Below are 61,036 nucleotides of genomic sequence, written 5' to 3'. Positions count from 1 at the left end.
AAACTCTTGGTTATGTCTAATGCTGCAGGCAACATCCTCAGAAAACGGGAAACTTCCATTTACCACATACGCTTTGGCTCAGAAAAATTCTAGGAGATAACACTGATATCCAAATTTCTGATGAGAATACTGAGACCAAGTGAGAAAGTAGTTTTCAAATTCACACACCACTAGCCCAGGATAAAGGCCCCTAGCAATGCCAGCAATAGTCCTTAGTTCTGCATCTGTAAAATAGGGTTCCAGAGCAGGAAAGTTCCTATTTCAGAGGGTGCAGAGAATGAAGGACTGCACATATGTGTGAAGCACTAAGCCTGGCACAAGGTGGGCATTAAATACGTATTTCTGAATATTAATAACCATTTTATGCTTCAACCTCCAAAAGATCCAGGAAGTCAATATAGAGAATTAGAGTCCTTTATTGGGGGATGTCAGCAAAGAACACAGGAAATGGGAACAAGTCTTGGGGTTTGAGAGTGAGCTTAGAGTAGAGCAGCCCATCCTGGGCGAATGAGCAGGTCCCAGTCCTGTGCAGAGGAAGGATCAGGGGGTACCCAGGGGTATGGTGAAGGAGAGGTAGTCACCAAGGGCGCCCCAACGGGGCCGGTAGATCTGGAAGATGGTGATCCAGGTGGTGAGCACAATCACCCAGAAGAGGAAGCCCACAGCTGAGCGCCAGACATCTGCAAAAGGAACAAGAATGGATAAGGTTGGCCTCCACCTGATCTCTAGTCTCCGGCCCCGCCCCCGCCCCCGCCGCGCTGGCCCTCTCTTCTCTTCAGAAGCCCCGAATCCTGAAACCTCCATCATTCCCTCCCAACATCTGATGGCCTCCCTTCATCTGTACCCTGGACTCACAGCCTTTGATTTGGCTCTGCTCCGTGTATGCTGGGACAAGGAATGCCTCTCGGAAGAACCAGAAGATGTTGACCAACCAGAGAAAAGGCAGGAAAGCAAACCCACCTAAGAGGAAAAAAACAAAAACAAAAACAAAAACAAAAAACTGGAACGTTAGGCAGTGAGGATCCTCCTCCCGCTACTCTCTCCACGCCCCAACTCCCACCTAGAGGACGGAAGGCCGTCTCCCATACCCAAGTTCAAGTGGCGATCTCTGCTATCAGAGACTTAGAAATCCTGGCTCCCTCTCTAGGGCCCCCAAATCCGACTCCTCATTCATCTCTTTCTCGTGACCCAGAGTCCGGCCCAACGTCCCCCGTCTCTTGGGACCCAGAAGCTGAGGTCCCAGCTTCCTCTTTCCTTAGGTCCCAGGCCCTTCCCTTCCCTGGAGTCCGCAACCTCAGTCGCTTTATCCCTTAGACTCAAGAATCCAGGCCCCAGGGTCTCTTCCCTCTGGCGCTCTAGTCCGGTCCCCTCTCTTCTCCTGGGATCCTAGGAACCGGCCCTTACCCAGGTAGTACTTCCGGCACAGATTCAATTTTTCCTCGTTAGACACCCGCTCCAAGTTCATAGTGGCGCTGAGGCCGAGTCTTCCCGCGGGTCTGTAGGGCAGGAGCCAAGCCTCGACCCCAAGTGACAGATGCAGGGATCGCGAACAACCACGCCCCTATTACGACAAAACGGAGAAAAACTGAAGGGTGGGTTTGCTGAAAGAAGGGTACCCCGGCCCCCACCAGCAAGCTGGCTGGGTTGAACGTTCGTGTTTATTCGGGTGCGCGAACGGTTCCCAACTCACCGGTGCAGTCTATTTCCTTGCTTGGAAGCCCTTGCCACTTTCAACTCCGGAAGTTGGCGCTAGATACCGCAAGTGTCTCTGGAGTTTGTAGTCTTTTTAGATGCCACAACGCTGCCCGCATGCGCCTTCGGGAACTCCAGTGGTGATTTTGCCGGGAGGGCGCAGGCCTCGAACCCGCAAGCGCAGTAGGCAGTTTCTGAGCGCGTGCTGTGTCGGGAGGCAGCGACGAACTACACTTCCCAATGCTCTTAAGCAACGGAAATGACGTGAAGAGCAGACAGAGTTGGAGGGTTCGGGTAAAAATGGCTGAATATTTAGCTTCGATATTCGGGACTGAGAAGGACAAGTGAGAACGGGTGCAGGGAGTGGCTTCTTGCGGGGGACAGGACCGGGACATTTGGTTCCCTGGTGGCTGGGGGGCGTTGGGCGGTGTTTCTGGGGTGTCCGGCCTCCCCGGCCCTCGGTTCACCTCTGTCTTTGCACCTCTTCCAGGGTTAACTGCTCTTTTTACTTTAAGATCGGGGCCTGTCGGCACGGGGACCGGTGCTCCCGGCTTCACAACAAACCGACTTTCAGTCAGGTGAGACCCAGCACGGAGCTTTGAGGGTTAACGTCTCCCGGCCAGTCCCCTTCTGTTGTCCGTCACCACGAGGTCCCGCCTTTTCCGGCTTCCTAAGCCCCACCCCACCACCGGCTTTTTTCTAGTCGGGCCTCTGCAGGTTCCTCCCTCTCCTACAGGCCCCTCTCCCAGAATCTTGGCCACGCCCCCGTACGTACAAGTTACACGCTGGGCTGTCCCTGACTGCTAGGTGTCTCTTCTGGTTTCCTTAGGGGCAAGCATCGCTGATGCACTCAAGATGCTTAGGTTTCTTCCCTGTTGCCAAGTGTCACCCCTCAACCGTCATACCTCACTTCACCCCTTTGCATGAGCTCAGGCCCCGCCCCCTTTAAATTCTGTTCAGACCATAGTGCTACTCAACCTGTACCAGAATCCACAGAACACCGCCCAAACCGCAGACGGATCGCACTGTGAGTGAGGGACCGGTCTTGGGGGCAGGGCGGACAGGCCCCAGCAGGCCAGCCCCTGATTTCAGCCTGCTCCTCCCGCCCAGGTCACGTGAGCGACGTTGAGGTGCAAGAACACTATGATAACTTCTTCGAGGTGAGGGTTGGCAAGGGATGGGTAGAGTTTCCTGGAGATCAGTAGCTCAGCTGGGTTTCTCCTGGTTTTCCGCAGGAGGTGTTCACGGAGCTGCAGGAGAAGTACGGGGAGATTGAAGAGATGAATGTGTGCGACAACCTGGGGGACCACCTCGTGGGCAATGTCTATGTCAAGGTGCCTGCTGTCCCCACATGAGAGCCTAGAGGTGGAGGCTTTCAGTGCCTGATGGCACCTTTGAAGCCTCATAGCTTGAGGTCCATCACTAAATCCAGCCCGGCCCCAGAGCTGCTGACGAATCCACTAAAGACTTCTGAGTTTGATTACTGACCCTGATCGACTTTCCCCTCAGTTTCGGCGTGAGGAGGATGCAGAGCGTGCAGTGGCTGAGCTCAATAACCGCTGGTTCAACGGGCAGGCTGTGCATGCTGAGCTGTCTCCTGTCACCGACTTTCGGGAGTCATGCTGCCGGCAGTATGAGATGGGGTATGGTAGCCGGGGGCTGGGATGGGCATCTGGAGTTCCCACACTCCTGTGTGTTGGGATGTTGTCATTGACAATGGCTTCGTCCATCCGTCCGTCCATCCTCTACCCAGGGAATGTACCCGAGGTGGCTTCTGCAACTTCATGCACCTGCGGCCCATCTCCCGTAACCTCCGACGTCAGCTGTATGGGCTGGGACCCAGGCGCAGGTACCTCAGGACCAGCCTGTCCAGACAGCTCATACCCTAAGGCCCTTAGACCCTGACATGGACCTCATCCTGTGCCAGTAACAGCGTCTCTTTTTTGTATCCTAAGACTAGCTCTGAGCACCATCCAAAGACCAGTGCCTGACTCTCAACCCCTAAACCAGCTGGAACTCCAAAGCCCCAAACCCAAGACCAGTCTGGATCTCCGGTCCTGAGTTCGGTCCCTGAGAACCCGTCCCGATACCACTCAGGAACTCTGGTTACCTGCCCCATCCCAGAGCAGAGAGGCAGAGCTGGGGAACAGTGCCTCACTCCTTCCAGCTCTAACCCTCATCTCTCCACTCCTGTCCCCAGGTCACCCCCGAGGTCCCACACCAGCCACCATCCCCGAGAAAGAAACCGACGACGTTCCCCAGACCACCGGCATGGCCGCTTCTGAGACCCTGGCTCCCTTGACCTCTACCCCTGACAGGCTTAAATGTTCCCAGCTAGGACCCCCTCCTTAAAGCTCCCTTAACTCCCCAGCTCCATCTTCCCCAGGCTCCTGGGCTCCATGATGTATCTGTTCAACACAGGGATCTTCTCTTACCACCCCTCCCCTAATAAAGCTCTGTATTGAGGGTTTAGAACCTATTAGCTTGAGCCTAGCTGTGGGCTGGAGTTTCCTTCCACCCCCACATCTCCTCACAAAAGGGGAAGCGGGCTGGTCTCCGGCCACAACTTCTGCTGAAGAACTTCCAACAACAGGTGGGAGAGCAGTAGGCTCAGGCCCAGGGCTCTAGAAACCCCTCAGTGGGATGGGTTGTGGTGGGCACGCCTCTGAGCTGGGAGCCTCAGCAGGCTCTCAGGCTTCTCTAGGGGGAGGTGCCTGGTTGTGACAGGTTGGAGGATTCCCAGGCTCTCAGGCTTCTCTAGGGGGAGGTGCCTGGTTGTGACAGGTTGGAGGATTCCCAGCCCAGAGGGAGATTGGGGTTAGACAGCTAAAGTAAGGTTCCTGGGAGTTGAGTGGGAATCTCCAGAGGGTGCAGGCTGGGTCCTCCATGCCAGCTGCCCTGACATGGAGTTGGAAATGCCTACTTAAGCTTACCATATGCCAGGTTCTGTTCTAAGTACTTCAAGTAACGATTTTAATTCTTCACAATAAACCTTTGAGACAGGTACTGTCATCCCGTTCTAGGGATGAGAAAAGAGGTAAGAAAGATGACAGAGGTGGGATATGAATCTACTCATTGTGGTCCCAGACTCCTCATTCTAGCCATCTTGAGGCCTTTGTGGCCCTTCCGATAATGGACCAGGAGCTGGACTAGGGGCTGGGGGTAGATTCCTGTCTTCCAAAGGGGTCTGGGGATTCCATGCCCCCACATCACTGCTTCCTTCTTCTGCCTGGGTTTCCTGGAAAGTGTGACAGAGTTGCTGTGGTCGGAAGTCCTGCGGTCATGGCTCCCCAGGCTGCAGACCCTGCCCGGATGGGGCCCCTAGGCCTCCTCCTGACTGCTGCGCTGCTCCTGGCCCAGGTGGTGCCTCGGGAGGCCTCCCAGCACTGCGGGCGCCTGGAGTACTGGAACCCTGATAACCGGTGCTGCGGCAGCTGCCTGCAGCTCTTTGGGCCGCCCCCCTGTCCCGGTGAGGAGCAGAGACGGGGGCATGCAAATGTTCAGGCCGAGCCAGTGGGTGATAAGGAGCTGGGGAAGGGACAAAGTTTGTGGGTTACTGCCCGTGGGGCTTGCTTCGGGGTGGGGGCAGCAGGCCTTACACAAGTAACACGATGTGGGGCTCCGCTTGTGATGGAAGGGATGGTACGGGGATTGCCTGTTAGGCCGGATCGCAGCAGTGTTCAAAGGCTGGGCTGAGCAGACAAATCAGGAGTAGGCGGGGCTTGGTGCCGGAGCGGGGTGGGGGTAACGGGGGGCGGGGCCTGTGGAGACAGGGTCTGGAGACTGGCCGGGCTAGTGCGGGGAGGAAGGGTGGGCGCTTCGGTGATAGGTTGGGTTAGTAGAGTATAAGGGCTGGGGCCTGCTGGGATGGGACAAAGGGGAAAGGGTGTCGCTAGTGCAGGAGAGGAGTGCCTGGGCAGCTGTAAGCTTTAAGATCCTGTTTCCCACCAGACTACGAGTTTTCGGAAAACTGCGGGCTCGATGATTCTGGCGATCACATGTCACGTCCCTTCAAAGAATGTCCTTTTGGGCAGTGCAACCCCGACAGTGCGGAGCTATGTAGCCCCTGTGGCGGCGGAGCCACGGCCCCTGCTCCCGCGGGGAGCCGGAGCAGAACACAGCAGCGCTGCCCACAGGTCCTGGTCGGGCTCCGGAGGGCCTGGGCTAGCTAGGGTGCAGCTTGCTGGAGGCGGGTTGGGGGCTGGGGGCGTGGTCTGGGGTTAGATGGGCGGGGTCTGGATCAAGGGAGGGGGTGTAGCCCCACTGAAGAGAATAGGGTGGGGGCATAATAGATCAGGAGACCTACCTGGGTTCAAGTGTGGGGGGGGGCGGGGGGTAGCTGGATCGGGTGGGGATTTGGTCCCACTGAGGGTTGGAAGGATGGAAGGTTCAGGCTGAGGGGGCAGGAGTGGGGCATGCCTCCCACTTTACTCCAACCTATTTGCAGAGGTCGATCCCTCCCAAGGAGCCCTGCCCCCTGAAGTCTGGGAAACCAGATGTCCTTAGCTCCCAGGACCCCAGCCCATCACCGATTTCCAGTCTGTCGTGGACATCTGAGCGCAGCGTCACTCAGATCTTGCCAAATTTTGCCCTGCCGGTCGTGCTGGTTTTCGTGGTGCTGGTTCTGCTGATCACCTCAGGAGTGGTCCTCCTGGTGGCCCAGCGGTGTCACCACCAGGCAAAAGTTGTCCTCCATCCCTATCCTGGCTTGGTTTGCGAGGACACCAACATCCATACCCTCCTCTTCTCCCCGCACTCGTCCTCTCCAGGCTCCCTGGAGGCATCAGAGACAGGGGACTCACGGAAGGAGGTCGCTCTGGTTCCACTCCTGGGCAGAGGTTAGTTGGGGACATGCCAGGGAGGGAGGTGGATGGGAAGATTGCCCTTCCTCTCCCTCACCCCAAAATTTGTCTCCCAGAACTGCCTAATTTGGCCTCACAGCCCCTGTCTCGCCTCCTGGATGAGCTGGAGGTGCTGGAGGAGCTGATTGTACTGCTGGATCCCGAGCCGGGGCCGGGTGGGGGGATGGCCTGTGGCACCACCAGACACCTGGCGGCAAGATACGGAGTGCCTGCTGCCTGGTCCACCTTCGCCTACTCGCTGCGGCCCAGTCGCTCACCACTGCGGGCCTTGATTGAGATGGTGGTGGCAAGGGAGCCGTCTGCTTCTCTGGGCCAGCTTGGCACACACCTGGCCCAGCTAGGGCGGGCAGATGCGCTGCAGGTGCTGTCCAAGCTTGGCTGAGCTGGGACTTGCCCAGCCTAGTCCTTAATAAAGTTTCCCGTGAAATAAGTGTCCGCCGTCTCTGAGCCTCCTTAAGGCGAGCTTTTGAAACAGTCTGAATTAGGCTGAGACCCAACAGGAACGCTCTTACTCCACCACACACACAGACCAGAATAAAGCCTGAGGGGCCACCTAGAGCCGGCCTCTGGTGCCTCTGGGCAGCCCAGGTCCTCCCCGAGAAACAGCCCTGCTACCCTTGGAGCAGGTCATCCGCGGGGAGCCCGACTTGGTTCTCACTGGGAACCGGCAGAGCATGTGCGGCTCTGAAGCTGGAACGGACCCCTCCCCCCAGTTTCCATGTCCTTCCCAAGGGTGGCCTCTCACCCCCTGCTGTGGCTGACAGGCTTCCCTGGCTCAGGAGTGGTGTGGACAACCAGGAGCTCCCACCTGCCGCAGCACCACACAGACGGGAAGACCACCTCTCCAAACATTGACAGACTTTATTATGGGGGGTTCCCACCTGGGAACCCGCCCTCTTAAATAAAAAAGTGCATAGAAAAGAAGGGATTTAGAAACCTTTGTACAGTATCTACATCCTGGGCCCCCAAGGCAGGGAGGGGGCGATTGCTGGGTGGGCCGGAGGGGTGGAGGCGGGGCCTCTGCCACCTGCGAGCCCACGTCCACCCTGGACAGGAGGGTGGGGGTGAGAGGCTCCCGGGGCTGCGGGGGGCTCAGGAGCACCCCCTCCCCAGCTCAGGGCCAGACGGCAGCAGGGGCTGTGGGGCGGTGGCGGCGGCGGCAGCGGCGGCCTCAGTTCAGGAAGCGACGGCAGCGCTTGGCGCCGCAGTTGCAGGGCAGCTTGTTGCTGGCGTCCTCGATGGGGAACTTGTAGTCATAGGTGAGCTCCTCCCCGCGCAGGATGCGGCGCAAGGCGAAGATGACGATGTGCTTCTGGCCCTCCACGTGGATGACCCGGGAGAAGCAGTTGGGCTCGCACGAGTGGTTGATGAAGCGCGCAGCATTGCCGTGCATCGTGGCGTCCACCACATCGAAGTCGTCCATCCGGAACATGTAGCACCCGATCCCCTAGAGTGGCGGGGAGGCGCGGTCAGGGGCTCTCAGTGCCCACGGCCCAGCCCCGCTGTGCCCACCTCGCTCCCACAGCCCCACGGAGCCCACCTTCCCATCGTAGAACTTCTCCCGCTTGTCAGTCAGCACGGAGCGAATGACAATTCCAGAATACTCGATGACCATCTCGCCGGCATCAATGTTCCGCTTACAGAACAGGCCCCGCCCGTGGATGGCAGATCTGCAGGGTAGGACGGGCCAGAGGGAGCTCAGGGGGGAGGGGGACAGAACCAAGGTGGCCCTGTACCAGGGCACCTGTCCATCCACCCAAGGGGCATCCTCCCCCCAACCCCACTAACCTGTAGACACCCACAGCCTCTTTGGATGTCTTCTTGAGGTGGCGAAAGCGCATGGCCATGGGCAGCTCCAGGCTGGTGGCACGTCTGGTGGGGTCAGCAGTGTCACAGGCTGGTACCCAGGAATGACCTCTCTTGCCCCTGGTCACCCTCTTTAGGACCCTTCCAGAACACCCCCAGCACCCTGGCCTGCCCTCCGTACCTGGTTGACCTGAGCTGCACCTCATCCTCTTCCTCGTCACAGGCGGCTCCCTCAGGGAGCACCCGGTGCTGGGAGGCCAGGAAGTTGAACATGTCAAAGGTGCATTTCCTGCAGCAAGGGGGGAGAAGAGAGGGTGGGTAACAGCCATTCCTTCAAAGAGATGTCACCCACCTAACCTCTGATTGGGGCTTGCTGCTAGCAAGGAGAAATACTGCTACCCCCAAGACACAGCAGGAGGGGGACAGAGGGGGGGGGTTCACTCTTCTGCTGTGAACTCTAGGAGTAATTCCTGGAGGGGCCAAGCACCTTCTCCCAGGCCTCAGTTTCCAATCTCGAGACCTAACTCCCGCGCTTGAAAACACCCACAGGGCCGCCCCGACATCTCACCGGAGATAGACCTCAGCCCGGGCTGCTCCATGGGGGTTCAGGGGGGGTTCTTCCTGGCCCTCTCCCTGCTGGTGGTAGCGGAACTTGTAGTGCTGGCAGCGCTGAGCCCCGGGCAGCTGCTCTGCCAGGAAGATGACGGCGTCGTGGTGGATGCCCAGGAGCCTTGCCCCGCTCATCCCTGGGGACAGTCAAAGGTGAGGACACACATGTCATGTCAGAGGCCCATCCTGTCCTCTGGGAATGTGCTCAGTGCTCAGCATCCCAGCAGCCCCTGGGCTTACCACTGAAGGAGAGATGCCGGAGCCGGGCGTGCCCTCGGGCCTCTTGCACCTTCTCAATCAGAGTTCTCCATGCCCCTGAGGGGAGTGCAGGGCCAGAACGCTCAGGATGGGGCTTGACGGGAGGACCACACACCTTCCCTCCGTCACCACCACTCCCGACTCACCCTCCAAGCTCTCTGCCTCCACACTGAACCCATCCTCACTGCTGATCTCGAAGCGCAGATGTGGGCCAGCCCGTTTGGGGGCCTGGTTCTCTTTGTCCTCTGGGGATGGAGGCTCTTCGTCAGAGCTTGACGCCTCACCTGGTCCCAAGCAGCAGGTCAGAGTAGGTGAGGATCACCCCTCGTGGACTCCGGGGCCCCGGGTTCCCCAACCCCCTCCCTTCCTCTCCATGCACAAGCACAGACACTTGGGCTGAGGGCTCTCTTCCTGCTCTAACTGCCCCATGAGCCCTGCAGGATGGACATTATTTTTTTCTGACGAGCCCACAGTCCCTTTTCTGTTAGAGTTCTCGGAGAGATGAGCATTTCCACGGCAGCAGCCTGGGGTGCCCTGGCTCAGCAGGACACACTTCTGGCTCACTTAAACCCAGTTCACCAACAATGCCCATCTGCCCCTCGTTCTTCTCTCACAGAAAATTAAAAATACCAGAGGAGGATATCTTGCACGTGTATTTTTTTATACGCAGCACAGCTCTGTAAATATTACAAATTTATTATATAGGCCCCTACCCACAGCAAGTACATGTACATTATGAGCTACTTAAGGGATTTCTCAGGGGCTAAAGGTTTTGCAGCTCAAACAGACAGGACTTGCTGCTGTAGGAGATGGGGATGTGAGAGCCAGTGGAGGGTCAAGGACAACTCTGAGGTTTGGGGCCTAAACAACTGGAATGGAGATGGTGAGGAGAGGTTGGAACAAGGTAGAGAGCTGAGTTTGGGACATGCTGAGTCTGAAATTCCTCTCAGAAAACCTGCCCTTGCAACCTGCTGGAGACAGGGAGCAGGCAGTGGGATCTAGGAGCCTGGCTACCAATCTGCAGGCTGTCAGAGTACGAGATGGGATCCAGAGCCAGGAAGAGATGAGAACACCTGAGAGTAAGTGCAGACAGAGAAGTCATGGCCGAGGTACTGGGACACTGGGACATGCCAAAGTGACAGGCTGGGGCAAGGAGGAAGCAAGAGCAGAGAGATGAAGAGAGGGGTGGGGTTTGGGAAGCCAGCGAAGGAAGTGCTACAAGGGGCGCGGGGCGGGGTGTGTGTGTGTGTGTGTGTGTGTGTGTGTGTGTGTAGATCAGCCCAGATGCAGCGGCTCGCTCAAGCATGGCGCGGTCTGAGGACTGACCGTCCAGAGCGGGGAGGGTGAGAAGAACCTAAGTTTGAGTGGAGGGTGCTGTAGGAGAGGCAGGACCCACGTGGCCACGCTTGCTCCCCACACCACTCCTCTGGGACAACCTGACCACATGCCCTCCCAGCCCGAGGCAAGACTCCAAACCTGGTTTGCTGTGTGACCCCATCATCTCCAGGCCTCAGTGCCCCTGGGTTCACCTCTGACAACTTCTTCCACCTCCTCTTTGCCCTTACCCCATCCTCACCTCCATTCTGTTCCCTGAACCCGACAGGCTGACTACAGGGGCCTCACCCGGGCGCTCTCATTGCCTTCTTTCTCACGGCGCTCGTTCTCAGCTGCAGTACACTTGCTAACGTACGTGTCTGCTTCCTCTACCAAAATGTGGCGTGGTCCCTAAGGGTGGGGACCTGTCCGTCATGGTCACTGCCATATCCTCACGCCACCTCTGACCCCCATACGCAGTCTTTCAGTTAAGCGGTCTCTCGTGTACCTCGCTCGGCTTCCACACTCAGTAACAGCGCTACGTAATGAGACAATCCAAGTATCCGGACAGGGCTGGGGCCAGGAGAAATTCCGAACCTCAGGCTGCTCTGTTACCAGCTCACTTGGCTGTAGCCTACCCCCTCTCCCACGGCCCTCTATAACCAACAGAGCACTCACTGCCCTCCCAGCTTCACCGAGGCTGTTAGCCCAATCCACTCCGCGCGCACCCATCCTGCGTCCTGACAGCTTTGCAACTGCACTGATGGCCCCTCCCCCGGCCCCCGCCCCGAGGCTCCCCCTCAGTGGTCTCTTCAGATCCAATGGCCACGCCTTCTCCCACCTCTGCTTCCCTCCGCAAGCCCCCTTCACCCTCCTCCGTGGCTTTGCTGTCTCAGCCCTCATACAAACCCCACTGGGCTGCTGCCCACCCTCTCCTCTCAGACCCTTAGCCAAGCTTGCTGGCAAGACGCCTGGGTCTTGTTTTGGCCCGCTCATCAACCACGGTCTTCAATTCTGGACCCTGATGCAACATCCTTCCCAGGGCAGTACCCCAAGAGTCCACATGCCTGGTGTCCTCTGCGGCACTGCTTTTTATATCCTTCCTAGTCCTCCTGCCCCTCTGGATCCTAGATGAGCTCCTTGCTGGCTGAGTGCTCTTGTCTAGCTGTATGGCTCCAAATCCCATCTCTAACTCTGACAGCCCCCACACTGCTCAGCCCTGCTAGGGACCTAACCCTCTGACCCCGGCAGATCAGGCTCTGAAGCCGACCCCTGGGCTCTTGGGCACTTTCGCAGGGCCTTTCACGTGGAGCTGAAACTTCATCCCTCTTTTTCTGCCATGGGCCACAAGCTCCGAGGACATCTCTCTAACTCTGAATACCTAGTCTCGGGCTCAGAGCCAGGTTGGTGCCCAAGATCTATCTTTTGAAGCGGACCGATTCTGCATCTGACCACCATCACCCAACTGAGGTAAGCACAAGGAAGGGGTAGGGAGAACGAAAGGCTGGTCCCTACCTGAGTAGTGGTGCCACTGGGACTCAAGCAGCAGGTCAGGGGGACCATCGGGGGCCCGGGGAGGCCCACCTTCTGGGAGTGGCAGCAAAGGGGACCGGTCCTGGAGGGGCCTGTGAGGAGAGACCTGTCAGAAAGAGGAAGAGATGGATGTCCCAGAGCCTCCAGGGGAAGGGCACTGGCTACTCACCTTGGACTTTCCTCCCCAGTGGGCTCCCCAGGCTCATCCAAGTCGAGAACTCCACGCACTGTGGGCGTTTTCATCCTCACTCGGCTAAACCTGGGGGAGGAACCCCAAGAAGGCTGAGCTGCCTTCTCCTGCCCACCTCTCTTGCCCTCCTCCACAGACTCAGCACATTCACTCACCCGCTGCCACTAAGCCCTGGACCCTGGGGAGCATCCTCCAATGACTCTCCATCTTCCTCCAGCCGGGGGGTCTTGTTTGGGGGAGGCGCTGGTGGGGAACGGCCAGAGAAGGTGGACACCCTCTTGACGCGGATGGCCTGATGGGGTGGGCTGGGGGGCCCACTGCTCAACACCAGTGTCAGTGGAGGAGGGGGTGGTGGTGGGGCGGGGCGGACCACCCCTACCACTGGCAACACACCCAGCAGCGGTCCCGGGGGCAGAGTCCAGGAAGCAGGGGCTGTGGGGGGGATGGGAGGGGGCAGAGGTGGCTGCTTCACAGGGGGTGAGACGGGTTCACCCTCCCCAGCCATCTTCACGAACACTTGCCCGAGCTTGTTGACAAGGATGATTTTGGATGTGGCGGGTTTGGGGGGCTCAGGGGTAGGGCCCAGGCTCAATACCCGGACCCCTGGGGCCCCAGGGAGCCAGGCAAACGTCCGAGTGGGGTCAGCTGGGTTGGAGGGTAGGCCCTGGAGAGGCTGGCTGCCATTGGCCAGTGGAGGCGCTGGGGGGAGCGGCTCCTCTCTGGGCCCAGCACCTCCCTCCCCGGGACCCCCTAGGTTCTTCAACACAAAATCCACAATTTCTGACGGCAAGTCCTCAGGAGGTCGGGTTCTGTCCCCTGCAGCCCCGATGACCCCAGCCCGGCCCACTCCTGGCCCTGAAGGAGGAGTCCCCTGGCCCCGAGGCTGCTGGATGGCCTCTGCCTCGCTGTCCGTGCCGTCATCCACTCCATCCAGCTGTTCGATGCGGGGGGTTCCAGGAAGGGCACCAGGGGCCAGGGCAGGGCCAGACACCACAGTCACAGGGAAGTGGACATAACGGGGGGTAGGGCTGGCCTCTTCCTCTGAACTGTCCCCTGGGCCCCCGTGGCCACTCCCCACTACTCCCGCAGCCACAATCTCTTCCTGGAAGGGCTCAGTCCCCAGCAGGCTGGCTGCAAAGTCCAGGTCAGCAGCACTCAGTCCTGATACCACCTCCATGTCCTCAAAGTCTGGGCCCAGGTCTTCAGGGGGTGGTGGAGGAGATGGGGCTGGGCCAGGGGGAGCCAGCTCCCCTGAGGTAGGTGTGAGGGCTCTAACGACTGAGGTAGGAGGGGGCACCCTGAGCTGTGGGGAGGTTCTGAGAGGGGGAGAGGCCCGCCGTGATGCCGGCAGCCTTGGGGCCAGGGGGCTGGGACGACGGGAACGTCTCGGGGGAGCTGGGAAGTCCAGGTCTCCCACCGTGGGGATGTGGTGGGTCAGAGAAGATGGACTTCCTGTGGGGGGGAAGGGTCAGTGTCAGCCATGAGCTCCTGCCTCACCCACCCACCCCTCTCCCCAACACTCCCAGGTACTCACCAGGGGAGGGCAGGGGTCCAAAGGAGACACCCCCCAAGGGCCTCCGGGATGGTGAGTAGTTGGGCACTTTAATTCGAGCCCCCGAGAAGGAGCGGGGGGCTGGAGGAGGGGCACTGCTTGGATCTGGCCGAAGTGGGGGGTCCAGGTTCTGAACAGGTGAGTGGTGCTCAGGAGCTCCGGGAATGAGGGCATCTATATCTGGAGGGGGGTCCACATGATCTGGGGGCTCTGAGGAGGCAGGAGAATGTCATCAGGAATGGCAGGGGCTCTCTGTTAAAGCCTCTCCTGACACACCCTCCCTCCTTTTGAGCCAACTGAGCCTTCCCCACCCCTGCCCAATGGTCTGGTCACAATGTGCACTGGTTCCCAATCATCACCCAGGTCTCACACTCCCCTGAGGCTTTTTCAAAACCTCCACACATGCATGGATCAGGGGCCCTCTGAAACCCTTCCTCAACCGTCTCGGCCACCTCCCCCATTCCCAGCCGCCTCCTGTTCTGACTCAGGCCCCGTATGCCGCGAGGGGCACTGCCCTCTCTCCAGCAGGGCCAGTCCCACCACTTTCTCACCCGTGCCTCGCATCCCTGCCACATCAAACGTATCTGCACCAACCTGGCGCTTGGGGCTCCCCATTACCTGGCTCCACCCAATCCATGAGAACCAACCTCTGCCACCTCCTCCCAAAACTACCCTGCTACCAGCCAGGATGGCTACACCCTCCTCCCCGCTCTACTTTATGTCATGCTCCAACCTGGCACAAACCCCTTCTCTGCAAACACACTCCGATAATCTTCCTCCTCTTGTTCAGCCCACAAGCTCTCCTTTACCAGTCTCCAAGCCCAATCCTTGCTGTGTGCCATCCAGCTCTCAGCGACATCCCTCAGCCCTGGCAGGGCTACGAGGGGACCGATGTGGCTCACGTCCCGATGCCAGCACGGTGTTACTGTGCGGAGCGATGGCCCTTTCTGCGCTGCAGCAGAGCAGAGCCAGCACCTTCCACAGAGGGCTGCGGAGAGCATTCTGGGCACACACGCCCCAAGCCAGGGGGCTGTAACACTGTTTGTCTAGAAGCTGCCACCCCCCACAAGCAGGTAGCTATCCTTTCACTTCCTGTGAAGTGCTGAGTGTAGTCAGTCCCTGGCACGTAATGCACAGCTGTTAAGTGATCATTTATTGGCATTAGGACAAAAGGCAGAATGGCAAATATCCAGGGGTTTCTTTAGGGAAGAGGGAAATGGGGTTGGTGAGTAACCATTTGGGGAGGGCAGCATTCAGGGAAGGAAATGAGGGAGTTCCAAGGTCCTTACCTGAGGAAGGGGCAGGACTGTGCACAATGGTCTGATTCTCCTCTGCTGCCTCCAGGTGAACTGGCTCTTCCCTCGGACCCCATGGCCGATACTCCAGAATACGACACCGATACCAGCAGCGCCGTCGAGCATCCACTGTGCTCCAGTACAGACGGGAGCACCTGTCAGGTGGGCGTGTAGGTAAGAGGGTCAGGACAACTTGGGAAATGGGGTCCTGTCCTGGAGTACTTACACCCCACCCAGGCCCCCTGGGCTGCTCACTGGTAGCCAATGGGGAAGAGCCGTCCCTCGCAGTCCGAGAGATCAGACAAGGTACCCAAGGAGTCAATTCGAATGGAGCCTATGGTGCAGAGAAGAGATCAGGAAGGTGGGCCAGGCAGGATCAGGAAGACCAGGGTAGAGAGCAAGAGGCTTACCAATGAGCACATTGATGGCATCAGGTTCCAGCCCCGTCAAGAACTTTCGCTTAAAGTTGATGCCCTCAAAGTCCACATAGACTCGGCGGAGAACATCAAACCCATCAGGGGTCACAATCTCCTGGAAGAGGGGTGGCAAATGGGGTTGCTGGGTTGGTGAGAAGCAAGGGGGATGTGAGGGATGGCTTGGAGGCAGGGACTGGACAGCTGGGGCTAGGGCTGAGGGGCTGCAGGGGTCTAGGAGTGGAAAGGGAAGAGAGAGCAGTGGGAAGCGGTCTTCCCCATGGTTCTGGCTCACCTTGCCATCCAGCAGGTCTGTGTGTTTCTGGCAGAAAACTTTCTTGTCGTCCTGGAAGATGCAATAGCTGGCCCGGGCACACATGAAATGGAAGTTGCTGAGGCAGGAGGAAAGGCAGCAGCCCACTGTGGCTCCAGGCTTCAGGCAGAGTTCACAGCGCTGCGGGTGGAAGGGGCTGCTGAGGGGAGAAGCCAGTGACCGAGACCGGGCTCTGATGCTCAGCATCACCATCCTTGAGACTCTGCCTGGGCCCGTCTAGCCCAGCACCTCGCAAAGCAAAGGTGCTCATCAAACATACCCTCTTCCCTAGCTGCATCCAGGGCCAGGTGCACATCAAAACTACTGCAGATTTTCTGAAGCAGGGTGTTGCAACAGAGACAAAAATAACAACATCTAACACCTACCAACCAATATTTACCATATTTCTCATACCATTAAAAAGAAAAAATTTACTTAAGTAATCACTACATTCTACACATGGGGCTTGAACTTATGACCCCAAATCAAGAGGTGCATGCTCTTCCTCTCATGCTATTTTAATGTAAAACTTTTATCATTTTATTTAATCTTCACATTTGCACCCCCCCAATACGTATCACCCCATCTCTCACTTCCTGAGCCTGAGACATTCTATAGCACCAGGTCCCACACTGGTGAGGAGAGGTTTTAACCCAGGCAATACCTCACCTCACGGGGACACAGTAGGAGCTACATGTCACACTGTACAGAAAGCATCCAGCACAGGTTCAATCAACAGATCTTCTAACTTAATCTGCCAAGCTTCAGACCCAAATATGGGATCTGATAGGGCAGGGAGCCACTATCAGTGAAGCAACAGAGTCCTGGGGCAACAAAAAATGGTACCCAGGACCAGCAGTGAGAGGATATGGTGGGGTAGAAATTGTGAAACAAGAGCAGTTTCTCCTATGGGAGGGGAGATGGGGGGAGGGGGCCTACCCGAGACCCTGGGGCTGCCCACCTCTCTAGGCCCGGGCTCTCACCATCTGCCTCCCTCGAGCCACAGCAGCATGCACATTCTTGAGGGAGCCATCATTTTCCTCAAACACTTCAGCTGACCAAATGGCACAGTTGACGTGTGTCCACTCATTCTGCCCAATGTATAGGAGTCGTCCTGCCTCCTGGGGGCAGAGGAGAAATGGTGTGAGGGAAGGCCCCAGGGACCAGGCCCTACCATTTGGGGCTTCACATGGTAGCCCTCACCTTAGAATCCGCATCCCCGTATTTGAGGCAGAGCGCACACTGACGAGGGTCCTCCAGGTGTGAGAAAGCAGCTGGATCCTTGCCCTGAAAAGCTAGAAGAGATGTGGGAAGGCAAGTCCCAGAATCAGGACGGAGAGCATGTCCCACCAACTCAGGGGCCCTGGCTTCCAGGCCCCACTTCCCAGTACCTGCTGAGGGGTCCCCCGGAGGCTGCCCTGATTCTGGGGTCTCAGGTTCCTGCTGCCTCCACTGAGCGTAGACATGGTCCAAGGATGGGGGCAACACGGCATTGGGAAGAACTCCGCTGTGGACAAGCAGGGTCAGCATCTGATACGTCTAACAGGGGTGGCCACCCACTATCTTAGCCTAAACATGCCATGACACACTTGATCCTCTCTCCACGTGGCATTTCTTCCAGTCTCCCAAATAAGCCAGGGCCCTTACCCACCTATGACGCGTGAAATGCTATTCCTCGTGCCTGGAATACTCTTTTTCCACATCTCGGCTTGGATGTCATCTCTTCTGAGAAGCATTAGCTCTAAACACCTTCTCTGGGCTCCCAAAGCACCCTGGACTTCCCATCACCACTCTGACAGTCTGGATCATCACGCACTAATGTGTCTGCTCAACCCCCCAGACATGGCTTACTCACTGCTATTCCCCAACATTACCCTTCCCAAAGTAGAAACAAAGTGAGCAAACCACACAGAGTCTTTGCTGGCCTACAACCACCGAGGACGCTCACCCTGGTTCCACCACGCTCCAGACCCTAACTATGTTCCTCATCTGTTCTTGGCCCAGGATCCAGACCCTGGACTCCCAGGTGCCCTTGCTTTTGCCCTTGTTCCCTGGTTCCCCTCCTGTTACCCAGCCTTGCTCACTTCGGCAGCCGGGTACTCCGTCGCCAGTACTTGGGGTCGTGGGCGTCGAACCAGCCGAACGCAGACTCTAGCAGCTGGGGAGTGGGTTAACAGGATGAGAAGAACTGGCTTCCCCAGGAAAGCTGGTAGGGATAGGGTCTGCAGGACCCCCACTCTCCTCCCCACTACTACTCAAGCCACTCTAAAGATATTCCCCTAAAGTTCTCACCTTCAGTAGGAGCCCCTTCATCTGGCCTCCAGCCCGGCGCTCTGGCTGAGTGCCTTCTCCTTCTTCTGAGTGCCTCATCAGGATGCCCACCATGTCCTCCATAAAGCTGTGCTGTAAGGGGGCTTGTCAGGATCAGAGCCCCCACCCCACACACCACTCCCTCTTCCTAGCGCCCACCTATTCCCCTCAGTGTCCCACTCACCACAGACTTGTAATGGCCTTCCTCAAAGCGCCGACTCACAGCTTGCAGATCGCAGGGGCCTGGGTGCAGCTGCTTTCCAGCCTGCCCACACTGTAGAGACAGAAAGTCAGCAGGGCTGCTGCTGGGCCTGGCCCCACCCCAACCTACCTCCTGAGCCCCCCAGACCTGAGTGCACAGCAGCAGTGGGCCCGCCACCTTGGAGCTCAGCAGGCCCTGGAGCACCTGGCGCAGGCCCCCCTGCAGGGCCCCACTCAGGGCCTCTCGCCAACGGGGGTGCGTGGCCCCTGCACACGGTCCGCAGGTGTACAGCACGGAGTCTGGCAGCCCAGAAAGGATCTCATAGTCTTCATCTAAAATAGCCAGGGTGGGAAAGGAGAGAATGATCTGGGAGAATGCGAGGGCTCTCAGAAGCCCAGAGGAGTTGCCGAGGACATACATTCGTGACACCTGTCCCGTGAGGCCCTGTGCCGAGGGTATACAGGGGACACCTCTGCCCCCTTCCCCCCTGGGGCAGAGGCGGCAGCCCAGGCACTCTGCCTGCTCACCCGAGAGCCCCTCGCACTTGGCATGCACCCAGTGGTCACACTGCGCGCACTGCATCATCTTGCTCTCGTAGTCATTGTCTTCGTAGCAGCGTGTACAGATTGGGCAAAAGTTTCCTGCAGAAGACGGAGGCAAAGGGCAAGTCAGAGGAGCCAGAACCACCACCCCTTGTTTGGCTGTTGTGACAGCTGCCTCTGCCATGCCCCAACTCGGGTCCTACAATTCTCTAAACACTGGCTGAGGATACGGCCTCTTGCAGCCCTACAGCCCCAATGCCTCACTTGCTAACATGCTGCCTGAATGAACACAGGGGGAAAGCCCAGGTTTTCAAAGTGATCAGTGGATACTCGAGGTTCTAAGAAGCAGGTCAGGGACCACTACAACGGTGGGGACCAGGCCAACTCCTGCTGCCCTGAGAAGAACTGTGTCTCTCTACTTGAGGTACTGGATAGGCTTCTGTGGGAGACTACCATGAACAGAAAGAAAAGTTCTGTGGCTAAAAGAGAATACAAAGCCACTAAAAAACTGCATCTGTCCTGCCTGTCTAGGAGCCTGGCCCACTGCCCGGTGTCCCCCAGGGCCCAGGTCCCCTGACAGGTCCCCACCTTTCTCAAAGAGCTGGGTGCACCTGGGGCAGAGGCTGTAATCTCCAGACCACTCGACGTCCCAGTTCTTGCCTGGAGTTGCCCCACAGCTCTTACAGCGCACGCAGGCCGAGCAGATCTGGGGGGCAGGGGGGTGCAGGGTGACATTAGGGGGAGCAGATTGGAGCACTGTGGGGGTTTACGATGGGAGGAGATGGGCAAAGAGGAGTGGATGGTAAGCAGGAGATAAATGAGGAAGGACAGGTAAGAGGAGAAAAAGTGTACAAGAGAAGTGAAGAGGGAGGGAGAAACAGGAATGAGGTAGGGGAGACTGACCCATGGAGACAAGGAGGAACAGAGATCAGGCAGGGGCAGGTGATTCTGAGCCCAGGACCATGAAATGCATGAATGCTTTTGCATTCTTCAATCATTCGGTACAAATTCTGCACATAAGTCTCGTCTACGTGAAATTTTGGAAGAAAAATGCTATTTATCAGATAAACTCTCACAAGGACCTCCAACCTTCCAGTCTGGGGGTGGTAGCAGCCTTAATTAGAACTCCAATGCAAGGGGTGTGGGCCTCATCTCTCACCCAGTGGCGCCGTTTGCGTGTGGCCCGAGTTGGGTAGCTGGGCCCCAGGCAGGCTGGGTGATAAGCATGGCGGCAGCGCTCACACTCCAGGAGGTGCTGTTGGAAGTTGGGAGAAAAACAGCAATGGCAGAACCTATGGGCACAAGTACTCCCCCCTCCTCCATGCCTCTACCCTCACGGCTCCTGTGCCCAAACCTTGGATCCCCGGCCTTTGCGCCCACAGACGTGGCAAAACTTGCAGCGGCGGCAGCACCAGGTGTCATGATGTTGAGGCAGGGGCCGCTCGGCCTCCTCCAGACAGAATGGATGGAAAGGGTCACAGCAGACTTGGCAGAACACCAGCTAGGGATGGGGAGAGTGAACAATGGGCACAGTGTGAAGCCAAGAGGCCAAGGGATGAGACCCTGTTGAGGGCCCAAGCAATCAGGCAGTAAGGGCCAATGGAGACCTGGGGGGTTGTGGAAAAAGGCGGGGATCCAACCTCATGCAGGCCTTTGCTGGCACACAGCAAGCACACCATAGGCGGTCCCCCTGGCACAGAGGTGAGCACGCTCAGGCCGCCCATCAGCCACACGTTCTCCAGGTCACAATCCTCCTGAGGGAAGAAAGGACATGAGATCAGAGAACAGCCAGGAACATAAGCCAAAGCCATTCTTTAAGACCCTGGTTTCTCAGCTACAACCCTTAGGTTTCTTTCCAACACAGTCCTTGAGACCCTCTCCCTCAATGCCATACCTTAAAATCCACACGGACCCGGTGCACTCCGTCAGGGGACTTCTGTTTTCCAGTCCAGCCATTGGGAAAAGAGGCAAAGGGGCCAGGAGCCAAGGCATCCTAGGGAGGGTGGTGGTGGTCAGAAAGCTGCCAGCCTCACCGTCTGCAGACTTCTCTCCTCTCCCCCAGCCTGCCCAACCCTGTCTTTTGCCCAGATCCTACTTTGCTTTCCAGAAGGACCTGCCTTACCCCTCAGGGCCTGTCCTCTGGTGTGGACACAACACAGCACTCAGGTGAGCCCGTTACCCTGACTTGCTAGGAAGCTCCTGAAGGGCGGGAGCCACGCCTTCCACAGGGCTCAGGGTTCTTGGTGTGGGGCCGTGCTGACCTTGTCCAGGCGCCTTCGGGCCTTGAGCTGCAACACAGGCTGCAGGGTGGGCTTGCGGGGCCGGCTCTGCTCCTCGGGTTCTGGCACTGGCAGCTCTAGGCAGCACATGTAAGTGGTGAGGGGCCTCCTCTTCCCTGCCCCATTCCCTTTCCTCCATAACCCCTAATGTTCCCTGGATCCCCAGGACTGCCTTTAACTAACCAACAGGAGGACTCTTAGACCCAGCTCGTAAGCTCTGAAAACTTTACACACCCATTTTCCCTGTCCACCACAGATTACCTCCGTCTCTGCACTCTCTATCACACAGATATAGCCCCTGGTCTGAAAACCCATCTACATAAGACACAGGACTGACTGGAAGGGGAAACAACAAGCAATTCGCACCATTCTCTCGGGGGGTCCGACGCCGGGGAGCAGGGGGACCCCCAGGCTCTGAGTCATCCGAGTCCTCGAAGATATCATAGGAGGGTCGCTGTTTGACGCAGCGCCGGGCTGACTTGCGCTGCAGTAGGAGGGAGTCCTGCTCCTCGGGCCCTGGGGGGGCCACCACCTCCTCCCGGGGCCCCCCAGCTCCCGCCCCCCGGCGTGGGCCTGGAGGACCAGGGGAGGCCTCAGGAGATTCATCGGAATCCCAGGGCAACAGCGTCTTCACTATCGTCCGGCCTGTGGGAACAGGGGACTTAGTAGGATCTGAGCTCAGTCAGGGACATGGGACACTGGGATGCAGAAAAGCCAAAAAGAACTGGGGCAGAAGAGAACGAGTACAGGAGAGATATGAAAGCACACGACGGAAAGATGACAAAGGTAACAGACTGCAAAGATAAAGGGAGGAGAGCAAAGAAAACGCGGTTCTTCCACACCATGGATCTAAATAAGGTTGTGTAAAGCATCAAGCCTCGTTACCTTTTTTAGCCAGCCGTTCCATCTTCCGAGCCTCTATCTTGTCACACTTCCGGTATCTGGGGAGGGGAGCAGCACGTCACCAGGGTAGGGGACTGGTGGTCTGGGGGAAGAGAGGAAGCTCTCCACAAGGATGCCAATCCCACTGCTCTGGCGGGGCAGGAGGCCTGGGTGACTGACAACCACGGGTGGGAACAGAGGCTGCGCCCTGGCTACTCACACACAGCACTGCTTCTTGGTGTTGGGGCCCCCAAATTTGGGCTTGTCCAGGCAGTTGACACAGGACCCACAGTCCTGCACACGCAGGCAGCCCCGACAGTGTCCACACCGTGCCATCCTCATCTTCTTGCCATGATGGGAGGGCAGTGAGCGCCGGGGTGTATGGGCCAGGGTCCCTCCAGACCCTGCAGGCTCTGAGTCTCCCCCAGGCCCCGCGGACTCCACCTTTCCCCGCCGAGACCGTGACGGGACACTCTCAGTCTCAGATGCTGATGATGTATCTAGTGCAATGGAGAGGAAAGGATGGGGCCACAAGGCCACTAGGCCTTTTACCTCAGTTCCCTGTTCTCCCCCAGATCTGATTCAACTGGCCCTCTGGTCCCAACTTTCCCACAGTGCTCAGGTCCCAGGTGCCCTCAAATCTGCTCTAAGACCTAGCACTCCAACCCACTTGCCACCTGCCCCAAGCATCCAACTCAGCTCCCGCTCTCCTAGGCTCTTGGTGCATGTGCTCGCCCCCAAATGTGACACAGCTGTCAAATCTTCCCACAACACACCCGCCCCTACCCTCCGTGACGAGGTCCTGCCGATCCCGGAGAGGGAGAGCACTGAGGCGGGGGACGTCTTCGGGCACCATGGCCCGGGCCTGACCTAGGGCCACAGCAGCATGACGACAGACATGTTTGATACGGGGGCCTTGCACAGGGGACTCGGGGCCCTAGGGGAGGAGAAACCAGGAATACATGTGGGAAGTTGCCCCTTGTGCTCCTGCAACCAGCCTTCTTCAGAGGGCTCTGCTCCCACTCCATACCGACGGTCTCTCTCTCTTAGTTTCCATCGATTCATCTTCAGACTTGACAGAACCTCTATCTGAGATCTGCTTGACAGTCCCCACGACTTCCTCCATCGGCCCTCCAGGGCTCGGCTAGTGGGGAAATAAACAGGGTCAGAGGCTGGAAAGTGAGGAAAAATAGGGCCAGGGGATGAGCATCGGGGCAGGCCAGGGAAGGAACACCGGCAGCTGAGAAGCAGGGAAGGACTGGCTCTGAGGGTCCCCTGAAATACTGGAGGGGGTCTGAGGAGGCAGGAGGTGACCGAAAACTGAGAGAATGGAGAGAACGGAGGCCAGACGACTGAGTGCAGAAACCTGGCCAAAGTGCCATGCTCACCGGCATCAAAGACGCCACCTTTTGCTGCTGCTGCTGCTGATCGATCTTGAACAGCTGCACCTTGGCTCTCTTGAGGAGGCTGAACATTTTCTCCTCCACACCAGACAGTGGTAAGGAACCCAAGCCCGCAGTACGGGCCTTTTCCAGTGGTGACAGCTGCTGTGGCGGTGGCTGCGGCTGCAGCTGTAAGTGCACCTGTAGTTGGGGCTGCTGTGGTGGTAGTGCCTGGGGCAGCAGCTGGCTTGGCAAGGCCTGGAGAGGCTGCTGTGGCTGAGCCTGAGACTGCTGCCCATTGCTCAGAGATGGAGCCCCAGGAAGGGGCGCCTCGGCCTTAACAGGAGTGGCGACCACGGGGGCAAATCGAGGCAGGCTGAGGTGGTTGGTGCGGCCCACTGCCCGTGGCTCAGGCTCAGCTGGAGAGTCGTCGGCAGGAGGAGGCTCTGGCTCAGGGGCTTCCGAGGCCCCAAGAGGAGTAGTAAGCACCGATTCGTAGATCTTCAAGTGGGCTTCACTCGGGGTAAACTGAGGTGCCCGAAGGAGCAGGGGCCTCCGTGATGGAGTGACAGGGGCAGGAGGTGGGGGTGGGGCCGGTGGGGGGGCAGGAGGAGGAGGGGGCAGTTCCCGGGTCAGCGAGGTCCAGCGAAATGTGGGTTCCCTTAGAATGGACCGTCTCTTCTCAGGGAGTGGAACTGGGGTAGATGGGGGGGTTGGGGCACGTGGTGGAGAGGGAGCTGGTGCTGGTTCTGGGGGGGCAAGTGGGGAGGTGGCAACAGGAGGCCGCAGAACAGGTGAGACTTCTACCTTTAGGGGTTTGGGGGGGTCTTCGTCCATAAATCGCCGGGGTGTCTTGATGACTCGGGAGGAGCGGGCACTCACCACAGGCATAATAAACTGCCGGATATTCTTCAGGAAGGTGGTACTTTTGGGGGCCACAGTGGGGCTGTCTTCCAGAGGCCCCCCCGTGGTGGTGCTGGGGGTTGGAGTGGGAGGAGAGGTAGCCTCCGGCACTGCCCGAGCAGCTTCTCGCTCTGCCCGCTGGCTGGGGGTCAGGGGAGGCCGGCCCCTCTTCCTGGAGCATGTAGCTGGTACCACTGGAGGAGGGGATTCTTCCTGCTCCTCTGGGGCAGGAGGCGGTGGAGGCGATGGTGGGGGCAGAGGGGACATTGGAGGTGGTGGAGGGCAAACTGGGGATGAAGGAGAAGTGGAGGGGGGTGGGAGGGGTGGAGGTGGAGGTGGAGGAGATGGAGCAGGTGGAGGGGCTGGAGGGGCTGGAGGAGTCGAGGGTGGAGATGGCAGCTTTGCCTCTTCCTTTTCCTCTGCTAGCATCATCTCTTCTTCAGGTCCAGCTCTCTCTACCTTCTCCTCTCTCTCTTCCTTGTCTTTCTCTTCTCCTGTCTCCTCCTCTCCCTCTTCCTCCAGCTTTTGCTCTTTTCTCCAGCAAGGGCCCTCTCCCTGTCCAGATCCAACTTTTGCTTGGGGGGCATCCTGCCAGCTTTCTTCATGTTGATCTTGACCCTGACCTGATTCAAGTCCCAAGGACAACTGTCCCATCTTCACTTTTTTGGCCTTTGAAACAAACTTGATTACCAGAGGGAGCCCGCCTCGGCCTCGGCCTCTACCTCCACGGCCTCCTCGCCCAGACTGTCCTCCACGCTTGGGGGTCCCAGGTCCTGGGCCAGGCCCCTCCTTGCACTTCCAGCTGCCAGTTCGGTGTTTTACAGGAACCACAGGAGGTGGGGGCTCAGGTTTGGGGATTGTCACAGCTGCTTCTGCCACCACTACTGCTTGTTGCTTCTTCCTGCAGGGGCCTGCTGGCCGTCCTGGGGGCCGTCCCCGAGACCGACGTGGAGTAGAGGGCTCACATGCCCGGCTCCGCGGGGCTGGGGGTGCCTGGGCCCGCCGGAGAAGTTCAGTCAGTGCCTGCACCATCCGTTCTGTGCCCTCCTCACCCCGTTTCCGAGCAGGAGTCTTTGGGGGGGTAGGAGCGACATCTGCTAGGCGAGGAGGCGGAATGGGGGTCGTCTTATGCTTGCGGCCCCGACCTCGGGGGGCTCGACCTAAAAGGAGAATAGGTGTGGGGAGATGGGTCAAGCTAGCCCTGCAGACTGAAGAAGGCACTCTAGGAGGGCAAGGACTAAGTCTTCCTTGTCTCTTTCCCCCACAACCCAGCCTAGCTTGGGCTTTGAACACAGAACACGCTATGTAGCTGATGGAGACTCTAGTTAAACAGGGAAGAGCTAACATGAAGAGCAAGAATAACATTCCTGTAAAGCTACAGAGGTAGAGTTTCCCCATCACTCACCTCGCTGGGATCGGAGCGCAGAGCGCAGGGAACTGGGGGCCACATCTTCATCTGAATGAAAACCCTGAAACTCCTGATTTAGGGGACCAGGGGTGGAGGGGAGAAACAGCAGTCAGTGCCAAAGCCCTCGTTCCACCGGAGATTCAGGTATGGAGGTATAGCCCCAGTTTCCCCCTTAACATACCCCTATCTATTTAGAGAAAAACTTAAGACTGGAAGATAAAAAGACTAGAAAAGAGTCTCTCCCTAGGGTTGGAGGCACAGGGTATTTTGAACCCCCATCCCGTATACCGGACTACACCAGCACAGCTGTCAGTGGTTCGCTGGCCCGGAAGGGAACAGAACTGGGTCTTCTCAGGCCAGGCAGTAGACACTACGCTCAGACTCCCTCATCCTCCAACTCAAAAAGGTGGGACTACTGTTTACACACTCTCAGGTTGCAGTTTCCTCCTGAATGAAGATGGGAATAGGGGCACTCAAATCGAGTGTGTATGTGTCTGTGTGTGTGTTTCAAATGGTTTACCATAATAAGCTCTCTCCCTTTATCTTTGCAGCTCTACCCTGGACCCTGAGGTGACTACAAGCTGTCTTAAATAATACAATCCACACCCTCCTGACTTCTCTGAGGCTTGAGGATAAATCCTGAGCTGAACTCGAACCTGCCAGAGTTCCCAGTCTCATTTTTCTTCAACCTGTGCCCCCAAGAGGAAGCCCTCCAACATGCTACTGTCTCTCCACTTTAAGAGGAATCCGGGAACTGGTGAATCTGGGATGTGTCAGAGATTATGAGGCCAGGTGAAGCAGCCTACAGGTAAGAGCCCAGAGAGCCCCAGCCTGGGTCCACTAAAGCCACGCTGCTGCTGTCAACCACCAGTGGCTGGGCATGCAGTATCCATAGCCTTTTCGCTCAAAGCTCTACTGCAATAGCTTTGCCAACTACCAAGATCATCAGCCCAGGACACTTCTGCAGGACGTGCCTCAGGCCCAAGTACCCAGCTGCAGCCCGGGCTTCCCTATATACTTTCATAGGCCTTTTTCACCGACAGCTCCGTGCAGCCTATCTACTCCCAGGCCTGTTTCCAGGGCCCCTTCCCTCCGCAGGGGCCCTGAGAACCTCGCTTCCCCACTCCACCCCTCGGGGCCACCCAGACCCTTGGAAGCCCCCGGCCTCCGCCCTGCCCGGCGTTGGGGACGCCTCCGACTGCCTCACCTCATCGTCGGATTCCTCGTCACTGCTCTCCTCCTCCGGCATGCAGCCACGGCTTGGGCCCCAGCCCCGGCCCCGGCCCCGGCCCCGGCCCCGCTGAATGCGCGGGCCGGCCCACAGGCGGCGGAGCCGGCGCAGGCCCCGGCGGAGCCCCAGCAAACGGAGCAGGGCCGTGTCCTCCCCGGGCTCGGCTCCGCCCGGCCCCCCCGCGCCGCCGCCGCGCCGCAGAGCTACCCGCACTCCTCTCGGCTCCGCTGCCCCGTCCGCCCCGGCCCCCGCCCCCCGCCGGAGCCCCGCGGCCGGCCCGGGAAGCGGCCCCGCGCGGAGCCAGGCCCGGGGCAACTGCCGCCGCCCGCCGCCGCCGCCATCTTGGCACCGTGAGAGGGGCCGGGGAGGCGGGGGGGAGGGGCGGCCCGTGCGCAGGGCCGGGGGGGGGGGGGGGGGGGGGGAGAGGTGGGGCGGGGCGGCTGCGGCTCACGACAGCAACCAGCGCCGCCGCGGGGCCAGCGGGAGCCGGGGGCTGGGCCGGCCACGCGCGGGGCACCACGGGAGCGGGAGTCCGAGGCCAGTCGGCAGTCACCCTTAGACCGCGCCTGAAGAGCACAGACCCTGTGTGGCGGCCGGAGGGGGATGAGGCGCAGGGGACTCCGGGAAATGTAGTCCAGGCGCCTCGCTTCTTCCGCCGGGAGCTAGGGCCGCGAGAGCTGGGACTAGATCCTAATCGAACCCAGAAAACCATCTCCCGGGCTGCCGGGAGGTGTGGTTCTCGCCCCCAAACTCTTCCCATTGTTCCTCTCGAGACCAGGGTATGCATGAACTACCACTCCCAGGGTGCTCTGGGCTTCGGATCCTGGGAATCCCAGAGACACTGGGAAATGAAGTTCGCGACTGCAGGAGGCGTCGGGTGGGAAAGGGCCGCCGCAGAGGATTAGTCTCAGTTGGAGGCGCCACCCGGCTGCTGTTCTGCACAGCATGGAGGGAATGCTCGAGAGGCCGCAGCTTTGCGGTCCTTGTGCTCAAGGAGAGGAGGAGGGTGGCAGAAAGCTCAAGGAAAGGAGGAGGGTGGAGCACGCGTTCCTGGAGCCCCGGGCTGGGGGTCCCAGACTCATATTCTGCGCACCGTTGTTTGCTGTGAAAGGGGCTAATAACTTGGTTTCTCACAGCCTCCGCCAACAGGGCTCTCTGCTAAGTCAGCCTGGACTTGTGGCCCTCGCGGGCCGTACCTCTGGGGGAGAACAGGGACAACCGGAGATGAAGGTGGCCCCCCGCGCTGAACAGTGGAAGCACCGCCAGCAGGGGCCGCCACAGACAAGGGGCAAGGTTGCCCTTCCTTCCCTCTCCCCAGCTCACAGACTAAAGTGGACTCCGCTTCTGGTCCTGAGAGGAGGGCACAGGAAATTCTTTATTTTGATGATGGAATCGCTAGTCCCCGCACAATTTTCACTCGTGCAAACTTCACTGCCCGCACCCCACACGGGCTCGCTGGCCCAGGCTTCTGGGCCCGTGGTCATCTGGAAGAAGGCTTGGCAGCGCCTTTTCTGCGGCGCTTGCTCGGAGCGGGATTTTCCAGGCTGCCAATAGCTGTGGTGCTGGGTCGGAAACCTAGCCAGCCCGTCGGCCCGTCTTTCATTCTTTAATTGTATTGTCAGCTGAAGCCAAAGAAGCTACCAACACCATCAGGTGGTTGAGGAAGGGGACCTACAGGGAGAGGTCGAGGCCCGGGAGGGCCTCGAAGAGAGGAGTAGAGGAAGTGGAGCGAATGGTCCACTCCAGGTGGGAGCTGGCTGGGCGAGTGGCCGCGCATGTGCGCCTGCAATGGAGGCCAGGCTGGGGCAGCCGGCCTGGCACAGAGGCAGCGGTATGTGCAGCCCCATTGTGTCCGCAGGTGCTTGGTCATGGCGAGAAGTCCCGGGAGCGCTGGGGCAGAGGCTACAGGAGAAGGGCTTCTCTCCTAGGGCAGGTGGAGGGGGAGGCCGGTAAAGGAAAGAAGTGGGTGAAGGCTGGTGTAGGGGTTGATCTGGGCGACTGAGCAAAGGAACTGTGTTGGAGTCAAGCACACAGAGGACTCAGGAGCAGACAGACCAGAGTTTGGAAGGGAGCAGATAATTGCATCCGGTGGGGAGCCCATACCTGTGTGGACTCGGTAGTGCGTCTCCATCTGATGCTTGAGTGAGAACCTTTTTCCACAGACAGAACAAGAATAGGGCCGAGACCGAGCAGGTGGGGGTTGGGGAGGTTGTTGGCGAGATGGGCCTGCTCTACTCACATGACCCACACAGGTTGCAAGTGCACCTGTTGGGGTTAGAGAAGGCAAAGAAAGCAGGGCTGGGAATCCCAGAGCTGGACCACTGGTACTCCCAGACAAGACTTTGGGAGCTACAGTGGGGCTGAGGCAAAATCGCCCTCACCCTACTCACCTGTGTGCCTCTGATCAGACTCTTTCATCTCCCCAGGGCTGAGCTTTGTGGGGCCCTGGGGGAGGAAACCTGGAGGGAGCAGAGTGAAGGAGGTGCTCTCCTCAGGCTGGACTCCTGGAGTCCCAGCCTAAGGAGAGACAGACCATGTTACAGCATTTGTACAGGGTACTTCGGGGCTTACCTGCAGCAGGACTGGAGTTGGCCAACTGGTTCTGGTTCCAGAGACCTTTCTCAGGGTTCAGGGACAATGGGATCCTGGGGAGGGGGTGGGGAAGAGTTAGCCTTGGCAAAACCTGGGATCCTGGCCAGGCCCTTCCTGGAGAGGGAGATGTCATGAGTCCTCCTCAGGGGCTGGGCTTTGAATTCCCCTGTGGTGGAAGATTCTTGTCCTATCACCAGCTCAGGAAATGTACAGTAGAGATAAGAGATGTGGTGCCTTTCTACCCATCACTGCTGCCTATCCTGAGCCACTCCCTCCCAGCCAGGGAGGTCTTCCATTAGGCTCTTCACTCACCTCTGGTCCCGAGGCCAGACCTCCTGCCAGGCTCCAGTGATGGGGGTGCTATGAGAGAAGGGAGTGCCATATCTGGGTGGCAACAGCAGGATGCTCCACAGGGCGGGCTGGCCCTCCCCCAACCAAGGGGCCTCAGCCCACCAGGGCCTAGGAATGACGCTTGTTTGGAGGGAACCTGGTGGGGGAAGGGGGCCAGAGAACTCCCGCAGACCTTCCTCAGAGCCCCCTGGACTCTCTGTCACCCACATAATCCCGTCTTGCTTCCCATCTGTTCCTGCATGGCCATTAGGGGATTGCTTAAGTTTTTCCTTTGATGTCATCTGCTTCCCCGCACCCTCCTTCATTGCCTCTGCTCTCTCAGAGCTGTCTTTTGGTGGCCTTTGCTCATGCAGTGCCTCTTGTTCTCTCCAACCAGCTCTAACAAATGTCTCTGGTCTCTGCTCTCCATGTCCCTCCAGTCCGCTCTCAGAATCCTTTGTGGGTTTCTCTGGCTCCTCCTGATGTTCCTTGAGCCCTGGACCCAGTTCTCTAGCCCTGTCCCGTCGAGCCTTCCTGCATGCCTCTTCCAGAGACTGCACCCCCAGGGCTCTGGCCGCTTCCTCAAGGGGTCCCAGTTCCCCAGGCTGCAGTTCTACACTCTCCCCATAAACAAAGTACAGAAGCTGGGCAAAGGTAGAAGGGCTGATGCCTTTCTTCAGAGCCCAGTGGCCCCTGCGGCCCAGCTGCTGGCTCACACCTGCCAAGACCAGGCTGTGGGCAGGGAATTCTTGGCTTCCCACAGTGATCAAGGTATCACACAGTGCTGGCCGGAGCCTGGCTGCTAGCCGTACCAGCCGATCAGAGCCATAGGGGCTAAGCAGTCTTGTCGTCGGGAACAGGGGCATTGTGCCTTGCCTGGGTACCAGTATCAGAGGACCTGAAAGAAAGGCCACAGTGTGGGGTCCATGATGGAAAGGGGAGAGAGGAACAGCATATTCTCAAGCCTGTGGAGGTGAGGGGAGAAAGAGTGAGTTGCTGGTTCAGAGCTCTTTGTTCCCTGAATGCAACAAATAAACTAACCCAAGAGAGGACCTGAGCTTATCCAGAATCATAATGGACCACAGGGTAGGGGTGAGGAGGGGGTTGGCAGGAGAATGGAAATTAGACCATATTCAGGACTTAAAGAGTACGTACCAGGTAGTTAGTGACTATATCAAATAGTGGGTTTAAGGCTAGTATAGATGGGCCCTGCCAATTGGCAGTCTCTACTTAAAAAAGAGCAGATGCCGATACTTCTGCTACTCTAAGCCCTTCTACAAGGAAAGACCTTGGAGCAGGCCAGGCTTTCTTCTTTCCAGACAAAGAAATCACCGTAAGACCCAGTCAGCCCTGGCAGTTAGGGATGGAGCAAGACACAGCTTCATGGGAGAGTTTTGAAAACTAGTGTGACCCCCAACCCCACCTTCACCCCATCACATGGAGCTGAGTAGCCTTGAGAGGCAGAAAGGACAGTAAGACTGAGGTCATTGCTGCAAGGCAGCATCAGTTGATTATCTCCCTACGGCTGAAACTTCTAGAACATGTCCTCAGAGAAGGACCGAGAAGAGAGTCCCACCCAGTGGGTTGAGAGAGCAGAAGCCACAGAAGACAAGGTTCCGATCAAGGATGGAGAGAGATTTTGGAGAAAGTTTTGACCCCTGAAGAAGCAGGAGAAAGGAAAATGGGATCTGTATAGAGGGAGGCTATTTTCTTTCCAGATTTTAGGATAAGGAGATGGGGTGATTTTGTTTTTCATAAGCCCAAAGCAACAAATAGAAAGAGCCAATGAGGCAGAAATTCATCACATATCAAAACTACCACACTGGCTTTTAAGAAGAGAACTGGGAACCCTGATACTAAGAGACAGATCTAAGTGTCTCAGTGCCTGGTAGGGATATTCCTCAGTGTGGACTCACCATGAGTAAGGACCCTTGTGGGGAGGATTACTACTTGGACACCTCAGGGAGAAGGCTACAGGTTGGTAGGAAGGGGACAAAAAGCAGGGTGTAGTGGGAGGAAAGTCTCAGCTGGGGAGAAGCAACCACTCACCGGTTGTAGCTTCCTCCTGGACACCGCATGCTCTGAACTGCTGTTGGGGCTCCTGGGGCCCCCCCTGGAGCTAGCCCCGCCCCTGACCTCACAGTCTTCCATTGGGTGTCCCAAGTATCACTCTGCCACAGTCCCCCTAAGGGGGTGTGGCTTTATACCCCTGGCTCTGCTTTACCCCTCTAAGAAAGACCACCTCCTCTACTTCCAGATTCAAGACATTCTTCCTCCCTTGTCTCCTTATTTCATTTGTGAACTTCTAGAGTAAAAGAAATTCATGTGAGGGGGTGCCTGGCTGGCTTTGTTTGTAGAGCATGCAACTCTTGATCTTGGGGTTGTATGTTCGAGCCCCATGCTGGGTGTAGAGATTACTTCAAAGGAATAAAAATCAAGGGGTGCCTGGGTGGCTCAGTCAGTTAAGTGTCCACCTTCGGCTCAGATCATCATCTCAGGGTCCTGAGATCGAGCCCCACGATGCATCAAGCTCCATGCTCAGCCAGGAGTCTGCTTTTCCCTCTCCCTCTGCCCCTTCCCCTCTCATGTGCTGTCTCGCACTCTCTGCCTGCTCTCTCAAATAAATAAATAAAAATCTTTTTTAAAAAAAGTTCATCTCGCAGCAAGAACCTTGGAATAATTAGACCCACATTCGAGTCTCATCTCTGCTGTTTACTAGTTGAGTCACGTTAGGCAAGTCACCTCTCTGAGCCTCAGTTACCTCATCCATGAAATAGGGATAACCTTTGCTTATCTCATTTGGAGGTGAGGGTGAAGATGAAGTGACATGATGAATGTGAAAGTGGTTTGTCAGTACAGTAGCATCGTTCAAATAGGATTAGTTCTGAGAACTGTCAGCTCTAGCAGCTAGAAGCTGTTTCTACTACTTCAGAAGTAAAAAGGACTGAAACATCAGGATTCCAAGGAGAGAGTGAAGGAGGGCCAAAAGCATGCCTTGTCCTTCCTCTCCCTGACTTTTAGTACTAGGAAGCCTGATTGCTCTGTGGAAATGACCCCTGTCATCTGGGCCACCAATGGGGACTGAATGTACAAATGACTCAGATTCTCCCATCAACTTCTGAAGGGGGCAACCCCAGGAAGGGCCCGCGGTGGTCTTCGAAGAGAAAACTCCCTTTTCTTGGGTTGATGACAAATGACATTTCTCTGAAATCAGAACTCTGGGGTTTCTTTCACTTCCTGTCAAAAGGGTCAAGCTCTCAGGAGATTTCCCCTGTTTTCACACTTTAATACTCGTTAACCTGGGGAAAGGATGAGGTCTGAGAGACTCAAATTTCTTTTTCTGTTTTTTTTTTTATTATTCCGTTATCCCTCATCCTGTGGCTTTTTTATTCATTCAACAAACGTAGATAAATCACTTGTGATATGTGCCTGGTATATCATATATGCCCAATAAGTAACTGGAAGATAAACAAATTAGGCATTGGTAGGCTGCTCTGGTGACCTGACAAAGTCTGGTTCACCCTAGGCTTTTTCTCCCTTAGATCCTAGTCCCCTCCTAGACCCAGATATTATGTCCCTAAACTCCCATTTCTCCCTTTGGCTCCAGGACCCCGAAATGTTCAGACAGCCTTCTGCTTTCTCCCTCCAGACCTAACATGCCTTCCCCGTCTACCTCTCATTCTAGCTTGGGTATACACAGATGTTAACCCTTCCTAGATCAGACAGGGTGTGCCAGTGGGTGGGGCTGGTGGAGGGGCAATCATAGGGTGGGGAGAGGGGAAGATGACTCAGAGCGAAAGGGAAAATGCAAATGGACAGGTTGTATTCATGTGCTACTCTAAACGTTAAATATTTTCCATTTCTGAGCTTTCTAACTCCTCATACCACCACACCCAGGGACTCATTAAACACCCATATAAAAGACACTTGGCCTGGACATATAAAAGCACCAAGTCCTGATATGTAGGTGTACAGAGAAAAACGTTCTTCAACACAGTAATACAGCCCTGAAGATATGGAATAAGTGGGGAAAACCATGAGAGAGAAACCCCAAGTGCAGAAGAAAAGGTACAGGGGTCTGGAAGATTACAGCATCACCCAGTGGCCTTGCCTCGCAGCCCTACTTTATGTGCCTGTGACTCAGCTCCCCCACTGGTAGGATTTGCTCATTGATGATCAAGAATGTTAGAGATTGTGCTCAAAGGGCAACATTCTCTATAAGCCAAGTATAGTTGACAGGGAGTGTCAGCAGGCTTTCAGGAAACCTAATAGGGAGGAGAAGGGCAAGGGGACTCCCCATTCAGTGAACAAAAGCCCCCAAGAATGGGAAACCCCATTTTGCCTCCTACCTGGTGTCTACCCCACTTAAGGATATCCTTTTAAAGACCACCCCTTAGAGGTATCTCCAGGGACCTCTAGCCTCAGCCCTCAGGCTGGTGCCACTCTAGGCCCTTCTCTCTCCCTATGTTCTTGACTACACAGCCCAAACCATCTTGCATTGAGTACTGACAGCAGAAGCACGAGCAAATAGTACTTTGACTTGGAAGGGTAGGGAAAATGATAACTCTATTCTTGAAAAGTCTCCCATCACAATCTCAAAAACCTTGTCCACCTTCTACTTCCCAGGCTGACTCTGTAGGAATCCCCTGCAGTTGTCTACTGGGGTGGACCCAGGAAACCATTGATAATGAGGACACAAACCTGCATCCTGGGATAGGGTAGAGTGGGTAGGACAGATTAGGTGAGACATAACCGGAAGAACGTATGTGGGGAAAAAAAGGTATGATTTTTGCCTCTCAGTCCCAATACTCATATTATTAAATAAAGTTTAAAGTCTGCTATTTTTAAATTCTAGTTGATAGGCATGACCTTCAATAATAATTTCTGATTCTAATTCAATAATAAATTCTAATTGATAGTCATGACCTTCAATAATAAATGATAGGCATGCTCCTTCATATGCCCCTGTAGGTACAACCCGGCTTGATATAAAAATGTCAACACAGCAATACAAGTATGGATTCTCTTTAAATATAATTAAAACTAAACCATCAGAATAGGCCAATTGGAGACATGATTATTTGTTTTATGAAAAATATTTTCCCTTTATCGCACTTATTTTAAATACTAAGTATTCCAAAGCCAAGTTAAACAAGATTCAATTTAGAAAAATTATATGAACTTTCCCTTTTTCCAGGAACACATCTCTTTCTTCAAATTAAGGTGGTTAAATTCCCCCACAGTATTTTATGCAGATGAAGGCCACTTATCCAAATCTTACATAAACTTTCAAATGCCCACTCTTTCTAGTTAAGTACATCCAACACATACCAGAGAAGAGACAACGCGGAGTAAATTAGTCTCTTTCTTCCCTTAAATCTATGTTTCATATAACTCAAGAACCAGTGTAATTATAGCCATGTGAACTGCACCTAGGTCATAGAGACCTTATCCTAGCATATCTTTTGTGGATCAAGTGGAAAAAGAACTAGACTAGAAGTTAAAAAAAAAAAAGTTTAGGTTCCACTGCATCTTCTCTGTGGGTGGCCTTTTTCTCCAGCCTAATATGGGGCTAACTCTTCTGAGATCCTCAATTTGCTCAGAGGGGCTGTTTTCAAGACCAGTACTGAATGCCAGTATTGCATTAAACCCACTCTGACCCCCTCTGGCTGTGTCCCCCCACCTTGGGCCAAGGATCCAAGGGCATCTAGGAAAGGCCCACCTGGAACATGTGTCCCCCAGTTCTAGGCTGTGCTTTGGGAGCTTAGAACCCTGGACTTCCTCTCCTAAATGGCCCATTTCCAGGACCTACACAGCCCTTAACCCCAGGTCTATACTCAGGAGGATGAACTGTATGACCGATGTACACACTCCAGGCCTTGGTTTTGTGTGAAGGGCAGGTAGACTGAGCTCAGACATGCAGACTAATAGGTCTTAAAATGTGTGCCAACACCAGGTGTGGGAAGAAAAGGGGAATCTTCATTTCTAGTCTGGCCTAGGCCCCACAGGTAATACAGGAACTTGCTTAATTCCAGTGGTTCTTAATGTCATAGGTTAAGGGGATTACCATCCTTTTTAAAATTTTAAGCCATGGAATCAACTCTTTACATCAGAAAATTATAGATACTCATATCATTGTATGTGAATGATAAGGGATTCACAGACTGAAGCCAGTCCTTGGACAGGTTAAATACTCCTTGTTTATCCTTGTGGCTGCTTTGCATGCTCCCCTCCAAACAAAATGCATACAGTTTTTCTTATGATTTCCAAGAGCTCAAAAACCCTTGAAATCTGCTCATAGACCACTCCCTTGTATCCCCCATCCAAGGTTTAAGAACTCTGGGTGTACATGAAAGCACTCTGAGAGCTCTAATACCATGTATAATTTGAACAGCTGAGTTAAATTAGATATCAACACCCTGTCCCATAAGAATAAAAGATTTTCTGTAAAGACAACCTGGGTGATTTCTTAGGGAGCAGGATATCTCACACACCTCTTCCTGTGCTCCAGTATAACGTCCATCTTCCCTATGCATCTGGCCCCATTCTCACTGCCCGTTCTCACATACCTTTTTGGAATGACCAGAGTTTGGGAGAGAGTGGACCCAAAGGCCTAACATGAACCAATCCTGTTTTTTTCTAGAGTCACACAGCAATAATAGTCCACAGAGGGCAAACAACCTCTGAGATTCAGAAACTCCCTCCTCAAGAACCTCCTGAAGACCTTGGGCCTAACCTCCTGGTCAGGCTGTCTAACCTGGACCCAATACTGGAAAATCTGTGCTTCAACCTGGAGTCCAGCAACCCCCGCCAAAAGCCTTGTAGCCACATGTTCTTAGCACAGCCTGGGTGCAATGGCCATTGACAACTTCCCATTGGGATTTCAACCTTGGCAACTCTCACTCTCAGCCCAAGCTGGATCCTAAGACCCCAGAAAACCTCTCAAGTACACACAAATTTCATCTTTGGCCCAGTGACTCCCAACAACCTCTGGAGAGTCACAGGCCTCTCCTTCCAGTCACCAGATTCAGACTCAGTCCAGAGCCCTCAGACAACGTCCCACAGTTCAAAGGCCATACCTCATGGCCAGTGACGCCATGCAGAGCTCCAAGGGCCTCCCAACAGCCCCCCAAATACAACTTCCAAATCAAGTTAGCCTCAGGGACCATGGACCAACTCAGGACATGTTGGCCTGGCCTCCAAAGGTGCCCAGGAGGTCCCATTGCCAGCCTCGCCAGGGCAAAGGGAGTCCCCACGGAATAAAGCCCTCAACCCTCACAGCGACCACTCAAGCCCTCATACCCCAGGTTGGCCTGGACCAGTTCCAAGCCTTAATAAGTGTAAGAAAAACCACGGCACTCACCCACTCGGACCCTGTTCCTCTTCCCACAGTCTCACATACACTGAGGGCGGCACAAGCTCGAGTGGCCGTTAGAAAGTGGTGAGTGTCGCGAGGCCGGGAGCTCGAGGCTCGGGCGCGTGCACAGCTTGCATGTCGCGTCTAGATTCCGAGGCAGACGCTGATTGGCTGCAGCGCTGGCCGCATCCTGCTGAGCATGCTCAACATTCTAGGAGGCACCTAGGACAGCTCCACTTGCTCGCTCCCGCCTCGCGCCCACCCCTGATTAGCTGCGGAGCTCCCACCCACCCCGCTGACCCTGAGGTGTGGCAGGGTGGTGGAGCCTGATTGGTCCGTGGACTTGGGTCAGGTCTCTTAACGCTGAGCGTTACCCTCCAGCTCGCCCCCTCCCCTGCTGAGTGGCTGTATCACCCCCTCTTTGAAAGCACTGGGCCCTGAACCTCCTTCGCCTCAACAGCCTTGGAAGCTTCCTCTGCAAGGGCTCGGGATACCACAGCTTCCTGCTTCTGTCTTGCCACCCTGCTTAGCTCTCGTTGCAAAGCCTTTCACCTCTCCCTCAACCCCTGACAGTCTATGAAGTGTGTGTCTCTGATTGGTTGGGAGGCTCTCAAGGGCCTGCCAGGCTTCGGGTGCCCGTGGGCAGCTTCCCTTTCCCGCCTCTTGCCCTGCCCACCACTGATTGGTTGCAGAACGTACCATGCTTCACCGGAAGTAAGGGGGGACAAGGAACGCATTAGAAGGGGTAGTGCCTTGACCTGTGATGGATCTAGATGATCGCGCTTCAAATGCTCATTGCCTGAGCCATGGTTAACTGCGCACTTCACGTACTAGCCGTCTCCCTTCTCTCTCTCTCTCTCTCTCTCTCTCTCTCTCTCTCTCTCTCTCTCACACACACACACACACACACACCACATCGCAGACAGAATGACCCATTGCTCTGCCCCGCCATTAATTGGCCAGGGCTAAGAGCTTTCTGTCCATGCAGGGTTTTGGCGCTGACAGGCGGCGAGCTCGCACCGCGCGAGTCTGTGAGCTGACACTGCCTCTCCCGTCCCACCAGCGCGGCTGCGGTTGCACTGCTGATTGGCTGGCCCCACTCTCTTCTAAGTGGCTTAGCTTTGGGTCCGCGCTTGGGCACATCCAATGAGGAGCTAGGGCGCTTTAAGGAGGCGGGCATTGCTCGACCGCTTCCACTTCTGATTGGTCTAGGGGCTTGCTTCTTTTCTTTTGATTGATTAGAGGACCAGGAGGTGGAAGCCCAGTCCGACGGTTTCAGGCCGCGGTTGGACTTCTGTCCCCGTGCTTGGTGGAGTGTTGTCTGGCGCCCACCTCCCCGCAGCCAGCTGAGGAGCTGGGGACGAAGGAAGGGCGCAGGAGGACCCTCCTGAGGAGGGGCTGGGACAGTAGCTGCTGCCAGAAGTCGGGACGGAGACCGACTAAGGCGAGTGGCCGGTGGGAGTAAACCCCTCAAAAAGCTGGAGAAGACAGGTGCTGTGGCAATAGTAACAACAGCCTCCGATCGCTGAACCCTTTCCAGATGCCGTGTTGTGTGCGTCATCTCATCGACGTCTGCTAAATAACCCTGCGAGGGAGCTGATTACTCTGCTGGTTAACCTCTGAGGCTCACTTGGCTCACGTCCCAGGGTGGGCATGGGTGTTGTTGGGATTCTGACCTTGTTCTGGTGAGAGTCCGGCATTGGAGCTACACTATGGTTAAATAGGGTTGATCTTGTAGACGTGGGGTGGGGCCTGATGTCATCCCGTGGCCCTTGTTTCTCCTCAACTACAAATGAAGGTGGGTATTTTGTTTTTTGTTTTTTTGTTTTGTTTTTGGTTTTTGGTTTGGACTAGAATCTGATCCTGAAGGCTTCACAACGTGCATGTTTTCAAGTCCTCAAACTTTGGGGCAAATGCATTTGCTTTCTAGGAAAGGATATTTTAAAAATTGTCCTCCTAATATCTTTGCCACTTACACTGAACCAAGCCAGTTTTACATTACATGTATGTAATTCTTTTACATACATACATTGTATGTTTGTAATATGTTTACATACATTACATGTATGGAATGTTTACATACATTACATGTATGGAATTCTTATAACAAGCTCTATTGGACATTTACCGATATTATTCTCACTTCACAGATAAATGAATTGAGGTTGGGAGAAGAAATTGATTTCCCTAAGACCTCACCAGGGGTAATTGTCAGAGCTGGAATTTGAACAAGGCCTGTTGCAGCCTGACTCCAGAGCCTAAACTCCTAACTCTTGGTATAAACAGCTACAGGGTGCAGAGTGTGGCACATGTGGTCCTGGGAAATCCTCATAGCCACCTCAGGGATAGGAATGGTGACAACACCCAATGGAGCAGACAACCAAGGCTCACAGAGCTGAAGACATCTCATCCCCCATAGCTGGTCTGTGGCTAAGCAAGGAGTAGAATGAATATCACATAACCTTCTGAATTAAACTCATATTCTTAATCAGTCTTAACAGTAGTCTCTTCCCATTTGACAGATGAAGAAACTGAGGTCCTGAGGAGAAATCAGAGCTGGAATTCAGACCCAGGTCTATCAGACCCAAGAGATTACTCCCCTGAACCACGTTGCCTCTAGGAAGTAACTGTCTGGTAGATCTGGGTTGGATCAGGTGAGGAGTCCTCTCACCCAGCCAACCTCTTGTCTATGAACAATGAGTTCATCTGGTCCCAATCTTGGCCCTTAATGTGGTTGGGAGTGTATTTCACAGCCCCAGAAGTTTGGCAGGGGGGCTTCTCACTGAGAGGCTCTAATCATATATGTTATAATTTGAGTCATTTTTATGGGCAGGACAAGGTGGAAAGCATTCTGCATGCATCATCTCACGAAGCCCTAGAGCAATTCTAGAACATAGTGATTGTTACTGTCCCCATTTTACAGGTGAGGAAACTGAGACCTGGGGAGGGGTGTACCATTCCCATGTTTACTGAGCTAGTGAAAGGTGGAGCCTAGATGGGAACCCAGAGAACCTGATTTTTGAGTCCTCAAATCTAGCTACCTAGCATGCACAGGCATAAGAAGGTGAAGTGAGGGACTCCAGATTCTGGCAAGATAGACTAGGAAGGGTTGTCAACTTGGTTCTGGGGGTTGGACTATAAGATTAGGAGAGTCAAATGAGAGGAGTAGAGAAATAACTATTGCTTGTTGAGCAACATCCCCACTCCAGACCCTGTGTTAACTAAGCAATATTTGTTGAGAAGCAGGGAGCTTTGTGGGTAAGAAACTTGACACTGGATCCAAATTGCCTGGATTCCTATCCTAGCCCTGCTACTTTCTAGTTGTGAGAACTTTAGCAAGTTACTTAACCTCTCATGGCCTTAATTTCTTCACCTGTAAAATGGGGATAATGACAACTTTCAGGACTGCTGAGAGGATTCAATGAACTAATAGAACAATGGCATCTCTTTTTCTCCAGTGCCCTGAAACTGAGTTGGTTTCTCCCGATCAACCATCACCCCTCCTTGACTTGGGCATAAACACTGAAAATTAAGGCCATTATTTGCAATGGAAAATTCTGGGGGAGGTGTGTTCCCAGAAGAGATAGCAAGTGCAAAGGCCCTGAGACAGGGAGTGAATTTAGTATGTTTGAGATACAGCAAGAAGTCTAGCTAGAGCTAGGCAGATGACTAAGACTCAGGAGTGCAGTTCAACTGCACAGGTGTTTGATAAAAAAACGACCCTGTACTTTCTGCTTGTTAGAGCATAAAAGACTTTTCCCCAAGCTTTGATCTCTGGAGAAACTCAAGGCCATGATTACTTTTGAGGTTTCAGGATCCAAGGTTGCTCAGGAATTTAGAGATGAAGCTTAGAACGCAAGCCTTCTTGCTCTCCATCCAGGGATTGTGTGTGGAGATCAGGAGATTTGCATTCACTCAAATATTTACTAAACTTCCAACAGCATATACCATCTGTGCTGAGCCCTGGGGAAGACTCAGATCTTTAGATTCAAAGATGTAACCTTCTAGAAAGGAATAATTCAACCTCAAAACATATCCTTCCAGAATCAAGTGAAAAGTGTAACAACAAAAGCCCAGAAGGGGCACTTAAACCAGGCGTGGGAGGAGGAGAAGGGTGAGCAAAGACTTTCCAGACAAGGTAGTGGCACCCGGGTATATATTTTTGGACCACTTGTTATGTGTTCGGCATGGTTCTAGGTACAAATGGCAAGCATGAAGAGACCAAATGTATGTGTACTCGGGCTGCTGTAACAAAATTACACAGAGGCGGGGGTAGTTTAAACAGCAGAAATTTATTTCTCACAGTTCTGGAGGCTGGAAGTCCAAGATCAAGTGGCCAGTGAGTTGGCCTTCTCCTTGGCTTGCAGATGGTGGCCTTCTCACTGGGCCCTTCATGGCCTTTCCCCTGTGCATACACACTCCTTGTATCTCTTTCTCTTCTTAAAAGGTACCATAGGCTGAATGTTTGTGTCAGTTCATATATTGAAACCTGATCCCCACTGTGCTGATATTTGGAGATGGGGCTGGGTGGGGGGGGGATTAGGTCATAAGGGTGGAGTCTTTATGAATAGGATTAGCGCCCTTATATAAAGACCCCAGAGAACTCCCTTGCCCCTTCCACCATGTGGTGTTAGGGTAAGAAGACAGCTATCTATGAACCAGAAAGTAGGTTCTCTCCAGATACCAAATCTTCCAGTGCCTTGATCTGGGACATCACAACCTCCAGAACTGTGAACTCAAGAAAAATAGATTTCAGTTGTTTGTAAGTTGCACAGTCCATGGTGTTCTACTATAGCAGCCTGAGCGGACTGAGAAATGACACTAATTCTATTGGATTAGGGCCCTCCCTACTCTTATGACCTCATTTCACCTTAATTCCCTCCTTCAAGGCCCTATCTCCAAATACAGCCACATTGTGGGTTAGGGCTTCCACATATGAATTTTGGAGGGGACACAATTCAGTCAGTCACACAGAGTATCTACCGCTGCCTGGCTCACAGTCTGGTAGTGAGATGCAGATTATTTACTTCAGGGCGAGGGAACAGAGCAGAATGGTTAAGATGTTAGCTCTGGGGGCACCTGGGTGGCTCAGTGGGTTAAAGCCTCGTCCTTCGGCTCAGGTCATGATCCCGGGGTCCTGGGATGGAGCCCGCATCGAGCTCTCTGCTCAGCAGGGAGCCTGCTTCCCTTCCTCTCTGTCTGCTTGCCTCTGCCTACTTGTGATCTCTGTCTGTCAAATAAATAAATAAAATCTTAAAAAAAAAAAAAGATGTTAGCTCTGGAACCAGACTGACAGGTTTGGGTCCTGTCTGTACCACTCCTCAACCGTGTGAACTGGAACAAGTTTCTTCTTTCTGTGCCTGGAGAAAATCATATGAACAGACATCATGAAGTTCTTAGAACAACCCGGGGTGCAGAGCCAGGGGTGATTTAAATGTTAGCTATTGTTATTAGTTGCAAGTAAACTTAAAACTATGCTACAGGCTCTGAAGAAAAATCATGAGGTAGATACTTTAAGAAAGGAAAACAGAACTCTAACCTGGTCAGGGTTTTCCTGAAAGGCTTCCGGGAGGAGGTGATGCTTACACTAATATTTTACAAGTAATTACTCACCTGACTAGGAGAGGGGTGAGTCTTCCAGGCAGTAGGAAAATCGGTTCCAGAGCTCTGGGGTGGGAGAAAGCATAACCCTGAAGTCCACTGTTGGAATGGAGAGAGCAAAGTGGGGAGGAGCATGGGGAAACCGGGGGTAGTGAGGCTGGGTGTGGTGGGGAGGGCCTGGCCTGGTAGGCTGTGCTGGGGAGTGTTGGCATTTCCTAAGAACATGCAAAGTCACAGAAAGAGGTATTTTTTACAGAGAATAATTTAACAAACCCTTTCTGGGAACCCTATGAGCACGGCCATGTGAACAAGCTGGGGCTGGCCTGCTGTAGACACATGGCCCAATGAGAGCCATTAACCCAGCCACCTACACCCACTGCCAGCCAGCCATACATGTGAGGGGAACCACCCTAGACCAAACAGCCCCCAGTCACCCCACTAGCTGATTGCAGCTGCAAGAGTCAGCCCAGGTGAGACCCACAGAACTGCCTGGCTGGGCTCAGCCCAAAGGGTCCCAAAGAATCAGGAGCTAAAAAATAATTTTAAGTCATTGTGTTTGGGGTGGTTTAAAAAGCGAATTGGCATGGACCAGAGTAGTTTCTAGGCAACAGATATCACTTGCCTTGATTCTGGATCTTGAAAGTTGAAAAATTCTAGGGCACCTGGGTGGCTCAGTCATCTGAACCAAAGGCATCTGCCTTTGGTTCAGGTCATGATCCCAGGGTCCTGGGATCGAGCCCCACATCAGGCTCCCTACTCAGTCTGCTTCTCTGTCTCCCTCTGCCCCTCCTGCTTGCTCGCTCGCTCTCAAAATATTTTTTTAAAAAGTTGAAAAATTCCTTCCATTTCCAGACTTGTTCAATTTTTAGAATGAATTTTTATGAGATGAACTTTAATGCCAGGGATCTTTCTGATCATTTTTTTTTCTGCAGTAGGACTGGAAGCAGCTCTTCAAAAAACAAAAACGAAAACAAAAAAACAAAAAAACAACACTTGCTCTGTTTTGCATCTTTCTATTTCCATTTGCAGAGCATCAGAAAAGGCAGTCAAGGGAGAAATAATTCTATTTCATATTTTCAATACATCTCTTAGTTGGGCTAAGTGGTGTGTTTCTAGCTGGGCTCAAGAAGGTGCTGGAGGTGGCCAGCTACAACGTGGAGAACAGTAATGGCCACCTGCTGGTCACAGTCCTGGGGAAACAGGAACAAAGCCCTGGGATCCGGGGAGAAGCCACTTGCAGTGTCCCTCCAGCGCCCCCTACTGACAAGGTCTAACCTCAGGCCAACTGATACATTTTGAAATTAAGACACAATAAATGGATAACTGGCCCAGTGATCGATGGGGTCCCCAAATGCTAATAAAAATGACAGCCATGATAATAGCTAACACTGAATTCTCAGTACTTTTTTTGTGTCATTTATCTCTGAATCATCAGGAGAAGGCTTATAGGGCGAGAGGATAGTGGCCCTTTCTGCTCCCAGGGTCTGTTCATCTTTCCCTAGGCTCAGAGGCTGAGTCCGCTCTGGGTAACCAACTTTTCTCCCTACTGGACAGATCCATTGGGCAGCGCTGAATCCATCTCTGCTCCAAGGCAGGCACGTGCTGCAGGGATGGGCAGTCCGAGCTCCCTCCAACCCCCACACTTGGTGATGAGACAATGGACAATGGGAAATAATCCAGAAGAGGGGCTTTGCCATTTAGGGAAACTCAGACCTAGACAGGATATAGAAGTGGTGCTGAAATGGCTTGCCTCTCCTCCCTGTTCGTTTTTAAATCTTATTTTTACGTTTTCTTTTCCTCCCTAGCACTTATTTCCTCTGACATGTATATTTCCCTTCTTGGTGTTCTTGATCTCCTCTTTCAAAAGGTAAGCTTTTATAAGGGAGAGATTGAGGTCTGATTTGTTCCCTGCTGGGTCCCCAGATCTAGACCAGTGCCCGGTGCATGCCCATGTTAGGCAAGCAATAAATATTTGAATGTTTGAATGAGTCATTATGTTACTGGAAAGACATTCACAATCTTACCACCCAGGATGAGGGCAGATGCAACTTGTCTCATCAACATAGCTTCCTGGGCCCCCTGGTCGGTGCCTGGGCCCCCTGGGCCCTGGGGCTTAAGGGATCAGTGACGTTGTCTGCATAAGACTGGTTCTCACCAGAGTGGCTCAGTCTGTTAAGCATCTGCAGCACCACCTCGGGCTCCCTGCTCCGTGGGGAGCCCACTTCTCCCATCTGCCCCTCCCCAACTCGTGCTCTCCCTCTCTCTCTTTCTTAAATAAAAATCTTTAAGAAAAAATTGGTTCTCGCTAGATCTGGAAAATTTGGTTCTTGTAATTCTACAGTGCCTTGAATACCCAGGACTTTACATCACAATTCTGGAAGAATTAACTTAACAATGTGAGCTTTTCCATTTAAGAGAGGTTAGCCCACATTGGACTCTTGGTGCTCTGAACCCTAACTCGGAATAAGCAAGGCCACACTGGGGAGCCAGCGACTTCAGTGGCCAGATTTCCCTGAAGACTGTTCCTGCCTTCATTCAGGTCCCCACCCTGCTGGGAAGCCTGTTCCCTGTTTTCTGCTCTGTCTCTGATGCAGGACTCTGAGCTCAGTTCTGAGGGGACGACAACTAAAAATCCATTTCTTGGGCACCTGGGTGGCTCAGTGGGTTAAAGTCTCTGCCTTCGGCTCAGATCATAATCCCAGGGTCCTGGGATCGAGGCCCGCATCGGGCTCTCTGCTCAGCAGGGAGCCTGCTTCCTCCTCTCTCTCTGCCTGCCTCTCTGCCTACTTGTGATCTCTCTCTGTGTCAAAGAAAATTTAAAAAAAAATCCATTTCTCTCCAATCTTTTAAACCATTTGGGTTAATACCAGTAAAAGACTTTTTGATAAATTCAGTGAGTTGGCCATTTGATAGAACGGACATTTTGTGAGTTGGTTTCTAGTGAATTGCCCTGTGTCCTTTTTTTTCCACTCTGGTCCTCAACCATGTGTAATCAGATACAAATTTTCAAATAATGACATTGGTCAGGTTGGTACTCTGAAAAAATCATGATGCAAGTGCAAGTATAACTTTTTTTTTAAGATTTTATTTATTTGACAGAGATCACAAGCAGGCAGAGAGGCAGGCAGATAGAGAAGGGAAGCAGGCTCCCCGCTGAGCAGAGAGCCCGATGTGGGGCTCAATCCTAGGACCCTGGGATCATGACCTGAGCCTAAGGCAGAGGCTTTAACCCACTGAGCCACCCAGGTGCCCAGTATAACTTATTTTTAAACTATTCATCAGTTGTCAAAGTGGATAATCATTCCCGAATTAAGGAAAATTACTCCTAAAAATAAAGGACACTTCCCATGCATACAAAAACTGCCCTTTTTTCCTCCTTTTTAGAATTCTACAAATACAGAAACAAACACAGTTTTTTCAAACAAACGTTTTCAATTAGCAATAATCGTGCCTCAGAGAAACCTAATTGCTACGATACTGCCACTGCGCAAAGCTTCAAACAAACGTTTTAAAAATTTTTTAGAGAGAGAGAGTGAGCATGAATAAGGGCATGGCCAGAGGGAGAGGGAGAAGCAGGCTCCCCACTGAGCAGGGAACCCCACAGGGGTCTCAATTCCAGGACCCCAGGATCATAACCTGAGCCAAAGGCAGACGCTTAACTGAGCCACCCAGGTGCGTTTTATTTTGGAAGAATTCTAGATTTGCGGATAAGTTACAAAGACAGTACAGAGAATTCTTGTATACCCTTCTCCCAGTTTCTCCCCGTGTTAACATATTACATAGCCATGTTACAAAAATCCAAACCAAGAAATTAAAGTGTCGGGCTGCAACCACTAACTAAACTCCAGACTTGGGCACCTGGGTGGCTCAGTGGATTAAAGCCTCTACTTTCAGCTCGGATCATGCTCTCAGGGTCCTGGGATCGAGCCCTGCATTCGGCTCTCTGCTTGGCAGGAAACCTGCTTCCTCTTCTTTCTCTGCCTGCCTCTCTGCCTACTTGTGATCTCTGTCAAATAAATAAAATCTTAAAAAAAAAAATGAAACTCCAGACTTTATTTGGATCGTGCTAGTTTTTCCACTAATATATTTTGTCTTCCAGGCTCCAATCTAGGATATTACATTGCATTTAGCATACATTCAGTTTTGCACATTGCATTTTTCTCAACGAACAATATATCTTGGAGATGGTTTCATATTAACTAATGTAAATGTGTTTCCCTTTAAACCTAGCTGCATAGAGTTCCCTGGAGTGCAAATGAATTATAGAACTCCTTCCCTTCTGACATGATTTAGGCTGTTTCCCAGGCATGGCTTTTTAGTTATTTGTGCACATAGGTCTTTGCACACACATGTGAGCACATTTGCAGAATAGATTCCCAGAGGGAGAATCAGGAGGTCAAAGGGGTGAGATGTAATATTTTAGTGACTGAGCCAACCTGCCCTCTGTAAGGAGTGTAAACACCAGTGGCTGTAATCAGAGGTGTGTTTCTGCTTGATTGCTAGTACAGTTCATTCTTTCCATTCTACACTCTCAGATGGTGAAAGAGAGATTGGCCCAGTAGGGCAGAAGAGGGAGATAAGCCTGGGCAAGTGGCAGGGAGACAGGCCATAAGGGCCCCTCGGTGCCAGGCAGAGGTGCAGGACGTCCTGAGGACACTGGGGAGCCATGGAGGGTTAGAGGTTAGATCAAGCCATGGACAGATGTGTTCATGTAGAGATGTGGTAGGAAGAGTCATTAAATGGCTCCCTCTCCCTTGGATGGTCCTGAGAGCCCCACCTGGCCCTCGTCTCTCAGTTTCCCTCTCACCTACAGGGCGTCTGAGTGGTGGGGCCGGGGCAGACATACCTGCTCTGCTAGGCAAGGCCTGCCTAGACCAGGCCACGCTGCTGCCCCTCCGGCCGAGTGAGCCACATTCTGCGGGTGTGTGACCAGATGGATCCAAGGAAGGCAGGGACAGATCTGGGACAGAGGTGGAAGCCGAGCTCCCTGCCCTACCAGAGGCCAACCCCCAGTCCCAGCATTTGGCAAGGCCTGGCCTGTTTTCACTGCTCAGGTAAAGTTCAAAATGTTTAGCAGAATCTTTCTTTCTTTCTTTTTTTTTTTTTTTTGGTCAATGAACCTCTCACATCCCATGGTGACATTTTGATTAATATTTATTTATTGGTTTTGGAGGCCAACAATAATCATCATAGAATATTTGGAAAATGCCAAAATGCCCAAGGAATGAAATAAAAATCCCCCGCACTTATCTCCCCTTCCTTCATAACCAATGGTAACTTTTGGGGGGCTTTGTTTCATAATTTTAATGCTAACATACACATATTTATATTTTTATCAGAAAAGCAATCATAGGCGCACCTGGGTGGCTCAGTTGGTTAAATATCTGCCTTCAGCTTGGGTCATGAATCCAGGGTCCTGGGTTTGAGTCCTGGATCAGGCTCCCTTTCGCTTTGCCCCTCCACCTGCTTGTGCTCTCTCTCTTACTGTGTCAAACAAATAAAATCGGGGGGAGAAAAAAAGAAGAAAAGCAATCATACTTAGCACGCTCTTTTGTAATCTTTTTGCACTGAATAATTTCCCAAGTATTTTCCCATAACAGATATTCATTTGCAATGTGATTTTTTTAAAGATCTTATTTATTTATTTGAGAGAGAAAAATCACAAGTAAGCAGAGAAGCAGGCAGAGGGGGAGGGGGGAGCAGGCTCCCTGCTGAGCAGAGAGCCCTATGCGGGGCTCGAACCCAGGATCCTAGGATCATGACCTGCGTGCCCCTGCAGTGTGATTTTTTAAGGGAAAACTTGATTTTATGCATACCAATCTCCATTAATTCCACAAACACTCTTTAAAGCCCCTCAGATAAAAAAAAGTATCATATTAGGGGCACCTGGATGGCTCAGTTTCTCCCTCTCCCATTCCTCCTGCTTGTGTTCCCTCTCTCACTGCGTCTGTCTCTGTCAAATAGATAAATAAAATCTTAAATATATATATATAGTATTAACCCTAATGTACGCTGAGCGCTTGGGTTGAACATCTGTTAGCGAAAGCACAAAGCATTTTCAAGTGTGACCTTACTGTTTGAAGTACAAGTATGGAGTCACCTTGCTGAATCAGCCTCTGTACCTTGGGCACCGTAGAGTCCAGACGTCGGAAATCAGGACTCATGCAGCCTCAGCGGATGATGCATTTCTGCACTGGATTCTGATAACACCAAATTGAGAAAATTCATGATTCGCAATAAAAAGGTCTGTTAGTTCCTGAGCTCTTAGAATGAATGGAGTCCTATGCCCCAAGGCAGGGACTGTTAGAACCCCCGTTTCACAGGGGGGCACACTAGGGCTCAGAGAGCAGCTAGTGAGGCCTCTTTGCCTCCCTTGTTCTCCGAGGGAGAGTCACAGACGAGGTCACTGTGAACTTGCTCATGAGGACACACCTGAATGTAAAAGCAGATTAGGCCGGAATCCCCCTTTTCCTTGCCGCATTTACAAGGCAGTCAAATATGTGCACAGGATCAGGGAGGTTTTCGTTCCAGAGCCTGCAGGAAAGCCAGTTAGGTCAGTTAACCCAGAGCAGCTCTTGCGTGTTAAAATACGGTGTGTAGGGGCGCCTGGTTGGTTGACTCATTTAAGGTGTCTGACTCTTGATTTCGGCTCAGGTCATGATCTCCGGGTGGTGGAATTGAGCCCCATGTCCGGCGCCTTGCTCAGCACAAGTCAGGATACATAACCTTGTTATGTAAGGGCTTGACCCTTGCCCTCTGCTCCTCCCCATGCTCACTTATGCTCTTTCTCTCCCTCTCTCTCTAAAGTAAATAACTAGAGGCGCCTGGGTGGCTCAGTGGGTTAAGCCTCTGCCTTTGGCTCAGTCATGATCTCAGGGTCCTGGAATCGAGCCCCACATCGGGCTCTCTGCTCAGCAGGGAGCCTGCTTCCCCAACCCCCCCCTACCTGCCTCTCTGCCTACTTGTGATCTCTCTCTCTGTCAAATAAATAAACAAAATCTTAAAAAAATGTATCTATAGATGTGTCAATATAAACTTTTGAAAAGCCAGAAAGGACATTCATCATGTGTTCATCACAATTATCCTAGGGGCTGTTGGACCAGATTTGGGGAGGGGTGGTAATTTACTGGGGAGTGAAATATGGGACACTAACATTTCTAAATTTTTATCTTCTTCAAATAGTAGGGTTATGAATGATTTTGGGTTTTTTTTAAAGTATTTTTTTCCATTCTTTTAAACATTAGGTTAAAAACATTGACCCATTTCTTTAAAAAGTCCAGCTCTGAAAATGTATCTATGAATAAAAGTACTGTATGTGGCTTGTAAGTTTTTCTACTCTGCATCTCTTGAAGATTTCTCCATGGTAAAACATTATTTTTTACTACTGTGTGGTATTCCAGACTACAGACATAGCCTAGCTAACCTAACCAGTCCCCTCCAGAGGTTCATTTAGGTCACTGTAATGAACACCCTTATATATACTTTCCAGTTACTTAGACCATTGTGACATCTTTTTGTATTGGCTCACATAGCTCTATCTTCTTATTAAGCAACAGGGAATCCAGCCCAAGGATAGAACATGAGCTGTACATTCCCTGCTGACGGATGTTTCCAATTCTTCAACCTAACAAAAAACCTCTTTGACCATTATATATATATATATATAAAGATTTTATTTATCCATTTGACAGACAGAGATCACAAGTAGGCAGAGAGTCAGGCAGAGAGAGAGAGAGGAGGAAGCAGGCCCCCTTTTGTGCAGAGAGCCCGATGCAGGGCTCAATCCCAGGACCCTGAGACCATGACCTGAGCCAAAGGCAGAGGCTTTAACCCACTGAGCCACCCAGGCACCACTGACCCTTATATATATTTTAAAAGTACATTTAAAGGGGCCCTTGGGTGACTCGGGCAGTTAAGCACCTGCCTTGGCTCAGATCATGATCCCAGGGTCCTGGGATCGAGTACTGTGTTGGGCTCTTTGCTCAGCTCCCCATTCATGCTTTCTCTCACTATCTCTGTCTCTGTCTCTCTCTCAAACAAATAAAATCTTTAAAAAAAAATAAACAAAAGTATATTTTTAAAAGCTGATATTTGAATTCAGGGTTTGCAGACCAGTGGAGTAAAGGAGGACTCTGGGAAACGTCATTTGGAGGGGAAGGAAGCCCGGCCCTCTTGGCAGGACCTAACCGCTATAAAATGGACAGAGGTTGGCCTGCTTGAGAGAGGACAACAGTGAGGATAAGATTCCTAGAGTGTTTGCTGCCATGCATCCATTAGAGAACTTGCTGGAAGCTACAGGCGTTGGGAGGAGGCTATCTGCCACGTGTACCAGCCCAACAACCCTGCACTCTAATTTTCCTTTGATAAATCACCCCCACTTCCCAACACCATCCTTCACAGCAGTAGTAATTCAGGTACCCTCCCTTCCCCCACCAAAGGATGGGCCTAGACTCTAAGTGTGATTGAATCCTTGACCTTGGCTCAAGCTATTGGGAGAGAGGTGTCTCTTCCTGCTGTGTTGTTTAGTGTAAAGTTGTTAAGTCTGGTGTTGCCAAAGGAATCCTGCCTGAGAATGAAACAGGTTTCCTGGAAACTTCGATTGAACTCCTGGATCTGGATATGCCGGAAGCCAGCAATGTTGTTTCAGTTACACAAGACAAGAAATTCCATGTTATATTTCAGTCAGTGCGCATTGGGTTTCTGCCACTTCCACTGGAAGAGTTCTTGTTCATTCGCCTTTGCCCCCAAGGAAAACAAATTAATTCATTCAACCAGTATTTATTGAATATTGATGCCCCTCCCTCTGCTGGGTGATATTGAGGACAATAAAGTAACCATGACAGAGCTTGTCCCTCCCCTCATGGCAATCCCATCTACCAGAGTATAAACAATCACAAACTATTTAGCAAAAATGGCAACAACTGCCACGAAGGAGGAGCTACAGGAGAGGCATTGGTGATGGGGTAGTGGGATCCGGGAAAGGTCCCCTGAGAACAGGACTTTAAATTGATGCTGAAAGATGGGCCAGGAATCAGCAGAGTGAAATGAGGTCCCTGAGGATCCTAAGAGTCCCTGTACACATGTCCAAGGGTTTCAGGGCATCCCCAAATCTCAGCAGGGCTCAGAAAGTTGGTAAAAGGTCTTTGGAGGGAGAGGAAGGAGGGAAGGTTGAGGGAGGTGGGAAGCGGGGAGGTGGGGCAGCCATCAAGCCCTCAGCCAGAGGAAACAGGAACAGGAGGAGGCTGCACGTGCGCGTGACCTTCCCTTCTTGCTCCTCACAATGTGGTGTAGAAATACATGGCTATGAGCATCACAGGGAGCTGTACGAGGAGGCAGTCAGGTGAGGGGCACTCCAGCCCCACACCCACATCCCCCTCTTGCCCATAGGCTCCCCCCTCTCACCGTCCACATCAGGATGGCAAAACCAAACCACGAAATCCCCCATGTGTAGCTGTCGATGGCATGGCCGATGTGCTCAAAGCAGCCCTGGGCAAGGGGAAAAACATGGGAGTTTGAGGAAATGCCCAGTAGGGCTAGCCCTGAGGGAGAGTCACTGTGTGCCTTTCGGAAGATCACCTCCTTCTTCAAGCCTTGGTTTTCTCAGCCGTGCAATGGGGATTGTGGCAGTGTCTACCTCCCGGAATGGTTTTGGGGAACCAGGGATGTGATGTTGAACCCAGGCCCCACACAAGTAGGTGTGTGGCAGTGGCTATGACAGTCTGAGGGCAGGTTTGTGCAGAGCTGGCTTGCCATGCTGCCCACAGGTGCCCAGGATTGAAATTTGCCTTTACTATGAGCAGTGCAGTTTTGATGCCTCCCTGTTTAGGAATGAGGTCAAGTGGGACCTGAGCCTCACAACAGAGTCACCCTCAGGTAGACCCCTGCCTCGACTTGGAAGCAGCCGAGAACAAAGTTTCAGGGTGTGCGTCCTGGAGTCAGGTGGGACTGAGTTGGGGGCCAGCTCCGTCATTTGTTAGCTGTTGGGGCCTGGGAATGATTCTGGCTCTCTGAGCCTTAGTTTTCCCATCTGGGAGGTGGCAATCTTGACGGCACTGGCCTTGAAGGTGGCCGTGGAGCGTCCATGAATGGACGCACGCGCACACTCTGCGCAGAATTGGGCTTCAGAAATAGCTGTCTGGCTCTGAGGGTGGCGATGGTTGGCGCAGGCTCCCTTCTCCATGACACCGGATCTAAGTCGTATGGTTCCAGGGCCCTGAAGCAGCCAGAGGGACCGCTGGAACCATTTCTTCTCCTAGTCTAACCTCCTCTGGTTTCTCTCTCTGCCTTTGCACTCCCCTTGCCCTGGTTAAAGCCCCTAATTGGGGCCTCTCTGCCTGAAATCGAGTCCCAGCTCCATCCCTTACCAGAGAATGAACTCCGCTTCATCATCCTTAAAATGTGATCATTATAAATGCATACCTCACAGGCCGTGGTGGGAATTAACTAAGATGAAGACTTAAAGCCCTTAGAAGAATGCCAGGTACAACGCAAAGGCTCAATGAAAATTGGTTACTATGGTGGTGGTGCTGTTTCTGTGATTCCTGTTGCTCTCATTCCCAGGCAACCAGAAGAAAAGTTGCAGGTCTGGCTCGGGATCAGACAGACCCTGTGCCTCCCACTGACTTGCAGAGGGAAGAGAGACAGATGGAGAGAGAGTTGAGAGAGCCAGAGAGAGGGTAGAGAACGAAAGAAGCCAGAGTGGGGAGGAGGAGAAGACCGTGGGAGGGAGGAAGAGATAGAAGGACCAGAGGGGGCCAGAACCATGCCGCACAGACAGGGGAGCTGCAGGGAGGGGACACACCTTGGTGAACAGGTAGTCTGTGTGGCCCAGGCGGCAGCCTTCTTCATTGAGGGGGATAAAGTTGCCAGTCCGCCGACAGCACAGTGGGGGCCAGGGGAACACCACCTCCGGGGTGGCCGCCCGGAAGGCTGATGTGAAGTTCACCCAGTCCATGGGACCGGATGTGCCACAGCACTCTTGCTGGAGAGAAAGGCAGGGGGTCAGGCAGGCTCTGGCTCCGAGAGGACAGCCATTCGCCTAAGGTCACAGAGTGAGGAAGGTCCCGACTTCCCATGTCCTGGGCCTTGAGGTGGGGGGGCGGGCAGCATCTGTGCTTGTGAACAAGGAGCAAGAGGTATTTATCCAGGCACCAAGGGGCTGGTGGGGGGTTTGAGTCAAACCCACACTCATGACTCATTTTAAAATTCTTTTGAATTAGCTGTCAAAAAAATTTGAGGTAAATGACACCCAAAGAAGGATTTCTGGTTTCTTCTAGCATCTGTGTTTAGTTGGTGGCCCTGAATGATGAAAACATAGGCTCCTTCACATATGAGTTCCAATCCTGCCTACAGGTATGATTTGAACCAAATTGGGACCTCAATTTCTCTTGGGTCCTCAATATTCTTCTCTTGTGCCATATCATGTTGGGTTTAATTAAGAATGTGGCTTCTGGGGGCGCCTGGGGGGTGTAGTCAGTTGAACATCTGACTCTTAGTTTTGGCTTGGGTCATGATGGGTTGTGATCTCAGGGTTGTGGGGTCGGGCCCTGCGTCAACCTCTGCACTTGCCATGGAGTCTGCTTGAGACTCTCTCTCCCATCCCCTCTGCCCTTCCCCACCCCCACACACGTGCATGCTCTCTCACTCAAATAAATATGTGAATGTTTAAAAAAAAAAAAAAGGGGCACCCCTGGGTGGCTCAGTAGGTTAAAGCCTCTGCCTTTGGCTCAGGTCATGATCCCAGAATCCTAGGATCGAGCCCCACATCGGGCTTTCTGCTCAGCAGGGAGCCTGCTTCCTCCTTTCTCTCTGTCTGCCTCTCTGTGATGTCTGTCTGTCAAAGAAATAAATAAAATTGGGCACCTGGGTGGCTCAGTGGGTTAAGCCGCTGCCTTCGGCTCAGGTCATGATCTCAGGGTCCTGGGATCGAGCCCCACATCGGGCTTTCTGCTCAGCAGGGAGTCTGCTCCCCCCCCCCACCTCTCTGCCTACTTGTGATCTCTATAAAATAAATAAATAAAATCTTTAAAAAAAAAAAAGTGCTTCTAACAGTACTCAAAAAAAGTTAGTGCTCATTAAATGTTCCTTATTATGATTATCCTCCTTATTAAGAAGGTATCTATAACAGCCAAGAGCAGGGGCTCTGGATCCAGGCTGGCAGACTCTGATCCCAGCTTACCAACCACGTGACACCAGGTGACATTCCCTTTTCTGGGCCTGTCTAGTCACCTGGAAAATGGCCATGACCAATCCTATTCTCCAAAAGAACCACAGGAGTGGGTATCATCTATCAGTGGGCATAAGGGGAGGCACCTATATACCTCTGTGGTCAGAGCCCCATTCCTCCAGCCCTTCCTACCCCCTCACCTCCTTGCCCCACCTCGTCTACCTCAATCATGACGCGGTCCCAGAGGAGAGTCAGTTCCTGGCCCTGGTCAGTGTCTGCACTGTAGAAGGTCAGCATCTGCTTGGTAATCAGGGATGGGTTGGACACCATCTGTGGAGGTCCAGGAAGAACAGGGTCCAGTGGGGCTAGTGGAGAGCGAGGTCGACCACCACTCCACCCGCAGACCCAGACCCGGACCCTTGCCACTCTTGCCCCAAGTCACACCCCTGCCCTGGCCTCTGCCCAGCTCACATAGTCGTGGTGAGTGTAGGACGTGATGCAGGAGGCACATTCGAAGATGTAGACAATGAGCATGAGCACCAGGTACTGGGGAGAGATGGAGGGAGAGACAGAGGCACCACCCAGTCAGGGCAAAGCCTGCCAAGTCACACCCCCTCAAGGGATTGTCTTTTATTTTTTAATTTTATTCATTTATTTTGACAGAGAAAGATCACAAGTAGGCAGAGAGGCAGGCAGAGAGGGAAGGGGAAGCAGGCTCCCTGATGAGCAGAGAGCCCAATGCGGGGCTCCATCCCAGGACACTGAGACCATGACCTGAGCTGAAGGCAGAGGCTTCAACCCACTGAGCCACCCAGACGTGCCCCCCACCCCCACCCCGCTGAGGGATTTTAAAAAGAAGTTCAGGACAATGTGACCAGTAGCATCTAGGTGGTGGGTGTACAAGCATTCCCTAGTCAAGTCTTTCACCTTTCCTGTATGTTTAAGTTTTTTAATAATAAAATGTTAGGAAAAAATTAAATCAGGGGTGCCTGGGTGGCTTGATGGGTTAAGCCTTTGGGTTTGGATCAGGTCATGATCTCAGGGTCCTGGGATCGAGCCCCACATTGGGCTCTCTGCTCAAGGGGAGCCTGCTCCCCCCACCCCTGCCTACCTCTCTGCCTACTTGTGATCTCTCTCTGTCAAGTAAATAAATAAAATATTTTAAAAAATGATATCAACAAAAATATGTAAAGTATTGCCTGAAATTAACTATCAGTCTGGGCACAGTAAAATAAATGTCTACTACAGGAAAAACAAAACAAAACAGACATTCTTGAGACAACCAGAGGCATTTGAACAGAGACTAGATATTGAATTTGTAGGGCGTACTCGTGGCACGGTTGTTGTGCATAAAAAGAAAAAAAAGCACTTTTCTCACCCCTCACCCTCTCCCTTAAAGCAACAGGGGGTGGAATGTGGATACGCCAACACCTTTGCCAAGAGATGAGCGGCACAACATGCCTGACTGCTCTCAACAACGTCCTTAGCGCTCAGAGAAACGTGCACTCAAGTACTTACAGGTAAATGACTCGGTGTCTGGAATGCACTTCAAAATACCCCAGGAAGAAGGATGTGGGCAGGCAGAGGGTGAAGCTGAGGGAACCTGGCTGGCCAGGCTGTGGTCAATATTGTTGAAACTAGGTGATGGGTATGTGGGGTTCATGCCATTCACTGCACGCAATGTTTGAAATTTCCCATAATAATTTTTTTTAAAAATTCATGTCTTAGTTAATGAAAAACTAATAAGGGAGTAAGACACAGACACAAACTTTTTTTTTTTTTAACCTGTTGGCTGAGCTTTTAGGGCTTCAGGTAAATTGTTATGTCAGAGAATTACATGCAGGAAAGAAAGCAAAAGAGAAGGAAAAGAGCCTTTCCAAGGCTCCATCTTAATCACAAGAAAGCCAAAGTCCTTACCAAGGCTGGCAAGACTCAACTGATAGGCCCACTTCCCCTTTCTCACCCCCATTCTCCATGCCCATCGCCCATAGTACCTCCCTTCTCTGACCCCTTACTGCCTCTCCCACACCCCACTCCCTCTTGGTTCCAGCCACACTGGACTCCTGGCCCCCTCTTGCTGTTCCCTCCCACAGAAAAGCACACCCCCTCACCTCCCCGAGGCCTCCCCTCCCCTTTCCCAGCTCCAGACCTTCCTTCCATCCTTACTGTCCACTGTCCCCCCATTGGAGGCGCCCTCCCCTTAGGGCTTTCCTATTTTCTCTCTAGATAGCCAAAGTGCCCAGCGCAGGACTGGGCCCACGGTTCTCACTCCATGCACATTTGTTGATGGAATAACCCGCTGCTCCCAGGAATCTAAGAGGCCCTCGGCTGTGGAGGCAGCACAATGTTGTCTTTATGTCGGGGGTGCTGGGATCAGAGCTCCTGCCTTCCCTATCATCTGGGCTATTGGCCTCTTTGAGCCCCCGTTTTCCTGTCTGGTAAACGGGCAGAGAAGCACTAACTCCAGACGGAGACTGGGGACACTGAGGGAGCTCATTTTCTAAACGGCTTTGCCTAGTGCCAGGCACAGGAGCGTTCCTTGGGAAGCCTGGGTTCTTGTGGTGGCGGTTATCACTGGCGGAAATTAAGAGCAAGGCTCAAGCCAAAGTGCTCAAGTTTCAATCCTGACTCTGTCACCCACCTGCTGTGCAACCTCGGATAAGTGACTTCACTTCTCTGAGCCTCCGTTTCAACTCTGTCAAATGTGCTCACCATAATGATGGGATCTCCTGGTGGGTTGTAAGGAGTAAAGGCACCCATCTATGCAAAGCATTTAGAACATAATAAGTGCTCCCAAAATGGCAGCCATGCTATTGTTGTGGTTTTTTTGACAGAGCTCATGTGCACAGATTCTGGGGACCAACTAGTTGAGATTTCGCATCTCCGTCCTGCCACTCAAGAGCTGTCCTCCCGGGCAGAGCTCCCTTCCCTTCCTCTCTGTGCCCCAGTTTTTTCGGAGATTGAGGGTAATGGCTGAGCCTGTGTTATAGGGTTATGGGAAGATTAAATAGAATGGTTGCCATGAGGCCCAAGTGTGGTGCATACTGGATACACACTCAGGGCTCGGTGGCCATGGTTACAGTGACTCTGTGGAGACAATCTCCGTGCCTGCCCAGCCCCATGCCCTCCCCCCGCCCCGGGGGCCTCACCGTGAGGATCATGGACCGACGGTGGCAGAGTGCTGCGCCCACCCCAAAGCTGGCCACCACGAAGAAGGAGAAGCCGCAGAAGATGGCGATCCAGGCGCCGGCGAAGACGTCATCCTTGCCCGAGACACCCATCAGTGGGTACACGCGGTACTGGTCAGCTGTCACCCACACTGTCTCGGCAAACAGGGCCAGGCCTGACAGCTGGACAGGGCAGCAGGTTAGAGAGGACACAGCAGGTGGGGCCGCAGGACTGTCTCTGAGCAGGTTCCCTTTCTGAGCCTCCGCTGCCCTCGGCAAGGTGGGCACATGTGAATGGCAAGGATGTCGCCTTCCATGACCAGGGATGGGCTGGACAGAGGCCCAAAGGGAAGGGCTGCCCGGCTAGATCCCTGCTCCTCCTCCCCCCAGCCGCCCCCCCCACCGCCCGAGCTGCCGGATGCTTCAAGGATGCCAGGAGATGCCACATGAGAAGCCCAGAGTGCATGACAGGAACAGAGGAGATGTCCCTGGCCTCCCTCAAACAGTGTTGTTATTCCCGAGTGGGGGAACCTGCCCAGGCCCAGAGCAACTACAAGTGCATCATCCCTTTGACCCAGCAATGCTGCCTGCAGAAGTCAGTCCTGCCTGTGCAGGAAAATCATAAACCCGCGAAGTTATTCTCTGCATCCCCGTGTCACAGGCATCGGCATGCCGCACAGGGAGTGCTCTGCCAGGTGGAAAAGGGCAGGGCGGCTCTCTGAGGACTCCCGTGGAGTGGCCTATGGACTATGTGAGCAGGAAAAACGGGGAAGCACAAAACAGGATGTAGAATGAACTACAGTTTGGACAAAAAAGGAAGAAAATAGCTATATATGCTATTTGTTTGTATGCGCTTAAAGAAATGTTGGAAAAACTAAAAATCTAGTACCTATAGGAATGAGAGATGGGAGCAAGGAGAGGGGAAGGCTTCTCAGAGGATACCTTTGACCCCAATCAAGCTAACACTCACAGAGCGCGTGGTGTGCATGCTCCTCGGTAGTCCTAGTAACAGCTGTGTGACGATCCTTGTTACCGCTGCAGGGCACTACTGTTGCTGTGGCCGACACAGACAGTAGCCGCACATGCAGCTACTCAGACTCTGGTCTGAGCCCAAGAATCCAGTAACTCATCCTCACGGCATTCCTATTTTCAGAGAACTAGTGGCTTGCTCCCGCTTACAAAGCTGGGGATTGGCAGAGCTGGGATTCGAATCCAGGTTTCTCTGACAGCTGGTGGCATTGGCCATGGCAGGGGGCCCTCAGTCCCCACTCCCAGGCCTGGGTTGTCCCCTCCTCCCCACCCACCCACTGGGCTCCCGGCACTGGGGGAAGTCTCACCAGAATAATGATGTTGCCCACCACCAGCAGGCCCACCACAGCCGGAGACCCCTTCTCTGCCTCTGTTGTCGCGGATGCCATAGTTCTCCTGGGACACACGAGCCCGAATAAGGTCAGGCAGAGGCCAGGCATGCAGGGCAGCCCCAGCTGGAGCCACTGCCCTCCCTCCACACCCCAGCTGCCGGGGATGCTCCTGGTCTCTGCTAGGCCCAGAATCCTCCCACAAACCCTGATGGTGTGCCACCTTACAGGAGAGGGAACCAAGGCTCAGGCAGGGCAGTCACTGGCCAGAGCTCAGTGTTGGCTTCCCTGCACCTCCGAGCTTCCCAGTTTCCCCCTGCTCATCCAGACCCCCAGAGCCCCCTCCTCACCTTCTCTTTCCGAAGCCTCTGTGGCTAGCTCCTCCCACAGTGGCTCCCTATATATGCCCAGGCCCCTCCTCGGGCCAGTCTCCAGGAAGGCAGAAGGTGTCTGGAGGGGACAAGAGGTCAAGCAGGCCGACCAGCATAGAAGAACAGTTTTATGAGCACCCCCGCCCCCCCAACCCAAGTGATTTATAGACCTGAAATTCAAGATTGGGCTAAGGTCTGGCTGCATAGCAGGGTGAGGTGCCCAAGGCTTCCTGCTCCCAGGCTGCTGTGGTGGGGGTGGGTGAGGGGAGTTCCAGATGAGTGAATAAGGCAGGGTGGGGGAGGGGAGAAGAGAGTGTGCTAGAAACTGAGAGAAGGCACACAGAATAGGCTTGGTGGGAGAAAAGTACACTCCCCCCCCCCCCGCCCACACACACAGACAAAGCAGGGTCACAGTGAGTAGCCATAGGCGGAAATGTCTTCAGGCTACAGAATCAAGGAGACCAAGGTTGAAATCCCAGTTCTGCCTCCTCTGGGTTGAGTAACTTGGCATGTGTGTTTGCCCATCAGCAGAATGGGTATCATCAGACGACTCGCCTCAGCAGCAGTGGGAACTGAGCACAGGGATGTCTGCAAAGGATGTCCTCTGGCCTGGTGTACAGCAAGAGGCCAGGCTGCATCAGTAAGGCTCCTGAGGGACCCACTTTCCCTCCGATGGTTCCCCCTAGCGTCACAAGTCTGGTTCCTCAAGTGAAAATGGCTTGGGGCACCCAGTCCTCCCCCAGAACTTTTCAAGAACCAAGGCACTGACTGTGTTTTCTTTCTGAGCTGTAGCTCCCTCAGTGCATGTGAAATGGACAAACAAATGGAACTTAAAATTGCGGTGTTAACGGGGCGCCTGGGTGGCTCAGTGGGTTAGGCCGCTGCCTTCGGCTCAGGTCATGATCTCGGGGTCCTGGGATCGAGCCCCGCATCGGGCTCTCTGCTCAGCAGGGAGCCTGCTTCCTCCTCTCTCTCTGCCTGCCTCTCTGCCTGCTTGTGATCTCTGTCAAATAAATAAATAAAAATCTTTATTAAAAAAAAATTGCAGTGTTAAGACAATGGCTTGATAAAAAAACACATGAGATGTGTTCTGATTAAAATTAAAATGAGTAATTTGG

At 53.6% G+C, this 61,036-nt stretch overlaps 6 protein-coding genes and 1 pseudogene across 13 annotated transcripts; 2 read left to right on the top strand and 5 right to left on the bottom strand.

Annotated features, from left to right (window-relative positions):
• Nucleotides 1–398: 398 nt before the first annotated feature.
• On the bottom strand, nucleotides 399–1,848 carry PSENEN (presenilin enhancer, gamma-secretase subunit). Its single transcript, XM_047709667.1, has 4 exons — nucleotides 1,691–1,848; nucleotides 1,405–1,561; nucleotides 856–960; nucleotides 399–680 (listed from the first exon to the last, which is right to left on the bottom strand). Exons 2-4 carry the CDS (start codon nucleotides 1,463–1,465, stop codon nucleotides 541–543), a joined length of 306 nt encoding a protein of 101 aa, XP_047565623.1. The 5' UTR covers nucleotides 1,466–1,561; nucleotides 1,691–1,848; the 3' UTR covers nucleotides 399–540.
• Nucleotides 1,849–1,867: 19 nt separating this feature from the next.
• On the top strand, nucleotides 1,868–4,180 carry U2AF1L4 (U2 small nuclear RNA auxiliary factor 1 like 4). Of its 4 annotated transcripts, XM_047709635.1 has the most exons (9): nucleotides 1,875–2,036; nucleotides 2,183–2,270; nucleotides 2,653–2,719; nucleotides 2,803–2,852; nucleotides 2,928–3,026; nucleotides 3,202–3,335; nucleotides 3,446–3,541; nucleotides 3,648–3,797; nucleotides 3,893–4,180. In XM_047709635.1, the coding sequence occupies exons 1-8, from the start codon at nucleotides 1,933–1,935 to the stop codon at nucleotides 3,751–3,753; spliced, it is 744 nt and encodes a 247-aa protein (XP_047565591.1). In that variant the 5' UTR covers nucleotides 1,875–1,932; the 3' UTR covers nucleotides 3,754–3,797; nucleotides 3,893–4,180. The 4 variants fall into 4 exon arrangements, with proteins under 4 accessions (XP_047565593.1, XP_047565591.1, XP_047565590.1 ...); XM_047709637.1 differs by having other exon boundaries at nucleotides 1,868–1,986; nucleotides 2,208–2,270; nucleotides 3,648–4,180; XM_047709634.1 differs by having other exon boundaries at nucleotides 1,877–2,036; nucleotides 3,648–4,180.
• IGFLR1 (IGF like family receptor 1) lies at nucleotides 4,167–6,985 on the top strand. 3 transcript variants are annotated; one of them, XM_047709592.1, is made up of 5 exons: nucleotides 4,167–4,285; nucleotides 4,939–5,161; nucleotides 5,644–5,828; nucleotides 6,140–6,530; nucleotides 6,611–6,985. In XM_047709592.1, exons 2-5 carry the CDS (start codon nucleotides 4,975–4,977, stop codon nucleotides 6,934–6,936), a joined length of 1,089 nt encoding a protein of 362 aa, XP_047565548.1. In that variant the 5' UTR covers nucleotides 4,167–4,285; nucleotides 4,939–4,974; the 3' UTR covers nucleotides 6,937–6,985. The 3 variants fall into 3 exon arrangements, with proteins under 3 accessions (XP_047565548.1, XP_047565549.1, XP_047565547.1); XM_047709593.1 differs by lacking the exon at nucleotides 4,167–4,285 and having other exon boundaries at nucleotides 4,333–5,161; nucleotides 6,140–6,265; nucleotides 6,462–6,530; nucleotides 6,634–6,985; XM_047709591.1 differs by lacking the exon at nucleotides 4,167–4,285 and having other exon boundaries at nucleotides 4,333–5,161.
• Nucleotides 6,986–7,397: 412 nt separating this feature from the next.
• On the bottom strand, nucleotides 7,398–27,317 carry KMT2B (lysine methyltransferase 2B). The gene is given in 39 exon segments (XM_047709370.1): nucleotides 7,398–8,001; nucleotides 8,095–8,224; nucleotides 8,343–8,426; nucleotides 8,542–8,649; nucleotides 8,929–9,106; nucleotides 9,210–9,284; nucleotides 9,374–9,511; nucleotides 12,057–12,166; nucleotides 12,244–12,333; nucleotides 12,420–13,716; nucleotides 13,799–14,026; nucleotides 15,106–15,266; nucleotides 15,367–15,445; nucleotides 15,522–15,642; nucleotides 15,820–15,978; nucleotides 16,821–16,958; nucleotides 17,041–17,132; nucleotides 17,229–17,344; nucleotides 17,922–17,995; nucleotides 18,130–18,240; nucleotides 18,332–18,421; nucleotides 18,497–18,681; nucleotides 18,877–18,990; nucleotides 19,480–19,597; nucleotides 20,051–20,146; nucleotides 20,246–20,392; nucleotides 20,532–20,645; nucleotides 20,786–20,884; nucleotides 21,153–21,247; nucleotides 21,537–21,815; nucleotides 22,056–22,111; nucleotides 22,273–22,552; nucleotides 22,839–22,989; nucleotides 23,083–23,196; nucleotides 23,441–25,497; nucleotides 25,743–25,815; nucleotides 26,953–27,189; nucleotides 27,191–27,232; nucleotides 27,234–27,317. Coding segments are annotated over 39 exon segments (8,196 nt in total). The 3' UTR covers nucleotides 7,398–7,725.
• Nucleotides 27,318–28,567: 1,250 nt separating this feature from the next.
• On the bottom strand, nucleotides 28,568–38,438 carry ZBTB32 (zinc finger and BTB domain containing 32). Its single transcript, XM_047709505.1, is given in 9 exon segments — nucleotides 28,568–28,685; nucleotides 28,688–28,851; nucleotides 28,854–28,868; nucleotides 28,871–28,900; nucleotides 29,080–29,241; nucleotides 29,367–29,435; nucleotides 29,548–29,621; nucleotides 29,881–30,796; nucleotides 38,168–38,438. Coding segments are annotated over 9 exon segments (1,758 nt in total). The 5' UTR covers nucleotides 38,436–38,438; the 3' UTR covers nucleotides 28,568–28,625.
• A 7,792-nt stretch (nucleotides 38,439–46,230) lies between these two features.
• Nucleotides 46,231–46,351, bottom strand: LOC125090105 (uncharacterized; annotated as a pseudogene).
• A 5,085-nt stretch (nucleotides 46,352–51,436) lies between these two features.
• Nucleotides 51,437–59,905, bottom strand: UPK1A (uroplakin 1A). 3 transcript variants are annotated; one of them, XM_047709627.1, is made up of 8 exons: nucleotides 59,898–59,905; nucleotides 59,527–59,614; nucleotides 58,172–58,372; nucleotides 55,494–55,568; nucleotides 55,245–55,352; nucleotides 53,658–53,837; nucleotides 52,259–52,342; nucleotides 51,437–52,176 (listed from the first exon to the last, which is right to left on the bottom strand). In XM_047709627.1, the coding sequence occupies exons 2-8, from the start codon at nucleotides 59,605–59,607 to the stop codon at nucleotides 52,132–52,134; spliced, it is 774 nt and encodes a 257-aa protein (XP_047565583.1). In that variant the 5' UTR covers nucleotides 59,608–59,614; nucleotides 59,898–59,905; the 3' UTR covers nucleotides 51,437–52,131. The 3 variants fall into 3 exon arrangements, with proteins under 3 accessions (XP_047565583.1, XP_047565582.1, XP_047565584.1); XM_047709626.1 differs by lacking the exon at nucleotides 59,898–59,905 and having other exon boundaries at nucleotides 59,527–59,663; XM_047709628.1 differs by lacking the exons at nucleotides 55,494–55,568; nucleotides 59,898–59,905 and having other exon boundaries at nucleotides 59,527–59,665.
• Nucleotides 59,906–61,036: the final 1,131 nt, after the last annotated feature.

The sequence above is a fragment of the Lutra lutra genome, chromosome 17 (assembly GCF_902655055.1).
Source record: "Lutra lutra chromosome 17, mLutLut1.2, whole genome shotgun sequence".
Classification (NCBI taxonomy): domain Eukaryota; kingdom Metazoa; phylum Chordata; class Mammalia; order Carnivora; family Mustelidae; genus Lutra; species Lutra lutra.
Note: the sequence above shows the minus strand (reverse complement) of the source record. Positions and strands in the feature narration are given on the sequence as shown.

Excerpts from the sequence above, each read along its gene's own strand:
- PSENEN (XM_047709667.1), bottom strand. The coding sequence starts at position 1,465 with ATGAACTTGGAGCGGGTGTCTAACGAGGAAAAATTGAATCTGTGCCGG. Across the intron at positions 961-1,404 it reads GTGCCGGAAGTACTACCTGG|GTGGGTTTGCTTTCCTGCCT; the intron begins GTAAGGGCCGGT and ends TTTTCCTCTTAG. Across the intron at positions 681-855 it reads GCAGAGCCAAATCAAAGGCT|ATGTCTGGCGCTCAGCTGTG; the intron begins GTGAGTCCAGGG and ends TTCCTTTTGCAG.
- IGFLR1 (XM_047709591.1), top strand. The coding sequence starts at position 4,891 with ATGCCCCCACATCACTGCTTCCTTCTTCTGCCTGGGTTTCCTGGAAAG. Across the intron at positions 5,162-5,643 it reads TGGGCCGCCCCCCTGTCCCG|ACTACGAGTTTTCGGAAAAC; the intron begins GTGAGGAGCAGA and ends GTTTCCCACCAG. Across the intron at positions 6,531-6,610 it reads GGTTCCACTCCTGGGCAGAG|AACTGCCTAATTTGGCCTCA; the intron begins GTTAGTTGGGGA and ends TTTGTCTCCCAG.
- U2AF1L4 (XM_047709635.1), top strand. The coding sequence starts at position 1,933 with ATGCTCTTAAGCAACGGAAATGACGTGAAGAGCAGACAGAGTTGGAGG. Across the intron at positions 2,271-2,652 it reads ACAAACCGACTTTCAGTCAG|ACCATAGTGCTACTCAACCT; the intron begins GTGAGACCCAGC and ends AATTCTGTTCAG. Across the intron at positions 3,027-3,201 it reads TGGGCAATGTCTATGTCAAG|TTTCGGCGTGAGGAGGATGC; the intron begins GTGCCTGCTGTC and ends CTTTCCCCTCAG.
- UPK1A (XM_047709626.1), bottom strand. The coding sequence starts at position 59,658 with ATGCCTGGCCTCTGCCTGACCTTATTCGGGCTCGTGTGTCCCAGGAGA. Across the intron at positions 55,569-58,171 it reads GTCGGTCCATGATCCTCACG|TACCTGGTGCTCATGCTCAT; the intron begins GTGAGGCCCCCG and ends ATCTCTCCCCAG. Across the intron at positions 53,838-55,244 it reads GGGACCGCGTCATGATTGAG|CAAGAGTGCTGTGGCACATC; the intron begins GTAGACGAGGTG and ends CTTTCTCTCCAG.